Raw genomic sequence first — 71,195 nt, 5'->3', positions numbered from 1 at the left:
AATTGCAATTAGATGTTGAAATCCTAACAAGTGGGGGGTGGGTGAGGGGGGGAGGTTCCTTCATTGACGTACTCCTTTTTCTTTCTAAATGGAAATAGAAATGCATTTATTTCCAAATGCTATATTTCTTTATGCTGAAGGTGATGATCTAAATCGTCAAAAAGATGGAAACGATAAAATGTTTGCATTTTCAGACAAGAATTGATCACTCTTACAAGAAGCAATGGGCGGTTTCATGTGTCAGAGTGCTGCTGTACAGGCTGCTTTACTTTAATTAGAATAAAAATTTAAAAAAAAAAAAAAACAAATAGATTGTGTATTTTTTTTATTGCTAATAATCACTTTTATATTGACTCCAGTCATAGAGGTTATCATCGCCTGCATCAGACTTGGCAGGACTATGAACTTCACCCAAATCTGCTTCCTGATCTTCAACAACTACTTCCCCATCCTGCTCAGGTTTTGCCACTTCCTCCTGTGCACATATCAGGTTAGAAAGAGGCATCATGACTGCATGAAATAGTTAAAGAAAAAAAAAACTTCATTTTACCAAAAAACCCTTTAACCATAATCCTAACTAGCTTAGTCAAAAACTATAAGATGCCTCATAAACATGGTCATTTCATGCTTAGTGGGGCTTGAGACCAGGTTCCATATTATCTTTTAGCAGAAGAGAAAAAAAAAACACCAAAAAGCTTACCTTCGCTTGAGTAGTCAATTCCACTATCTCCTCCTCCTCCTCCTTGCCTGTCCTTCCAACCACGTCATCTACATAAGCATCTTCCGCCTGAGAAGCTTGTTGCAACCGCTCAATCACCAACTGGAAATGGGAATGATCTAAAACAGAAAAGTATATATTAGGCAAGTTTTCGGCATTCCTACTCATGAAGATTACCTTGATAAAGACTCCAATAGAAACCATAAAATATATCTTGTTGAGTTTGGTACCAAAATGGTTAAGCTTAGTTTCCCAATGCTTATATATGAGACTACATGAATTAATACAATCTAAATCATGCTGAGACTACTAAAATTAAAATTATCATGGTACAATTGAGAGATAAAGAAACAGAAGAGAGATTAAAAAGAAAGATAAAGGACATCACCTTTAGCACGACTGGTTAGGGCTTCAGAAAGCCGTAATGGATATTGACGCTCTTCCTTCTTAAATTTCAACTTGACTTGATGACGAGTTCGACCAGGAAAAAGTTGTTGTATCATAGCAAAATCTGTCCCGAACTGCCGAACAGCCTATATCACATATTAAAACAGAGAATAGTTTAATTTTTATGTAAACAGCAACCGATGGACTGGACCTTGCCACTTTTGTCTGGAGAAAAAGAACAAAAAATAGAGCAATTAAATTCTTTATTCCAATTTAAAAAATGACAGTGGATGATAAAGGACAAATCAGTAACCAACTCTAGGGAGTTAATGCTGTCTCATCCCTTTCCCTCTCTTGCACTATCTCAAATTTTAAGTTTTTCAGCCTACACTTTTTTTTTTTTTTTTGGTAACAAATGCTTCATTATCAACATGAATCTTGCCAGGGAAGTTGTTTACATTGCAGTACATGCACCCCATTCTTAGTGCATCTAATTAGCATATAAATGATTGAAAATTGCCACATGAAAGGTTCATAAAGACAGATCAAGGGAAGCAAAAACCATCTTATTTGGTAAGACCCACTTCAAAAAAGGAATAAAAGAAAAGAAGATGCACTTAAATCACAACATCACGAACTGCTTTATATGGTTTCATGGAAATCACTTGACACACTGCAAAACCCTTCCAGAGTACTGCAACTTTGGGGCTGGTTTTAAAGTTCAACTAATGGTAAACTCAACTATAGATTTAGGCCTGGTTTGGTAGATATATTATATAATCATTACAACTTTCCCAAACTCCCACACAAAATATAATAAAAAAAATCAAAATTTTCAAGTCCTAAAACAAAAATAATAAAATTATATTCTAACAATATTTTATTTAATTTTCAAAGTCCAAGGTTCAACATCTCATGGGTGCAAACAATCCTTTGGGGCTACACCCCCTGGTGAAAAGCCAGCGATTTAACTAGTTTTTTGAAAGAAAACTTTCGAGGGTACGGAGCACAAGACTGGGATTTACTGTACAGGAGTGGGTCCGAAGGGCTTTGCGTTGGAGAGATTCCCCAACATAAAAATAAAAATAAAAGAGAGAGAGAGAGAGAGAGAGAGAGAGAGAGAGAGATCTAGAAGAGATTTAGGGGAGATTTGGATAGTGAGTTGAGATGAGATGAGATTAAAGTTGAAAGTTAAATAAAATATTATTAGAATATTATTTTTTAATATTATTTTTGTTTTACGATTTGAAAAAATTGAATTGTTTATTGTATTTTGTTCGGAGTTGGGAGTTTAAGAAAGTTGTAATGATTTAATAAGACTTAGATGAGATGAGTTGACATGCTCTCTCAATCCAAACGACCCCTTAATATATGACTAAACAATAATTGTTCAAGGTAGTGGCAACAGTTCAGTGAACACCAACGGGCATTCGCACACTAATGGGGGGTGATCTCCCTCCTCCTGCGCAGGATACAGATTACGACAAATATACAGAAAAATAAATAAATAAATAAAAATTATGAAGTCCTCAGAAACCTTAGACTACCAGTACCATAGAGGCATAAACGAAAATCCTGCATGGTGTTCATTAATTACCCCAAAACTGTTATCTCCCAACAGACCCACATAATTCACTGTAAATTAAAGATAACCACTGAGCAGATCTCCAACCTAACTAATCCTATAACATTTGCCATCTGTCATGTCCAATATACCTTCATCTTCCTCTATTTGGATTATAATCGCACACCACATATGTTCCAAAATTTCACTAAAAAGATAACAACTTGGCCAATTTATTTTGGATCTACTTGTTGCACCTAACAAACAAAATATAAGCCATATCGGATGGTGCTGTATGTGCAGAAATGGAGGGGGGGGACCACCTACTACTTCACTGTGAGGTTGCTAGTACCATGTGGTACGATTTCTTTGACAAGAGTCAATTTAGCATCAGTTACGCCTCGACAGGTAGAAGATCTCCTTGCTACCTGGAGAGGATTAAGGGGCAACACCCAAGTGCAGCTGTGTGCAAGCTGATCCCCATTTGTCTACCATGGTGTATCTGGAGGGAGAGGAATGATAAAAACTTCAAAGATCACGAGCGGCACTAGATGAACTTAAAACTTTCTTGCACAAAACTTAGGCCTCATTTGGTTACGCAGTTCAGATGAGATGTTTTGTTAAAATTTGAATAAAATATTGTTAGAATATAATTTTTATTTTGAGATTTGAAAAAGTTGAATTGTTTATTATATTTTGTATGAGAGTTTGGGAAAGTTGTAATGATGAAATGAGATGGTTTTGCGTATCCAAACCGGGCCTTAGTTCCTCGGGCGATATCCATAAATTTCAACAGACCAAGTCTATGTGATTTCCTTGAATTAAACAAACTTCAGTTTTGGCAGTTTCATAAGCTGAAACAGACTATTTATTTGCTTTCACAGTGATTGTAAGACTAAAACTTGGTCATCTTTCTGATCATATCCTTTAGATGGTTTACTAATGGAAAGAAGAAATAAACGAGACGTTTTTTTTCTGGCAAGTGAAAACAAGAAATGAATAAGATGGTACAGCTGTACCTCATAGAACAGTTCTGTGTCTTGTTTTGACCATCTTGTACTGGGAGTTTTGTCCATGAAAGACTGGTAATTAATGAAAGGGTTAGTTGGAACCTCATAACTTGGTTGATCATCATCAGAACCTCTGCCTTGTTCTGAAACAAAAGCAGCCTCTCTATTGTAAGATGATTCCTCAGGGAAGGAATTGTAAGACCTGCACAGAAAATAATTGTAACACCAAAAAAAAAAAAATCATTGGATCACATTTTTTATGAAAAGGAATCCTGGAGAGCATGCAAACACATGTCCTTTACCCAGTTAAACACCAGACCTGTGTAATGTGTCCCCCCATCACAGGGATCAGGTAAATCATAGACTTTTTAACCAATGGGACATAGCCCCTAGAAATTGTTTGAACCCAAGGTTCCAAACCTTGGACCTAGAGGGAGCATACCGCCAAGACCAAGGCTCTTACCACTTGAGCCAACCACTAGGGGGCTAATCATTGGATTACATATGACTCCAGGTATAATAAAACCAAATTACTAACCAACAACATTTGCTTAGATTACGGGCTATTCGAAATTCCGCATTTCATCAAATAATACCACAATTTTCAGGCCAAACAACATGTTCCATAAAGTCACATGGCAACATTAGAAACTGGCCTAGCCCCAAGGGGCCCACCCTAACACTCCTAAAATGCAAATTTACATAAAATCAAGAAACATTATCTGATAATTGCAGTCTTGTAAGAACCTAAACTAAAAAGAAAAAGAATATACATAAGATAAACCCTTATTTAGAGGAGCAACATAATCCAACAGACATGCAAAGACTACATAGAAAAAAAGAAAGAAATAACTCAAATTTTCTTGAGTTGCCTATGAATGCAGACGTTATGCTACTTGATACAGAAAACAAATAGCAATTCTACAGGTCTAGCCACATATAGGTCATGTTTAAAAGGGTACCTTAAATTGGTCAAGGGTGTTTTTGACGTTTCTGCCTCTTTGCTCTGCATGAGTGGACAAGTTGTAGATGACCAAAGCAAATTAGCAAAGTTGAATTGAGCAAAGACACAGTAATTATAGCAAGGTAGCGCTACAACTAAAAAACAAGAGACTAGTATTTCTACTAAAATAACATCATCACAAGAACAAGAACAAGAATTAGAGTGCAGAATATGTACCGCTAGTCGCTCCTTGTACTCAGCAAGCAAAATGAGATCCTTGATAGGCAACCTTTGAGGGTCAATTTCATCCTCTGGTGTTTCAAGTAAAACCTTATCCACTACAAAAGAGAAAGTAATCCAACAATTCTGTTAATACAGCCTACTTTACCATGCAAATATGTATACTGAAAGTGTTTTATCTTGCAATCTTAGAGATCTGGGATTTGATTTACCACATCTCCTGTTTCGACGAGTTGAATGAGAAAATTTTTTGGGAGGTTCTTTGGTCAACTGGTCCGCAGCTTCATTGGCCCTCTTGCGCTTTTGTACGGGTTTACCATTTTCAACCCCAGATTTCTTTGACTTTCTTGGAGCCCTTTTCTTCTGGGACATACTTTCCACTCTAAATTCATCATCACTTTCCACTCTATATTCATCGTCATCATCACCATCCTCAACTTCGCCTATATTAGAATCAGTGGGAGGCTCACTAGAGAAGCCCCCATTTTCATTAGCCTCACCATCTGGCTCATCGATAAGTTGAAAAGATACTTTTTTCCTTAGCTTTCTCAACGATTTGCCATCATTGTTTAGATTTCTCAACGATTTGTCATCATTGTTCTCTTCATCAGCTGTAGCAGATCTTTTGCATTTTTGAAGAAGATCCGATGATGTAGAAGCTTCTCCTCTTCTACAGTTAGAATCCTAGGGCAGAAACATGACAAGACTGTTTTGAGATATTTGAGCAAATAAGTTGGTTATCTATCAAACGCCAATACCATAGCAAACTGCCATAATTGAATTACCAGTTCCGTTAGAATTTCAGGAACATCCTCTGAATGCAGAATATCCCTCGGAACAGGGCAATCGGAGTAAGAAGTTTTGGAAAGATTTATTGAATCTTCGTTCATTGAAATTTCAGAGGTTGGGTCCAATGTAATAAAATCATCAAACCTCATTGAGTTATCTTGTAAATCGTCAGCCGGGAAGGCAGGAACTGAGTCCACATTCGCGTATCCGGTGTCAGAAGGAACCAACTCAGGAGCTTGTGAATGCATAACAGACTCAACTTCTGGGTGAGAGATGTCAGTACTAGGTTTCTCCTTTCTTGTTTTCATCTTGGGCTTGGGTCGAAACTTGCCAGTATGCAGTCCTAAAATATGAAGGAGAAAATAAACAACTATAAATGCAACATAAAGCAAGAACAAATAAAGCATGCAGCTGATTCTAAACATACCAAATGGAATATTGGCCTGAGACATAAAATCTAGATCTTCCATGCCAGAAAAGGCCCCAGCTTCCTGAAACTAATCACAAATCTATCCGATTTAGCAAAAGAAAAAAACAGAGTACTTCTTTAAAAGTTAAAAATCTTCACCTCTGTTTCCGACCTTCCATTATTAATCTGAATATCTACACCATTGTTAGAAACACAAGCTTCCCTACAAGTAACTGTATCTCGGTTTATATGAGCATCAGGACAAGTTTGAGGCTCTGCAGCATCACATGCCTCAAGTGCTGAAGAGTCAACAGAATTACAAGCCCGAATACCAAAATGCTCCACTGAATCCTTATTGTTGAAATCAAGAAAAGTAGGCATTTTTGAATGAGAAAGGGAACCTTCCCGATCATCATTACCATTTGTTGCGCAGCCTCAGAAAGAATACCTCCAAAGGGCTCCAATTCAAATTCCATGGAGTCTATCTAAAGCCAAAGGAGTTCCCAATCAGCAAACAAATACAAATATAAAAAAATATATTTGGAATATCCAAATATCTACCTCTGCTGACAAGATTCCCATGCAGGAATGCCAACCAATGTGGCTCTCGGATGTTGCAACCTCTGGATGCAGAGCATCTTTAGAGCCAATATCCTCTCCCATCACATGTTGGGATGAGGTCTTGACTGATTCCAAGTTTTTGTTGTCAGAAAAAGAGCTTTCATTGTCTTTTGATTTCTGGTTAATGCAAACAATCTCTGAGGTGGCTGCAGAAATTCCATCCGCAGTTGTCAATTTATTTTCTGCGACAACGGGCCGAGCATATTGTTTAGTCTCTAAGCCTGAGGGGGTTAGTCTAACAGACTTTTCATCATTAGAACCTGAAGGAGCTGATGGGACTGATGGGACTGATGTAGAAGTCCCATCTTTTGCACTGGATTTAGCCTTTGGTTGAAACTTGCCACCAACCTTGGCTGGAAAAAAAAAAAATTGACAAACCTTTAAACTGCTTAAAGAGGAAAATAGTTTTAAAGATAACAAGCTAAGAGGGGTGTGTCAGAATAACCTACGTTTACTTTTAACTGTCTCCAGAATATCATCACAAAATGGGTCGTCCAAATCCATTCCCAAATAATTGCACTAAAACCAACAGAATTTTTGTTTATGAGCTGTTTAGATACCATATACCAATACCAAAAAGACTAGTATAAATTCTTACCTCTAAGGCTAGCTTCTCACCGGAAATGACGTGATGTGCTCCAAGCGACAGTCAAGTGCGACTGTAAGTGCGGTGCGTCAGCCTCTACTGGTCACGTTGGCTGGCACGGAGCAAAGAGAGTGGGAATAAACAGTGAGATATATACATATATATATATAGAGAGAGAGAGAGAGAGAGAGAGAGAGAATGAGAGACCAAGAGAGGAAAAATAGGCTAACCGTCATGGTGGGGTGAGACAGGGCTTGTGGCGGCGCTTCAAACAGAGGTGCTGCGCGATGCGGCAGCGTGAAGCCGCTGAGCTGGATGCCGAGAGATGCAAAGGATGAGAGGCTGATCGGGAATTAGGGTTGAGCACTGACCAAGTCGGAGTCGGTATGCTCATCCTCTGATTCTGATTCCGACTCCGAAATGTTCATCCTCTCCTCCGACTCCGAATCCGACTTGTCGGAGCGGAGTCGGATTTGGGCTTCTTTTTTTTTTTTTTACTGTTTTCAACTTCATATTTGGCACACTTTTTAAAAAAGGATTTTTGTGTGAGCTTGTAAATTTAATTTTTTTCAAAAATCACAATCTAAAGTAAATAATTTACTTTTTACTAAAAACATAACAAAAAATAAAACTAAATGAAAACAAGTAACATACTAAGTTACTAACATGCTTCAAAAAATTAAAAAAAAAATTAAAAATGACTAATCACTACAATAAACATTCACTCCCATCAATGCATCATCCATCATCCACATCCAACTAATCACTTCAAGTCTACAATTAACATCCACACCCATCATCCATCAACCACATCCAAAATCGTCCACACCCATAAACCACATCAATCATAATAATATGTTCTTACAACGATTACAACAAACATTTTTTAAGTTCTAATTTAGAAAAAGAAAAGAGAAACCCAACATTTTCTAGGTCCCAACCAAATTAAATGTTACAAGTGCCACATTGTCATTCCACCTTCTAAGTTGTGCTTAAAAATAAAATGAAAAAATTTTGCTATGCCAACCAGAAAATGATAATGACAACAGAGCTAACTATGAATTTTGCTATGAAGTAAATATCCATTATCCTCCATTAATTTCACAGAGAATAACATTAATACCATGAAATTTACGAGTTCCCGAACTCCAAGAACTATATAACAGTTCAAAGAGACTAATAAACTCCAACCACTAACAGTTCAATGATCTTACAGACTCCAAAAATCCAATGCAAGCATTGTTGATGGTCCTCTCAATTCAACCAAGGAACGTGATATAAGTTATCCAATCTTTCTTTTCATGATTTTCAAGATTGTCAGCCACAAAACAGACATCAGCAGGACTTTCAGGGAATAACATGACAACTTATGTCGGATATGCACTAAATTAGTTTATCAAAAAGACGTGATTTCGTCAGGTCTGAATTCCTAAAGGTGATAAAACCTCAACTATGTACTTGTAAAAATGTTCAACTTTGTGGTACACAGATTAACTGCCCAACCACACCATCAATTACAGAAAGAAAATATAAAACAGCCCACGTGTTCACTAAAACAGTCCCAACTTTAGCATCATATTAATATATAAACAGCCCCAAACCACAACACACAAACAAAAACAGCTCCAAAAACAAGTATAATTGCAGTTTATTCATTCAAAACATCCCAACAAAAACAGCCCCAATATTAACTCAGATTAAAACAGCCCAAGCACAATCACAGTATTATCCAATCATTCCTTGCAACAACAAAAAAAGAGCCCCAAACTCATTCAATTTTAGTTACACAGATTTTACACAAACTCATCAACTGCAACATCCATCCAAACAAGTATAATCACAGTTTATTCCTTCCAAACATCCCAACAAAAACAGCCCCAATATTAACTCAAACTCATCAACTGCAAGTCTGCAACATCCATCCTATTTTAGTTACACATATTTTATACAAACTCATCATCACAAAATTACACAGATTTTACACAACCATATAATCACAAAATTACACAGATTTTAAACAACATATCATCGCAAAATTACACAGATTCACATCTTACACAGAGAGAGAGAAGACGAAGGGAGAATAGAGAGAGAGACTTACCGTATCGACCGCGGCCTGCGGGGGTGGTTACTGGGTAAGGGTGAGGTCGCGCGGCGACTCGGCGAGAGAGAGACAAGGGTCGCGCGTCGACACGGCACCTCTCTCTCTTACGATGTATTGGGTGTCAATGTCGACGCTTCTGCGGCCGAGATCAAGAAGGCTTACTACCTGAAGTTTATGTAGTTTCCAATTTTGGACTCGTAAGGTATGTTTCGATGTAGTTTCCGATTTTTGGACTCGTACCGGTACGTTTGGATGTTAAGGCAGGCAGGTTTGGATTGGGCTGATTTATTTCATCTCATCTTATTTCTAAACATAATTTAAATATAAAATTTTTAAATTCATCATTTCAACTTTTTCAATTTTTTAAATAAAAATAATATTATAAAACTATATTATTACAATATTTTAATTTTATAATATTTTTTATTCAAATTTTTTTCTCTCATTTTTCAAAATTTAAAAAATACTCAACTCAAACTATCTCACTACTATTCATAAATTATCTTATTATTATTAATCTTTTCTCAGTCCCCAAACAAGACTTAAGAGTATCAGATCATATGTTAATAGAATAATAGTGAATAGTTTGTGAGTAGTAGAATTAGTCTGAGATGGTCTCAGCAGCCAAACAGTAGTTAGGCTAATAATTTAATTCCAGTTTCATCCAGTACTCCCAGTGTATTAATGCCTGATGGTTTTGTTAGGGGAATATTACACTTCATTAGCTCGTGATTTGAGGTGAGTTTGAGTTGATAACCTGTGCTTTAAAAAGTCATAGTCTGCTTGACACCTAATTTTACTTTTTTTTTTTTTTACTTGCTTTTAGACCATCAGTTTAATATGTCGGATTAGAACCAGTTTGCTATTGTTTGTGTGTGTGTCTGTTTGAGCTACTATTGCAATATTTCAGCTTTCTTTTCAAGGCATTTGGTTTATTTTGGGTTGAAAAATTATTAACAAATATGACAATAGAAGGGTAAAGGGCAAGTGTTAGACCACAGATTGAGAATCAAATTTGGCTTCATGGCGAACCAGATATACCACTCCCAACTGCCATTTTTCGAGTCATAGTGAATACAACATTTCAACCTGCTAATACAGCAAGTAAATCTTTTTAATTTATTTTTTGTATAGATACTTTAGAACCGTCATATCTTGAATCTAGAAGAAAAATAATACTAGTAAAATGTTTCGCTTAGAAAATATCTTATATGTTCTTTCCAGGCAAGGTCAGTTCACCCAGACAAAAATCCTGGAGACCCTAAAGCTGCTGAAAATTTCCAGGTATAGTTCTTAATATTCTATACAAAGTATCTTATTTTGAGTTTTGTGCCGTTCTACTTGTTCAATTTGTTATCATGTAATTCCTTAAGCTATATATGAAGGTTTTTGTGAAAACAAATACTTCTTCTATCATTTAATTACTGTGAATTCCCAAGTCTGCATTACCAAATAGGAAAAATCAAAGTTTTTTCCAGGTCTATATTGAGCCTTTTGATTAGGTAAATTATGTTTTATTGACATTCAAACAACTTTTTTTGTGTCCTTTCCCCTGCTCCTTATCTTCCTCTCAGAAGGTGGTCTATTTTTTTAGAGTGGTCGTATGAACGAATTAGCTCACATTTAGCAATAATCCTTTATCCTTGAGCAAACCTCAGGGTCTCTATAATTTTTCTAGATGCCCTAGGCATGTTAAGTCAAAGTCTAACACTACTGAACCAAAAGATGTTTTGGTTCCATTCTAGATTTCAATTACATAAAGGCTCAATCTAGTTTAGTTAGGTCAATGCTTGGCTAATAAGGTTTTTTCTTTTGGCTAATAAGGCAATTGATGGGCACAAAATACAAATAACTATTACTGTAGGGTTTGAGAAGCAGCTACTTTACTTTCAGAGGCATTTATTGTTATTGTAATTTGAGAGAGCCTCATTAACATAATAAATCTGATAAAAGTAGAACACTTCATTTGGTGAAAATTCATATAAAATCTTTTAGTGTTATCTATCTCCCCCCTCTTCACCAAGAACAAAATCTTCACCAAGTACAAGTCCACACTGTCACCAGGCCGCCTGGTTGACTATGTTGACAGTTTGCATTACCCATCTGGTGGAAGGTTTATGCTGGTACCAAGCCCAACAACTGGTTTTTAAACCATTCATTTCACACTTCTTAGTCACTTTCCGTGAGTAGCAGTGAATGGAGGTGGTATTACGTTGGTATTTCATAAGTGCATGCAATGCTTAATACATACATGCCTGCTTGTATAGCTGCTCTGGCCTCATTTGGTCTTCCATTGCCTTAAAGGCAAAAATTTGCATCATATCTGCATACCGAAGCGAAGGTACTCATTAGATACAAAGAAATAGTAGCGCTCTTTTCCCTGTCACCAAGTGCAATTTGCTTGCTCATTTTTGTTACTGATATCAGCTTTTGGTGAGGCTATGCTACATACCATTGGCTATATTTACTCGAGGAAAGCTGCGAAGGAACTTGGAAAAGACATACGATTCATGAAGGTACCATTTTTAGCAGAATGGGTACGGGATAAAGGACATCTGATAAAATCGCAAGTGATGGCAGCTTCAGGTACTGTGTATCTGCTATCAAGCTTTTTCTTTTTTTAACAATAGAATCTAGGTGGTTCTGTCAATGTTGAGTTTTGCTTATGAATGCGAATAGCTCATGCTTCTCTGAATGTGTAGGTGCCGTGTCTTTAATTCAGATACAGGATGAGTTGATGAAGCTAAACCAAGGAGAAAACAAAGAAGAGAACTTGCTGAAAGCCATTGAAGATAAGAAGGAAGCCATGGTTAATTCCCTTTGGCAGATTAACGTTGTCGATATCGAGACAATCCTGTCGCACGTCTGCCAAGCAGTGAGTTTTAATATTTGCTCTGTAGTATTTTGGCTTGATGCTAGATGATTTTAGCTGTCCGTTGCTCATAAAGAACTTTCAAGACTGACTATATACCAGTAAATCGACAGATTATAATAATCTAGAATTTTGGGTGCTTAAAGAATTAAAGGTTATAGAGATTTTGAGGAAAAGAAACTCTAGGTTCATTTTTAACTTTCTAAGAAATTAACATCTCAGAAATTTAAGAAATGATTACCTTGACTCCATTACTTAGCGAAAAATAAAATAAAAAATAAAAAATCTAGACTCTTCTCTGTGTCTCAGGTTCTCAAAGACCCTGGTGTTTCCAAGGATGTTCTGAGGCTGCGGGCGGGGTAAAGCATTGAAAAAGTTAGGAACAATCTTTCAAGTAAGTGGTTGTTTTGCAAATATTATGGTAGCTTGAGTCAAATGTTTGATCCCTCTGTGTTTATATTTCCTAATGGATCAATTCTCGTTGTTCTCAGGGAGCCAAGGTTCCTTACAGTAGAGAAAACAGCCTGCGACATGAAAGTGACAAACCGATTGATGCTTCGTTTGTTTTCGGAGATGAGATAAAATGAAATAAAATTAAAATTAAAAAATAAAATAAAATATTATTAGAGTATATTTTTAATATTATTTTTATTTTGAGATTTGAAAAAGTTGAATTGTTTATTTTATTTTATATTAAAAGTTAAAAAAATTATAATAATTAGATAAAATGAGATGAAATGAGATGAAATATTTTTTCAAAACAAACGAGAGTAATGTCGAGCAATGTTTGCATTGTTTTCTGTTTCTCGATTGGCATGCTTTTGTTGTTTATATTTATTATAATAAGCATTCTGTACCTCAATAGATTCAACGCTTATCCATGGATTCTGTCTCAGTCTGTAAAATAGGAAGGGATATTTATTATTTAAAAAATAATATTTTATTTAATTTATATCTCATCTCATATCTTCTTAATAATACGTACTTATGAAGCGTCAAGTCAATGTAGTCAACGGTAGTTGCCATAACTTTCTTGGGGCCCACAATCAATAAAGAAAGAAGAAGAAAGCCCATTGTGTTTACACACTGTCTTGCATTTAGTCGTATAAGCCATAAAGTCGATACGTCTTAACTCTGGGTGTTATTTTCCAAAAAATCATTGAAAATTAGAAATTTGATTGTTCCGACTCACAGATTAGACAGATTAGTAAGGTGTGACATGTAAAGACTCGTTGTTTGTTTTGTTTTTTTCTTCTGTAAGATTTATCTGAATTGAGTGACCGTCCACGTCTCATCTCATCATTATAATTTTTTTAAATTTTAATATAAAATATAATAAAAAATTTAACTTTTTTAAATTTTAAAATAATAATAATATTAAAAAATAATATTATAACAATATTTTATCATCTCAACTCAATTCAATATCCAAACACATCCTTAAAGAGAGATCGAGTTTTATAATAAAGAAATTTAAAATGGTTTATAGGACGATTTATTTGATAAAATAATATAAAAACTGAAATTATGCTTTTGGGTTGTGACTTGAATCAATTTATATTTTTACATGTAATAAAAGAAATAAAAATTAAAAGTTACAACAGTTCATATTAAAACGTTATTTTTAAAAGAATTATCGCTCTATAAACATAACACTTCAAGTTTAATGGGTAGAATGCTTATTTTTACGAGTATAATGTCACATTGAAGTCATATGACTCTACTTAAAATACAAAATAATATAAATGTTGAATTAATGCTTTTGGATAGAGTTTTGAATCGGTTTATATCTTTATATGTAAAAAAAGAAAAGAAACTTAAAAGTTATAATAATTCATAATAAAACATTACTTTTAAAAGATTTACCGTTTCATAAACATAACACTTCAAATTTAATAGAAAATTTAACATGTAAAGAGGGAGGCAAACTAGATAGCACATCAACATTTTTTTATTTCTCATAAATACATTTAAACTCGTCGTAACATTTAAACATATTTATATTCCTTTTAAATAGATCTCATAAAACTCACTCTATCATCTTAACTCATTATTATTTATAAAAAATTCAACTCAATTCAGCTTAATATTCAAACGCAACCTTAATATACTTATCGATGATACCAATTTATCAAAATTAGGGACAATCTTCAAGTTAAAGTAGTTCACGTTGAAATTTCCAGGAAAATGTAGCGGAAAACGCGCTTTTTATGCATGGACTGATGGAAGGGAAGACCTGGCTTCAAGATTTTACCCAAAACATATCCTCTAGCGTGGATGGAGACATTATAAAAGGCATCAACGAGACGATGACAAATATGCAAAACCATTGATCTCTGCTGTTGCATCAACAAGACAAGAATAGCCATTATTATTTGCTTGAAAAAATATTCTTCACACTCTACTTTGTGAAGAAGCCCAAGCAAACCTAACGTGCTGGGGTGAAAAAAAAAAAAAAAAATTATGTGAGGTGTGTGGAGAATGTAATGTACAGTAGAGTGTGATATAGCATTCCTCAATTTGTTTTACGCATTTCGATAAATCCCTGGTTCGAAAAAATGGAGACTTGTTTTGGTAAAAGAGTCATGTTGCTTTGGTTTATGGCTCTCGCTTCTTTCTGCCCATCCGCTTGGGGTGAAGTATGTAACAAATAACAGAAGAGAGCTCTTTTGGAGATAAAAAACTCCACCGATGGTCTAGCCTTCAAGGATTTTGACGGTGGGGATTGTTGTGAGGCAAGTGATAATATCTGGTGCGAGGGGTTACTTACCAGTATCGATTTACGCGGTATTGATACACCATCAAGGACATGGATCCCAAATGTAACTTTGTTCACCTTATTTGGTGAATTGGAAGAGCTTTATCTTAGCGGCATCAACATTGGAGGAGAGCTTCAACGTGAGAACCCTAACCTCATTTATCTATCCACCATTTCTTTCATCATCATTATAATCTCTCTCTCTCTCTCTCTCTCTCTCTCTATATATATATATATATATATATATATATATACACGCACACAATTTTCTAATTTTGACCCTGTTCTTTTCTAATTTTCCGAATGGGACTTTTTTTTTTTTTTTTCACCGAATGATTAAAAAAATATTTTTAAATGATGTAGTGAATTTTTTATTTTTTTTTAAATATTTATGATGATTAAAAAAATACATAAAAAAATTAAAAAAAAAAGAAGAAAAAAATTAACTTTTTTCGAGACAATTTTTGGGTCCCAAATTCGGGACCCGTACCATCACTCTTTTAGTTGTTTGTCATAGCTTAGCTTGTGCTCTCAAATCCAAATAACTTCATTTTGACTGATTAATGAAGTTCAAAACGATACGTTATTGTAAGATGATTCAGGGATGTCTGAAAAGTTTTTTTTTTCACTTCACTTCACATCTCATATTATTTTTTTTATAAATATCATTCAAATACAAACACTTTAAAATTAATTATTACAACTTTTTAAAACTAATTATTACAATTTTCTCAAATTTTTAAATAAAAACAATTCAATTTTTTCAAATCATAAAATAAAAATTATATTTTAACAATATTTTAATTTTATAATTTTTTTATTTAACTTTTTTTCTTTTATCTCTCAAAATTCAATAAATAATTAATTCAAACTATCTCGTTACTATTCACAAATTATTTTACTATAACTTATAAAATTATCATTTCATCTCATCCCTCAGATTTACTATGAACGACACGAGCTTCTGTGACTCTGTCGGCATGTTTTTGGCCTTAAAACCCATGGATCTTGACCACCAATTATTTTAAAATTAATTAAATTGGTACATGTGATTTGTTTTAAAATTAATTTATTCTATGTATTTTCAAATTGAACTTTTGATTTCTCTGATCAAATTAAGTTTTTCGTTGATATTTTGTAACTAAATCATTAGCCATGTGACCAGAGACAAATCTAAGGTATAACACGGTTAACACCTAGGATGAGATAAAGCGAGGTTATTTTTTTAAAATAAAAATAAATCAAATTATATTCTGGGTAATTTCAATTTTATAAAACTACCATTCATTAATAATTAATATAGAGTTATAAATTAATAATTTTTCGTATAAAAATATCAAAAATTCAAACCATAATTTGAAAAACTGACGATTCTAGCTGGTTTGAAAAACTGAGGGTGGTTCTTGACGGCCACCACCCGGGGCAGCCAAGTTCAGTCCTTTCATCTATACGTCTTCTTCATTTAAATTGCTTGCTAGAAATATTACCCGCTATTTATCATAGACCAATCATATAACGATTAACGCACATTTCTCAAACTTACTTGGTTGCAGCATTTTGTGAGTTGGAGAGGCTCAAATCTCTAAGGATCTTGGATCGCTTGGGACTAATTTATTGGAAGGCAATATTCCCACTTGTCTTGGGACGATTGAAAACCTTGAAAAACTTGATCTGTCGAGAAACCGCCTTCATGGCAATCTACCTTCCTCAATATTCTCAAATCATAGCACGATTGTGGTGTTCAATGTTTCGGATAATCAATTAGACGGCAATATTCCCTCTTATCCAGGGATAATTCAACAGTTTAATCTTTCAAATAATCGCCTTCAGGGTAATGTGCCTTCATCAATATTCTCTAATCAAAGCCAGATTTCCTTGTTCGATGTTTCTGGTAATCAATTAGAAGGGCTGGTGTCATTTTCCATGTTTGCCAATTCTTCAAGTCTCGATTACCTTGATCTTTCAAGCAATCATGAGTTGGAAGTTGAAACTGAGTCTCCCTCGTGGATCCCTACCTTTCAGCTAACCACACTGAACTTGGCGAACTGCAACCTCAACAAGAAGAATGGTCATGTTGTCCCGAGCTTCATCTCCACCCAGATTAACTTGCAGTACCTGGACTTGTCGTACAACTCCTTAGAAGGAGGCATACCATGTCAACTGTTCTTTAACACCAACACCACAGAGTTATACTTGAGAAGCAACAAAATTGAAGGTTCTTTTCTTGATTGCTTCATTAATGGAACTTCAAGCCTTCGATCATTTGACATATCTGATAATCACGTTAAAGGTCCCCTTCCTGAAAATTTTGGAAGTCTTTTTTCATCCTTATATCATGTTGACATGTCCTCAAATGAACTAGAAGGCAAAATTCCTTCATCCTTTGGTAGTATGTCTCTCGAAATATTAGACCTTTCTAACAACATGCTCTCGGGAACAATACCACCAAGTTTGACTGGAAATGACACCCCACTGGTATATTTAAATTTGTCAAACAACACCCTGCAAGGAGAAATGCTCCCAAGGGACTCCAACATGACAAAGCTTGAGTGCTTATATCTTAGCGGCAATCACTTTGAAGGAATAATCTCGCCCGCGATATCGAACAGTCCCAGCTTGGTAATCCTAGATGTTCGTGACAATTACTTGTCTGGTAAAATTCCTAAGTGGTTGTATGATCATCGTCACTTGGTAGCCGTTCTTTTAAGTGGAAATCACCTTGAAGGTCACCTAACACAAAGATTGTATCGAATGCAAAGACTGCAAGTTTTTGATGTCTCTCGTAATCGTCTTTAAGGAGGCATTCCCTCCTGCCTTGATAACGTTACATTCTGGAAGAAGAGTTCTCCAAGCTCTACTAACTCCAACTATTTCACGCAAAAGGGTCGACTGTATTACCTATTAACTCGGAGTAATAGTTTAGACTATGGGTTGAGCTTTGTATCATTGTTTCGGATAAAAGATAAGGTATATACTTTCAAAGGTGTCCCCCTCTTGTTGATGACTGGAATTGACTTGTCATCAAACCAATTGACAGGTGGCATTCCCATTGAAATTGGAGAATTGTCACAGCTTCTGTCCTTAAACTTGTCGCATAGCTCTCTAACAGGTTCCATTCCAATATCTTTCCAAAACTTGACAAGGGTGGAGAATTTGGATCTTTCTCACAACATGTTGAGGGGTAAAATTCCTTCTGAATTGGTTGCTCTCACTTATCTATCTGCATTCAGCGTTGCCTACAACAATCTTTCAGGACGAATCCCATTTGAGCGGCAATTTTCAACTTTCGAAATGCGATGCTATGACGGTAATCCAGAACTCTGTGGAGACCCCCTGCCAAGAAAATGCTCACGCACAAACCAACCGAAAGAGGAAAAAGACGAAAAAGAAAGCAACAGGATAATTGATCACCCTTTATTCTTCTACGCATTTGTAACAGTATCCTATGCATTCGGGTTTTGGGCTTTCTTTGGGATCCTTATCATTAAAAAGAACTGGAGGTAGAAGTATTTTAGAGCTGTGGATAGATATATTGAGTCGTTTTTGGAATATCTTTCCAAGTATCGATGATCCAGGGTCAGCTTTGCAGTGGAAGCAATTACTTAATGAAAGATTTGTATCTCAAAGTAATGCTTATCTTCAATAAAGAAGCCGCAGGTAATGGTTTTAATTTATGAGTTTGGGCTTTTTATGTTATTGAGTTTTGTTTTATTCATATGCATGTAACGGTTTCCACTGGGCAGAAAAAGGTGTTTTATAAGAACTTTTGGCAGCAATATATATTTAGACAGCAATTGTCTGATACAACCTGCCATGGTTTTTTTTTTTTTTTATCAAACAGCCTCCATGGTTTGTGTGACACCAAAGAAACCTAGATTTGATACTCTGGAAAACCAGGCGGAATTCCTAAACTTATATTTATACTTAATGAGTAATTATTTTCAACTTGAATCATAAGAAACGACTTCACGAACGGGAAAAAGGCAGGACGACAGTTATAAGATGGCATCGTTCCGAGGCCAAGCAAAGGCGATGGCGTTGAAGGCGTCGTTTGGCGAGGCGGAACTCCGGTGAAGTCTTCGACTAGCTGGGGTTCCTAGCCTCCCCGAGTCAGCGTGCCACCAAAGATCTACACGTCTTCACCAAGCGTCGCTGATTCAATATTTTTAACGACAGATAGATATCAGCTTGTCAACGATAGAGGAAAAGGTCTGGGTACAACATAATGGACCATTTCAAGACTATCACAATCCCATTGTCATTAGAACACATTGGCAATGTTGATTGTATCTTCTTTAAACTTTCTTGATAAGAACTCAGCTTTAAACCCATTTAGGTCACCTCTTATGGACATTTATTGGCCAAGATAATGGGCTACAAGAAACTCATTATTTTAAGTAGGCAGATGAACCTTTTTCTATTATGTTTATAAAATCAATATGATATGAATTAGGAATATCATATTCTTTGCAATTTCTATCCATACCTCTCATTCTTCCTTCACTTGTTTAAAATCATATATCATTGCTATCATTTTCAATTAAAAATACTACGAAAAAAAATGAAACTAATCAAAATGAAGATCTTAAGAATCTCAGGTACTGTTGTTGTAGCACGTAATGCAAAACATCCGATGACAAACACACTGGCAGACGTGTGGTGTCTGCTATGGCTTTGTTTATTGTGGACAGTACTTCTATGAGAAGATATAATATGACCGACAGCTTGAGATTGTTTCAAATCAAAAATAAAAAACCAAAAGTCCAATAATATAAACATTCAAGGCAATGAATAGATGACTCCTAAAAGGGCCATTGGGTGTGCCGGGGAATGGCATCTAAAGTATAATGTCCTAGGCGCCCAGTACGATATAGATCCAGTAACTTGGCTGCAACTTTGTTTTGAGCTTCTTCACCAACTTCCGTGGGAATTCGAAAAGCTTCAAGCAATGAAGTGAACTGGGTCTCAATAAGCCTTGAAAGATTCTTTTCATCTTCCATATTACCATGGAAAGATGAAATTGACTCAAAGAGAGTTCGACGAACATCATGCACGATGAAATCCTGCATCAACAATCATGAATGTTATTTTCAAGTAACGAAAAGAAGCAAAGGAGCCATAAACCTGTAATCCAAGACTGTGAATGGGAAGGTCAGAGTGAATGGGAAGGTCAGAATTTGTTTGGAGGGGAGGGAGAATCAGGGGTTAGAGAGCCATTCCCGTTAACTTGCTTGTTTCCTAATGAGTTTGAAATCTCGGAATGGGTATTCAAAATGGTCAAGGATATTCAACATGTGGTGGGAATGGAGAGCGTGGGGTATGAAGAACAGTTTATGGCCCTTCTCACTGCCATTGAGGTAGGCCATTCTCATTCCAAGAAATCGGGTTCCAAGAAGCAGAGGGAACTTAACAGACTAAAATGGTCATTGAATGAGGGGAGCTCAAGTCACGATAGGAGCAAAGGGAAGGGTACACATGTTTCCTTATGAAGCCAAAAATTGTGTCTTGGAATGTACGCGGGTTGAACGAGATTAATAAACATCTTATAAAGAATTTGCTTAGGGATTGGAAAGCGGATATCGTGTGCCTACAAGAAACCAAGCTGAAATTGGTGTCTAGGAAAATAGTGAGAAGTTTGTGGTGCTGTCCATATGCGGATTGGGTCTATTTGGCTTCGAATGGGGCATCGGGTGAGATACTAGTGATGTGGGATAAAAGGGTGGTGGAAAAAATGAAGGAGTTTGTCGGGGAATACACAGTGGCGTGTTCTTTTAAAATGGTGGAAGATAATTTTTTATGGGCGTTTGCAGGTATATATGGACCAAATGATGACACTATCAGACAATGTTTATGGGAAGAACTTGCAGGAGTGTACAGTTGGTGGAACCTCCCCTGGTGCATAGGTGGTGATTTTAATGTGGTAAGATTTCCTAGTGAGAGGTCTGGTAATAGTCGGATTTGTCCTGCCATGACAGAATTTTCAGAGTGCATCTTTGATTTGAATCTTGTGGATCTCCCACTGATAGGTGGGCCTTTTACCTGGTCGAATAGTCAGACGTGGTCTCGTCTAGATAGATTCTTATTATCGCCGAATTGAGAAATTCATTATCCGGAGGTATGTCAGAAGAGATTACCGCGACTATTTTCGGATCATTTCCCCATTTTATTGGATAGAGGTGGTATCCAAGGAGGCCGTAGATATTTCAAGTTTGAAAACATGTGGCTCAATAGTGAAGGTTTTGTGGAAAGGGTTAGGCAGTGGTGGTCTTCATATCAGTTTTTTGGTACCCCCTCTCATATACTTGCAGGCAAACTAAAAGCTCTAAAGAATGATTTAAAGCTTTGGAACCTTCAATCTTTTGGAGATATAAGGGTACAAAAGAGAGCCAAGATGGAGGAATTACAGAACATTGAGAAGATCACTGAAGTTAGAACGCTCACAGTAGAGGAAGTCTCACGTAAGGCAGAACTTGTCTCAGAGTTGGAAAGAGTATTATCCTTGGAGGAAATCTCATGGCGTCAGAAGTCTAGGGCACTTTGATTGAAAGAAGGGGACCGAAGTACAAAATTTTTCCATAGAGTGGCTAACTCTCATAGGAGAAATAATACCATTGAAATGCTTAAAATCAATGGTAGTGAAAGCACGGAGGCTTCAGAGATCCGGGAACATGTGGTGACTTTTTATGAAACTTTATTTAGAGAATGTGAGGGGTGGAGGCCAAAATTAGATGGACTTGGTTTTGATTCAATTGAGTCACAGACATCGTCATGGTTGGAAAGACCTTTTGAGGAAGAGGAGGTGTATGAAGTGGTCAGAGGATTGGCGAAGGATAAAGCACCATGACCAGACGGTTTCTCACTCGGTTTCTACCAAACCTGTTGGGAGGTTGTGAAAGATGACATTATGAATGTATTCCAGGAATTCTTTATGGCGGGGAAATTCAAGAAAAGCTTGAATGCTACATTTCTTGTTTTGATTCCAAAGAAGACTGGAGCATCGGAAGTGAAGGACTTTAGGCCAATTAGCCTTATTAATGGGGTATACAAAATAATCTCCAAGGTGCTTGCAAACAGGCTAGGGATGGCCATTGGTAAGATAATCTCAAAGCCACAGAACGCTTTTGTAAGGGGTCGCCAAATTTTAGATTCTGTCTTAATTGCCAATGAATGTCTGGATAGTAGGTTAAAGTCTGGTGTTGCAGGGATTATCTGTAAACTAGATATGGAGAAGGCATATGATTATGTGAACTGGGACTTCCTCTTGTATTTATTGAAGAGATGTGGCTTTGGGGAGAAATGGTGTAGGTGGATCAGATGGTGTATTTCAACGGCAAGATTTTCAGTTTTAATCAATGGCAACCCAGAGGGCTTTTTCAACAGCTCACGAGGTTTAAGACAGGGAGATCCCTTATCCCCTCTATTATTTGTTATCATCATGGAGGCTCTAAGTAGGATGTTATCTGCAGTAGTCAGCCATGGGTTTTTGTCAGGATTTCTAGTGGGTGATTCGAATAGGGGCTTGATCTCGATATCTCATCTATTATTTGCAGATGACACACTAATCTTTTGTGAAGCAGAGCAAGACCAACTTCGGGCTTTGAAGGCGCTTCTTTTTTGTTTTGAAGCAGCGTCAGGGCTGAGAGTAAATTTTGATAAGTCAGAATTAGTGGCTGTTGGGAATGTCAGTAATTCTCGGCATCTGGCTAACATTCTAGGGTGCAAGGTCGCTTCTTTACCTATGACATATTTGGGGTTACCGTTGGGGGCTGTATCACGGGCATTAGGTATATGGGATACCGTGATTGAGAAAATAGAACGAAGATTAGCAGGGTGGAAGAGATTGTATCTATCGAAAGGAGGCCGGGTGACCCTTATCAAGAGCACTCTTTCTAACTTACTAACATATTTTCTATCTTTATTTCCAATTCCAGCTTGTGTGGCGGCAAGAATTGAAAAACTATATCGTGACTTTCTATGGAGTGGACTGGGAGAGGAATTCAAGCTCCACCTGGGCAGTTGGGATAAGGTGTGCAAACCAATTTCCTCAGGTGGGTTGGGGATAAAGAATTTGCGAACATTTAACAGGGCACTTTTTGGGAAATGGCTTTGGAGGTACACTATGGAACCAGAAGCTCTCTGGAAAATTATGGTGGATTGCAAATATGGCAGGGTATGGGGGGGCTGGTGCTCTAGTGAAGGGAATGGATCTCATGGTGTGGGGATATGAAAACACATAAGATGAGGGTGGGGGGTGTTTTCTCGATATACTAAATTTAGGGTGGGAGAAGGTACTCGTATAAAATTTTGGAGGGATATTTGGTGTGGGGAAGAGGCACTCATGGACTCGTTCCCTATGGTTTTCCGAGTGGCAAGTGACCAAGAAGCTTCGGTGGCGAACCTCATGGTTAGTACAGGGGATCAAATTCATTTGAATATACTCTTTAATAGAGCAGCTCAAGACTGGGAAATAGACAATTTTGAGGCTTTTTTCAGATTAGTGTATAATATGAAGCCGAATGGAAGATGTGGTGATAAACTGTGGTGGACACCAGCAGGTAAGGGTATCTTCTCGGTGCGTTCCTTCTATAAATCCCTTACAGTACTTCCGAACACCCATTTCCCTTGGAAAAAATTGTGGAGGAATAAGGCACCCCCTAAGGCACTTTTCTTCACTTGGACAGCGGCTCTAGGTAAGATTTTGACTACTGACAATTTAAGAAAGCGTAGGGTCATTATTCAGGATTGGTGTTGTATGTGCAAGAAAGCGGGGGAGACAGTGAATCATCTTTTGTTACATTGTGAGACAGCTAGTGCCGTGTGGAGCGAAGTGTTCAGTCGCATAGGTTTAAACTGGGTGATGCCGACTACTGTGGTGGAATTATTGGCTAGTTGGGTAATACCAAATGGACCTCCACAAATCAAAGCGGTATGGAACATGGTTGCTAGCTGCATAATGTGGTGTATATGGCGAGAGCGTAATGAATGGACATTCGAAGATAAGGAGCGGACCTTAGAGGAGCTTCGAGTTTTATTTTTTCGTACTTTACTGCTTTGGGCTATAGCTGTAGATTTTAATGGCCTAAATGTACATGATTTTCTTGTTTCTTTTACAGCAACTTAGATAGGCCTTAATTCTAGTATAACTCCTTGTGTACTTGGGATATGCCTATTCTTATTTATACTATCGTTTACCTATCAAAAAAAAAATAATCCAAGACATTCATGCTGAATCACTTTCATATCTACCCTTAACGAGAGAATCAAATTTTACTTCAAATAGTGCCAGACAAATGGGGTAGAAAGGTCTCCCACAAGTAACAAATCAAAGTGCTCCTCCCACTCATTGCGAGGCCATCAAATTTGCTTTGTGGAGGGATCTAACATTTTTTTTTATTACTATCGAACATTACTAATAAAAAGAAGAAAAAACACAATTAAAGAATCCAAAACAAGGATAATTTACAAAGATAATATTTTGAGATATGCGATAAATGAATTGCTGATACCTGTGTGTGATCTGTGGGGTACTGCCTTTTCTGTTTCTTACCCAACTGAGGGCTGCTTAAACACTCTGCTTTGGGGTCTAAGAATGTTCTGTCATCTTTATTCACAGTCAACTTTTCCCATTTCTTGTATTCATCACTTAAGTTGAGAATAGCCAGAAAATATTGAGCAATTTCCCTTTCTCCCACTAAGCAATCTCTGATTGATCCTACATTTGGTAATAAGCAAATCTAAGCTAAGACTGCTGGAAGCTTTTGGAACTTTCAATAACCATTCCATGCATCCAACAAGTTGCAATGCAGTGCATGTGATAATTACTCAGGTTTCAGACCAGAGTAACTGACCGAGTTAGACTAGCTCCAGGACTCATCCAAATCCGTGGAAGAGAAAAACATAGCAGGTATAGTTATACCTGTTAAAGCTAACTTGGAGCAAACCTCATCGTCCAGAATTTCAGGAGGCAAAACACTTGGGGTGTCCAACACATAAACATTGGGATGGCTACCAATCTGAAAACAATAGCAACAAAAAAAGGAAATAAATGATTAGAGAATGATAATAATTAAAAATGAGTATTCAGAAACCCAGTAGCTACTTGATTCTATTATGCCTTTTCATTGTAGAGAAGCTAAGAAATACTCAAAACCAAGTAGCTAATAATCTTTTCTCTCTTGGTTTCCAATTGCAGTATCAAAGGGAGTGACGACAAGGGATACTTTTTTTCCTTTTTATGTATCTATAAGGTCAATAATAGGATTTAAACCCATGGCATCCTTATGGTTGCAGATATAACCAGAACCAGTGGCTACAGATTATGGTCATCCAAGCAGGGATTCCACTGAAAAGTTCAACCAAATGGTGAATTAACTGTTCAAATTAATGATAACCAAGTACACTAAAAAAATAACAATAACCAACTATACAACTGATACCACATTCTAAGGTATTAACAGATGCCAGAAAATTTCCAATGGGAAGTGAGGACCTGCTACAGTCATCCCTTGTATGCCTCTACTAATATGTACATGGCTCCAACATAACTTCCAGAAATACAATGTTTTATGAAATGAATGAAACAGACCTTCAAGCTGCTGATATCTTTCGTCTCGCCTGGATGTGGACTCACTATCGCATGCTTCAACTTTCCTTTCTCTAATGTCCAAAGATGAATATTTATGAATATAATAGACATTTAAAATTAAAAGAATAGAAGAGACACAACAATTAGAACATATTGATGGCAATTCCTGCAAAACAAAAATAATCTTGAGCCAAACAGTTTATAAGATGGTTGAAGTACCTGCGGCACTAATCCTCCCAATTTGATGTAAAGCGTTGGCAAGGGCCGACTTACCAACATTTGGAATCCCAACAAGCATTATTGTCGTGGTATAACTATAAGGATTTGTTTTCTTTAATTCTCTGACCCGGGCTTGTAAAAAATTTAAGAACTGTAAGAAGTGAAAATCCTTGATTGCTACTTAAACTGACAAAAAAAAAAAAAAACAGATCAAAAGAATTACAACGTGGTAAATAAATCATATTTACCTCCTTTATATTCTGTTTATTATGTGAATTGACTGCATAAGAAATGCAGTTTTGTTGCCCGAAGTACCCCATCCACTCCTATAAACATGAAGAATAATACAATATTATTGAAAGAGATAAAACTGACAGGTACCATGTCTGAGACAAGTTCATATTTTCATTGTGCTCGGAGTATATATAATTAATGGAGGTTAGTAAGTTTCATAAAACTTTTTGTTTCGTCAAAAGGACAATAAAGTTCAGATATTCTATATTTAATTTGTGATTTAACCGGCCAATTACTTCAAGCTTGGTGATTATTCTCCCAGAAAAACATGAGCAAAAAACAGAGAAGTGAAGCAGAATATCCACCTTAATTTGAGACCGATTTGCAAGGTCCATCTTGTTCATCACTACGATCCTCCTTGATGAAGATGTGTAGTCTCTCAATTGCTCATATTCTGATGATAATGGAATCTAGAGGCAACAACAGCAAACATCAAAATAATGTTAAACCTATTGATTGTTCCAGATCATCCAGTGCCCAACAAACTGGAGAAATGAAAATAAATTGTTTCAGTTCTATCCGCATCTTGATGACTCTGACTAATTTGTAATTTAAATAGAAACATCATGCAATACAATATTCTATAGCGTCAACCAAGCCACTTCGATTTCAAGGTAACAAGAGTACTCTCCAAACCAATTAAAAAACTTGCTTTTGAATAAGCCAAGCCAAGCAAACAATTTTCACTTTAAAGCATGCAAGTTACTTGATCTACTAGTGAAAACAAATAAAAATTTACTATAACGAAAAAAAAAAAACAGAAGATTACTACACCATGAACATAGAGATGAAATGAAAATTCTCAATAATGAAACAAAACCGAAGCCAGCCCGAATCCAGATTTGAAGCCTCGTCCACTACTCATTGGAACATTCATCCGAAACTCAAACACATATATGAATAACAACAAAAAAATATCCTCACAAAGAAAAAGGAAACATGCATGGAACGCCAGACATTTCATCGAACAGTTAGGGTACTAAATCAAAGGGGACTTTTATACACAGAGAAGGAGAAGTTGACGGAAACGGGGCGTACCCTGGCATCTCTGACTTCAAGAACAAGATCAACAAGTGGAATCCGTTCAGCGATAGCACGAGAGGCCGCGGCCATGTGAGGGTCGTACCATCCTCCACCACTTGGCCCTTTCTTGGCTGCTTGCTTTACGGCTGTGCCCATTCGCCTTACCAGAGTAGCCGTTGCCATTTTAGCCGGCAAATTTTTTTTAAAAAGGTGGTAGGCTTTATATTTGTCTAAATTATCCTGCCCTATTTAATATTCTATCTTTCTCTGTAGAGATCTCCCGCCACTTTTTTTTTTTTGTTTGAGGGGAAGAAAATCTTTCATTGATAAAAAAGTAAAAAACTGTATAAAAGAGATTGAATACAAAATGGAACTTCTTCCTCTATGTCAATGATGACATCGGAGATAGATGATGCATGAGCAACAACATTTGCTTCTCTCCTTTACATGTTTAACAGGCTAGGCTAACAGCCCAGCTATCATAATGAGAAAGCATTTTTTTAACATCACAAATGAGCTTGCCTTTACCGTCCAAACTTGTTTCTGTGCTTTCAATAGCCTCGACAACAAGAAGAACACTCCCTTGCATGAATCCCCAGAATACTTGCATGAAGATAAATACTAAAAAATATTATATATCCTCTCGCTTTCTTATATAAAATAGGCTAATAGCTTTCGTTCAACCATTTCGCATGATAATCTGTTTCTTCTCATTTTACTGCAACCTTTCTCTGTTTTATCTCATTACTCGATCTTGTTTATGGGATCAAAATATGTCATAATGAGTTGCATCAAATGTCACATAAGATGGAGATGTGTAAAATAAAGGACCTATATTTTTTGAAATTTTTTTAACTAATCATCTTTATCCGACATACTTGCGCTAATGAAAAAAAGTTAAAAAATAAATTTATTTATTTATTTATTTATTATTATTGTTATTATTATTATTATTTTTCTATCAGTCTGTTTTTCAATCATAAAATCACGATATTCATTCGCTATGCGTGAGAGCTTTTATAAAAGAGTCTTCTACACTATAATGGATAGAAATTTTATAATATTATTAAAAAGTACTTCTTTAATAATTAAATAAAAAAAATATAAAATGGATGACGATCCTTGGTGGCTTCAGCATTATTATTTAAGAAATGATATTTACAATCGTAAATATATAAATACCGTGTAGTCACTTTAAAAAAAATGAATAAATATAAAACTTACATGAAAAGAAATTAATTTTTTAATAATGGGCCTTACTCTTTTTCAAAATAATTGCACGACATTTACACATTTCACGACTGTATATAAAATTACTCTTCTTATTTATAAAATTGACACACCAACGCCGATGCGGCGTAATAACACCTATTATTGAAAATTACATACAGCTGTAAAGACCTATAATTAGAAAAGCTTATGAATGAAAAGTGCATCTTAATCCGCAGCATCAATTACAAAGTGCAGTTCGTTTGGACACATACTTAGTAGATTCATCTCTGGCCAAAAATAGAAGAGGGGGGGAAAAGAAGCAGTGCTTCATCATTTAGTTGATCAAAAAAATGGGAGTGATCTATGTCTGAATTATAAATCTCACATTGTAAGGTTTAAGGTTTTTTCTTGTTCCTGTGTTCAAGGGAGCTAGATTTTTTTAGACATGATTTCAGATTCACCGGTTTCCCAGTCAGCTCAGGTGGGGAAACCGGAACTTTGGTTCCTCTTTTCCTGTGCCCCATTGCATCAACCCAAAACCGGACATTCGCCTCACTAGATAAAACCCTCTTTTTCTTAGCATATTGGTAAGCAGCTACCGCATCTGTTGGGTTTAGGAAAACTACCTGGGCAGCACCCGTGCAAGAATAGACTTTGGTCTTCGTGGAGTCTATTGTCCCAAATGGACTAAATTTCTTTATCAGCTCCTGCTTCGATGGCGGCTTGGAATTCTTGGAAAACTTCATATGCAAAGCTGTGGAAGCAGTACCAGGGGCAAGTTCTTCCAATTGCTCACCCCCTTGAGACTTGAATGAGGAAGTAGAACTAACAGGTGGACATGACTTCGGATTCACTGGTTCCCCTGTCATCGATGGAGAGGGAGCTGAAAACATGGTCCCTCTTCTCCTTTGTTCCAGCGAGTCAAGCCAAAACCGGATATTTGTATCACCAAATAAAACCTTTTTCTTGGCACATTGGTAAGCAGCTACTGCATCAGTTGGGTCTGAGAAAACCACCTGGGCAGCACCTGTATAAAAAAAGACTTTTGTCCTCTGGGAGTCAACTGCGTGAAATGGACTAAATTTCTTTAACAGCTCCTCCTTTGATGGGAGCTTGAAGTCTGTGGGAAACTTCATATGCAATGTGGAAGCAGTAGCGGAGGTAGGTGCTTCCAATTTCTCACCTCTTTGAGACTTGATTGAGGACGTAGAACTAACAGGTGGACATGACTTCTGATTCACCGGTTTCCCTGTCATCGACGGAGAAGGAACTGAAAACTTGGTTCCTCTTCTTCTGTGTTCCAGTGGGTCAAGCCATAACCGGATATTTGCCTTACCAAATAACGTTATTTTTTCCTTGGCATATTGGTAAGCAGCCACTGCGTCAGTTGGGTGTGAGAAAACGACCTGGGCAGCACCTGTCCAAGAAGAGATTCTTGTCTTCAGGGTATCTACAGGGCCAAATGGACTAAATACTTTTACCAACTCCTCCTTTGACGGCAGCTTAAAAAGCCTAGGAAACTTCATATGCAAAGATGTAGAAGCGGCAAGTGCTTCCAACTGCCGACCCCTTTGTGATCCGAATGATGAAATAGAAATAACAGGTCGATAGAGCTCCTTGAAGCTGTCACCAAGAGACAAATTAATGCTGGAACATTCATTCGATCTATTGGATATGGCACCATCACCGGGCAATTTTTTAATTATATCAACGATAAGACCAGATTGCAATGGGCATTTTTTGGCTGCTAATCCAGAATCAACCTCAGTAGAATTAGCATGAGTACCAATCACATGTTTAGACAATGATTGAGTTGCAAGCGGTTGAAGTGATCTCAAATTGCTATCCACTCCGACATCCTCATAATGAACCCGGTTATATTCCCAATTACATAAACATTTCCCAAGTTCCTGTCTTTCAACACAAGATATGCAGGGTTTAGTATCGATTTCAACATTATCATCATGATGAGATGCTTGTTCTGAAAGGGAGATGCTGAACATGTCCAGAACCAACTCCACAAAGCTACTATTGCATAAATAGGTAAAGCTCTGAGGACTGGAGGCAGAGTGGTGTTTGATTTTTACCTTTATTGGAGGAACTGGAAAGGGAGCATTAAACCGATCTATGTCAAAATCATTATGCTTTCTTTTCAAATAAGCACCACTGCCATTTAATTGGAATGCAGACATAGCCATCTGCAACTTGAAAGAAGGACCAGATAAGGGAGCTGAAATGGAAGCATCAAGTGAGTTTGCCTTACCGCCAGTTTTATTTATATGCAGAGAAGCACTAGTCCCAGTGCCTGAAAAAAAAGGCTTAGTTTTGTGTACTTTAAAAGAACGAAGAGAAGCAGATGGCTGCTGAAGCTTCCTCTTTATCCCCAGAAAGTTAACAGAAGTGTCTGTGCAAGATACAGAAGAGGAAAAATTTTCTACACAACTTTGTTTTCTATCAACTTTCACACTCATCTCAGGATTGGTAGACCCAGGATGAGAAAACTGGGCTTCAATGCCTTTAGGTTGCGAGCATTTTGCAAGAGTGTTCTGGAATGATAAACTTCTGAACTTCAAAACATTCTGCTCCAACGTTTTCAGGAATTTCCCAGCTAGACAGCATGGATCTAGAGCAAGACTGCACAAGTTTATCAGCATCTCATCAACTGATTGTGCCTTCAGCTGCTTGATTCGAGTAGGTGAATTAATGTCAAGTCGATGAGAAGATTGGGCTTCAATGCTTTTAGGTTGCAAGAATTTTCTCAAACAGAAGTCAGGGGTGTTCTGGAATGACAAGCTTCTGGACCTCAAAACATTCTGCTCCAGCGTTTTCAAGTGCTTCCCTACGAGATAACATGGATCTACGGCAAGACAATGCAAGTTTACCAGCATCTCATTAGCTGCATGTGCCTTCCATTGCTTGATTCGAGCCTGTGACATACTGTCATGATGGCGCTCATTAAAAGATTCTTTCACAACCGGAAGTCCTGAGTTTGGTGTCTTTGCCACACCAGCTGCCAGAATCTTTTCCACTTCCACAAAGAAAAGCTGAGATTCACCTTGCACTTCTAAATTATCTGTTTCAACTGAATTCTCGTCCTCACTACCTAGAAATATATCAAACAGAAGGGAATTACAAACTACAAAATCTAACATCTGATGAGTAGAACACAAGCATCCCAGCAAGATGGCCGGTAGCAATAAATTGTTAACCCTTAAAAATGTCCAACAAACGGGACAAAACGCCAAGAACATTTGGCAAAGATATTGATCTTAAAACTTATAGTAGCCACTAGCATCAGATTACTTAAAACACACTAGTAGGACTCTTTGCTCTCTTCTCTTGACGACCACTGTTGTTGACCCCATCTGGCCTGTGATTGTGATGGAGTACACTTGTGTCTCCTTCGCGCACGGAACATCAACAATCACTCGAATACTCGCCAGGTGTTTTAACTTCCCAAACTCAAATTCTAGATTTAGCAATAACGAAATATTGAAAACAAAAAGCACGTTTCATATCCAATAATTCCAGCATATATTGAAATCATCATTCATTACCTCTTTGGCAGTTTCGCTTGTACCTTAATCTCTGATTGCCTGAACTATACCCACGAAAGGCCTGAATTTGGGCGAGCACTCTAACTGCATCAACAAAGTCTGCCTCCTCAATCCAGGGTGAAACAGCCCTACTCCGAACAAATCCCAACACCCCAACCGCCTGAAACGACGTCGCCGCTGCTGCAGCCGCCTGAAAACAATCCCTCGAGTTTTTTTTTCTCCTCCAGCAAGGACATGTAAGGCTCCAAAGAGTCCTCCGACCGAACAACCTCAAGGCCCGATCGAGCAGAGCATCGGACGTGCTGCAACTCAGCGACCGGAAGTTGTCCTCGAAGGGACGGACCTCGGGTTTGAAGAAGTAGCGAGGGGGTTGAAGGTCGAAGAAGGAGACGAGAACGCCAAGAGCGTCGGCTCGCAGAACTAGGCCGGGCCACCATTTTTGAGGAAACAAAACTCTTGTCCACACAATCTCTCCGGCCTGCATTCTCGTCCTAGTTAACCCATTGTCCCATCTCTCACAAAACCCTTCAGATTTTAGAACCCAATGAAAGTTGAAATGGCGGGAATCCGAACATTTCACGTCTCGTCGTCGTCGATGTCGTAATAATTGTACTTTTATTATCATTATAAAAGTTCTCAAATGTTTTTCTTGTGTAAAATGTTATTCTGTCACTTTGATCGCATATATATTTATTTTTAAATTTTTTTATTTAATAATTAAGAAAATAATTTTTAATGTATTAATATATTTTTTTATTTTTAAAAAATATTTAAATATATTAAAAAAATATAACAAAAAATAAAAATTTACATTTGACGATAAGATTGAGTAGGCTACTCTACCACTCGAAGTAGCCCAACTCTTTTCTATACATATAGAAAATGCTAATTTGTATTCTCACTTTACCCCTCATTTTGACTACTTGTGTATTTAATTTTTATTTTTTATTTAATGATTAAGAAAATAATTTTTAATATATTGATGTATTTTTTAATTTTTTAAAAATATTTAAATATGTTAAAAAACATGAAAAAAAAAAATGAGAAAAAAATATAAACACACATTTGACTTAATAGTCAGATTGAGCAGGCTAATCTAAACGGCAAAATAGCCACTCTTTTCTTATTTGTTAATGTTCTACTCTTCATAACCAAAATTTGAAAATCCCTAGCTAAAAATGAGCATTGGCAATGGCCTAGCTATTGCCAAGTCTAAAGTTTGGCTAAAATCTCAACTTTTGACTATAACCTTAACTTTTGATTAGGTGAATCCACATTGGACTAGCCATCTTAAAATCAAAATAATAATATAATAATATATATTTTAATAATATTTGGCAACTTTTTTTTTTTTTGCAAATACACTTCATATATAATTATTTAACAAATACACTTCAAAATCACATATATCATCTGGTTTACAGCTAATCTAACTTGCAAGAAGCTAGAAAAAAAAAATCACCAAAATCACATATATCATCTGGTTTACAGCCAATATATCATCTGATTTACAACCAATCTGTAATAGGAGCATGTGATGCTTCGAGATATTAATGGCTATTCTTTTATCAGCTTCTTTTTTTATCAGTCTGAACTCCACTTTCAACTCCACCATTTTCAGAAACCATTTCACTCAGATTTGCATGCAAAAAGCAAAAATATGATCAAAAGGTCAACAGAATTCACTCTAACCATTTTCAGCCATCTCTTTAGCCTCGGCTAAGTACTGGTAGAAACGATAAAGTTATAATGGAAAGTATGAAAAGACAAAAATTCAGTGACGATCCAAGAGACCAAGTTTTGGTGATTAGAATGCGCATTAATTCTTAACATTACATGGAATTTTAAAGCACATTCGAATGCATCATTGGTCCTTAATCCACATTAACATACCAGCTCCAATTGGCTTGCAATACAATACTCAAACTCTTCCACAACTTTACTTAGCACAGATTCCACCAACTGTTCCACACAGAGGAGGAATACAATTCACAAATAATTAGTATAGCAGGATAAGTAGCAATTATAGCACTCCCAAAGTTATGATGGTAGCAGTTGTAATGGTATTTGTATTCATTCCTCTCACAGGTTGAAAAGGGCAGTTGGCTTGATTAAGTTTAGTCCATTCATGAAGCTATCCATTTTTCATGATAGTGGAATCGAATGGAATAAGCATGATGGGCGAAAATCGCCTAAAATCTATCCATGCTAGGCTTCTAATATCGCATACTTGCACACTGGTATAGATACAGATCCTACTAGCCCAGCTTGATCAGCAAACTTTTCTTAGCTAATTTCAACAAGTTTTAACAGCAGTGAGTACATTAATCCTCACCATCGGAACTTCTTCAAGCTTTTTATCTAGCAGAATTGCACGAACAAGCATACTCAATGAACAATTAGTAGGCTGCAAGAAAGAACATGAATAAATTAGTAACAAAATTATGCCTTTTTGGATTAATTATAGAAATCAAATAATAAATAAAAAGAAGAGTTGAGCTTACCAACCATTTTATTAGACTCAATGTCGAAGGACAACGCATTCAAAGATTTCTCACCCATTGAGAAGTTCCTTGACAAGGAATTTGTGAAAGGCTCTGAATTTTTACTAACAAAAGATTTGGCTGACACGGTGGGTTTCACACTTCCACCACATTTCCATACTCCATTTCCCCGGTCCGTTTCCATTCGCTGTGTGATTTAAGCGCCAGAACACAATTCACTACTTTTGCAGATTTTCCTCCCTGAAATTTAACAAATTTATTTAAAAACTTCATCAAGATACTCTCTTCTACAAAGTTCTACTCTAGCACCATAGTCATTCAATCCTAAGCATCTGGTGCATTTGAAAACTAGATTGAAAGTAACATAATTTCCAAATTCATGAAAAACAATGGTACTTATAAATTTCTTAAATACATCTTATGTTACCGAATTGTAGAATTAAATAGGAAAATCTAATCGGTTAAGTTAAAACAATAGAAAACATTTTAAAAATTCTACGTTGAATATCCTAGGAAATCAAGATGATCCTAATTCCTGAATACATACTTGTTCCAGATCAGATGCCTCGAAAGTAGGAATTCCCATTTCCTGCACAGCCACGAGGAAAATTTTCACATTCTCAAAGTACTGAAAAGCCGACAATGTCGCTCCATCAAGAACTCGAGCAGAATCACATGGACCCTCCACCACCTGAAACCAATTACATCCATAAGTTTTCCATATTCAGAAGGAAAAAAAAAAACACGAAATTGAGATGAGTATGAGGTTGAAGTTGACACCTTGGGTACAGCTCCAGGGTGAACCTTATTGAGAGCATTGCACAGAATAATCCGACTTCTCAATCCAAGCCTGAACTCTTCCTCCGAAGGCTCTGCTGGCAAATCCTTCGCCGCGACTACTCCTACCATCTTTCTCAGCCACCCCGCCACTTCTTTTCTTCTCGACGTTGCCAATTCCCAAACAAAACAACTAAACAATCTCACTGAAATCATCTTATAGAACACTGTATTGAAAGCCCTGGGTAACGGTAACAGCAAGAGAACTAGAAAAAAAAATGGAGAAAATGGAGAGAAGGGGAGAGAGGGAGTGTCGGGCCAAAGAGACAACCGATGAGAAAGAGATGGGAAGAGAGAAACAGGGAGAAAAAAAATGAAGGGGGTGTTCGGCGAGGGAGAAAGGGAGAGAAAGTGAAGGGTTTTTGGGAGAACAGATTCACGAGGGAAATAGAATGTTTCAGTTGAGAATATGTGATTTTAGAATAAAATAACGATTTGGCGATGAATAGGACCTCGCTATATTTGGAGAAAAGGATGGACTTACTGTAGATGAAAGCTTGAACTTTTCTATTTTACCGAGTCCAATGCAGCGGGTTTAAAGACGACAAAGTCCATAATTTAGCTTTTTTAGAGTTTTAGCGAGGCTGATGCTAATGCTCTAAAAATGAGTCATAACTGCATGCCTCGCTATCTTTATAAAAACAAAAATTTAACATCATACTTACTATTATTTATTTTTAAAAATTTACACTCTAAAATTACAAATATCACATTTAAATGACAATGTGGTTGAGCAATACCAATTTTATGAAAAAGTATAATATGGAACTAACATGTAATGGAAAAAAAATTCAATATATGGATACATTTCACAGACTTTAAGATAATTTTTTTAAGAACAATTCTCCTCATCTTCCTTATATCACATACTACACATAATTTTTTATCTTTTTTTTTTTTTTTTCCTCAGTAAATATGTGGGGCAGAGTTGATGAGTAGAAAAACTCAATTAATTTAGTTGGAATAAAACCAAAAAAAAAATTAAAAACGTGTGGCGAAGGATGATGTTTATTAAAACCCTTTTTTAAATCAACTCCATCCTGTGCACTTGATCCCTGTGGTTCAGATCACAGCCTTCCACTCCACTGCACATAAAAATAATTCACTCCCAGACTTCTGTCAAATGCTGTTATGACCGTATCATGGGCAAGCATTGGTAATACAGCTAAAATGGCATATTTCTAACCAAAATGATCGACCAACAACTGATAGACCAACTATTTCTAAATTCTTAGTCACGAGTCCCAAAACATGATTACAAAAGCAAATACTACTGCTGCAGCTGCTGCAAAAGTTTTCAGGATGACAACCATGACCATTCTACTACAAGAACCAAATAACTTTACTATCCAGTCATACACATTTGGAAACCAAAGCACCACTACTCCTAGAGAAGGGGCAAGGTAAAATCTTTACAGCAAAATATCTAACAAGCTAGGCTGCCGATGGTGGAAAATGTATGGCCACTGAATATTAACTTTGACCAGAACTGGCTTCCAAAAGGCCTGGTGTTTATCCTGTTACACAGTAAAAGGTGGAAGCATTCAGCATGTATTAGAAAAGAAGAAAAAGATTAACAATATACAGAAAAGACAAACGATGTACAGCACTATAATATGCTTGACATAAAGTTACAAAACAACATGCAATGGCCTTAATTGATAGATAAGAAACAGCCACCGATAACCGCTTATTTCCAATCCACAATCAACATAGAAACAGGGTAAAAATTGAGTGTCTCAAATAAACAGGGGCATCTTAAAACATGGAGATGCAGATTATGCAATCAAAGTTCTACCCGATCAAATAATTAAACATTTGCGGAACGGAACCCGACAAGTGATACTTCAGCTTGGAAATTAAGCTGTAAGTTCCACAACCATATAACCATTTCTTCTTTTTTCTATGCACAAACCATTGAACACTTGGGACGAGGACTCAAGCCTACAGAGAGCAAGTACAAGATAGTTCATGCTACTAGACCTGCAGTCCTAGAGCATTAACTTTTAGCTTGTGTAAACTAGTATCAGATTAAAGTTTAAACCTTGAACCTCATCTGATAATATAGAGTTACTAGAATTCTATCATACTTAAGAAGCATCCAAGTGAGAAGAGGCTTCTGCCATTCCAGACAACATCAATCTGTCAGTTTCTCTTGTAGCATCAATATCATATGCACAATCATAGAATTTAACCTCCAGAACCTCAACCCCTCGAGATTTTAGCAAGAAAATGAACCGATAGAACCCAACTCATGCCAGACCATCCAAAACAGTGAAACAAGTAAAAATTGGCACGTCCATAATATCTAGGGATAGAGAGACTTCATTCCAGCCCTGCCTGGAAAGGGGGAAGAGGGTCTGCGGAAGGGTAGTTACATATTTCCCATAGCATATTAACTGCCTTAATTTACACACTGGCTGTGTACAAGATGGTTGTGTCTCTAACCATGAAACCCAACCTACGAAGAAACTAAAGCGTTCCAATCCTAAATATAACATTAAAGAGCTCCTGGCACATACACATAGTCAAACAGGATAAGGGGTAACTTCTTGGCACGGTCCAATTATGGACCTGCCACTGCTACTAAGACAAAGCTGTCAAAGGATTATTTCCAAGAAATATTAGAAGGAGACAAAATGATGGTAGAATCCTTGTCAAAACCCCTAGGGGTTGGCTCAAGTGGTAAAGGCCGGCTTGGGTGTATGCTTCCCCTAGGCTTAAGGTTTAAATCCCCTTGGGTGCAAACAATCTCTAAGGGCTATCGGATTGGGGGATTTTCCCCTTGAATTACCCAAGATGCATTTGCGAGAAACTCCTTGTCGAGGGCCCGTGCACCCCCGGGATTAGTTGGGACGCTGTTTTGGACACCCGCTGCCAATAAAAAAAAAAAAAAAAAATCAATTTGAATATGCATGATGCTCCAGATTTTTAGACCAATATGCAACAAACCATGGAACTAGTACCCCAAAAAAAAAAAAAAAAAAAATCTTTGTTCTCCTTAATAAACTGAAGTAGACTGATGGGCATTTTGAACAAGATGCATGGGAAAAGGATGCTTGATGAGGCTTGTCCTGTCACTAAGATGACACAACGGAACATCTAATATGAGAGTAAGCTTGATCGCTTGACTGAATTATTAAGAGAGCCCTCAGAAGACAATTGCTAAACACGTCTGCTTTGCTGTATTGATTCTTTATATGAAGAACTGCCACCAGCCATCCTAACTGCATTCATGGATTAATACATCCAAGCCTCAAATGCATGAACTTTTTTACACTCATGAGTGTACTATTCTATGTGATCCTTGCACAATTTACCCACCTCGACCTTTTTTTTATACATAGATATCAATATCAACCACTCACATCTAGATGCACATACATGGCTAGCACTGTTACATAATAAAATTACTCGACATCATTTGACCAACATTGAGGAGAAATTTGCAACTGCAGAATGGAACTGTTTTATTTTACGATCACCTCGAGCATATACACATATATTCTAAGATCACCTCGAGTATATACACTTATATAGCACTATTCCTGTGTACTTGGCTTTGCCTTGCTACTTGTCTCAATAAAATTTCTTATTCATAAGAAAAACCTTGTATAACACTATTATAAGTGTATAACCCAAGCAATTAAGAAGAAAATCAAGCAAACTACCCATTCTAAAATCCTTCAAATTGAGGTTCAGAAATTGTTAAATGCCTTCTTACCTAGAGTTCCCAATACTTCAAAATTAATGAACAAATACAAGCTGCATAAAAACATCATCGAAGACTCGTAAGATATAAAAACATGTCATCTACCAAAATGAAAAGATGATCAGCTTAAATTTATAAGCTTGCTAGCAGTCTTGATAACAGGTACACATGAGGGAGATCTCAAACCTTTTAGCCAGGGTAGTGTTTGCCAGCACCATGCACTTCTGCTGGTATGCAAAACTTAGAACATTAACCAAAATAACCACGGCAGCTTGATGATCCACATAAGCATTTCTTTTTCCCAGTGAGTTCGTTGTTTCCCTCAACCTCATCAGAGCGGGCAATCCCATAATCATAAGTCAACTCTGTCATAGGCGGGATATGTTTGATTGCAAAAAAGGCAATATGAAGAAAGGATTGATTATTGTGTTCATATAAAACTGGTTGCCAGAAAACATTTGGTGAGCAACTATGATTCATAAATCGAGCTACATTTCCCATATTCTTGGCACTTATGATTAGGGGAGATGGAATTTTGTAAACCTCATTAGAGTCATTAGAACATTCCTCCTCCAATAAGCCAGGTTCATAATTCCACTTGAATGGATTATAAAAACGAGTTGTATCAAAAACATACTCATCATTTTCACCTTCCTCCCCACCCTGCTTTCCCTTAACTTTGTCAATAACTTCACCTGCATACTCACATATAAAAGTACCTGCACGAATAGGGTCCCATGACCGCAGACCCCAGCCCCTATCCGTTGTTTTGAATACTTCCAAGTGAACTTTCAAACCATTCTGGGATACTCGGTTTTTGCAGTTAGGAAGGCAAGGACATGTGGGACCACATTCATGTATCAAAGGCTTTCGGCCCACAAGAACCCCATTGTTAGTATAAGGAAAATCGCCTTCATTTTTCCGAATGCAAGAGCAGTTGGGATCGCCTGGTTGGCAAGCGTTCTGGCAGTTGCAGCCAAAAGAAGGCTGTGTTAAATTGAATGATTTTGAATACTTGACAGTGGGAAAATAAGTGAAATGAGCAGGGCCCTTTTCTTCATCAACATCGTTTACAAGTGAAACAGGTATACTTTCAGCCCCTGAGGTGAGGTCTGGAAGGATAAGTCCAACCCTTGGAGACAAGCCTTCCTTCCACTTCTGAATTGATTTCCAAATAGCAAAAGCATCAGGCTGCCCTGGCATTCTCACAAATTTGTACTTGAATATATTGCAACCAGTTTTATTCTCAGTCCAGGACTCTTGAATTTTATAAAGCCCATCATAGACATAAATCTTTGATGTTGGATTAAAAGCATCTTTGATACCCCGGACGACTCTGATGTCATTGCCCCGCTGAAAGCTTCTCTCCAAAGCAAGATTTCCCCTCTGAAGCTTCTGATCAGTTGCCTGTTTGTCCCTCTTACCAAAATTGCCACCCTGACCACTATAAATCAGAACATCCGTATCCTCCACATCATCATCATATCCTGCAGACGAAACAATGCACACAACCACTGGATCTTGGTCCAATGTGTCCTTGAAAATAAGATAGTCAATGCCACCCATAGACTGAGAATGTAATCCCACCACACACATTTCCATACGGAAAAAGAAGATATCCCCAATTTCAACCCCAGGCGGAGCTCCAATCCTCCTCCTCATGTTCGTCCGGATCCCCTTGCTCATCAAGAGATTTGCAGCTTTTAAATCCGCACGTCTGATAACCCCATTGCCCAGTTCCTTGGCATCTTCAAGTTGGCTGAGCCTTCTCCGAAGTGCATCAAATCTCATAAGCACCAGATTAACCACTTCCCTGTTACCATCATCCCTTTCTGCTTGATTAATATCTACAACAAAACCTGGACCAGACCCTTTTCTGGCAGCAAAGGAAAAGGAAGGTTTAGCGTCCTGATTTTTCCTTGTCTTCTTTTGCATGCGAGAAGCTGCTCGTTTTTTACCAACAAAATAACCATCTTCATTCCCATCCACTTCCCTAAATGTCCCCATTGATGAATCAGCATCTCCATTAAATGCTCTCGAATATTCTTGTGATTGCGGACTTCGAAACGCACGAAGGGGAGCCGGTACAGGACCCATTGGCATCTGCATTGATTGTGGGTTATGGTGGTTAAGATCGGGTGAGGCTTGAGATCCTTGTGGCACACTGAAGGGGTAAAACGGCATAAATCCATGAGGGAAAGGGCCATTCGGTGGGGCGCACACGAATGGGGGAGCTTCAGATCCACTTGGGAAAACTGGTTTTAAACTACGCAGAGGCTTCACATCCAAAACTCTGGACTTATCAAAAGAGGCTGAAGGAGGAACATAGTTGAAACCTGACCCAGATTCCATTACAACAGGTCCTCTGAACTGAAAGAACGAAAATTTCAAAGTCTCGCGACCTTAACCTCCAAACCTAGAAGTACCCACTTCTCCAAAACCTAAAAATAGACCCATTTCAATCTCATCTAAGTATAGAGATTTGGACCTGGAATTTGTAAATTCTGTGCCAAGAGAGTACCAAGAGGGTTACACATTGTTGAAAAAGAATCGCACTTTGAGCATCAATTAAGCAAAAAAAAAGACTCAAAAAAGGGAATTTTTCAAGTAGATGAAGCATGATTTTGGAGGGGAAATGAAACAAAGAGATACATATGCAAGGGTTATTGGGTAATAAATCAAACATGATTAGTGAATCGGAAGCTTATTAAGCAAAACTGTTTCAAAAGACCAGACAAAGTCGAGAGTAGCAGATCGTTACCTGATGGAAATCTGGCACTGACTGGGTTTTGTCGATATAAAAGAGAGAGACAAAGGATGAAAGTTCTACAGAGAAAAAAGGCTGCTTTGTGTGTGAAGTAGCTCTATGCTTTGCCTACCCGTCCCGTACGGGAATTTTCTGTCTGGAATTTTCTTCCCGTGCTCCGGCCCTTCAGAGTTCAGACTCTCCCTCTTTCTCTATCTGGGGTTTTTTTTTTTTAATGTTATTTATATTTTGCCTTTCGGTTTCCTGGAAGGACACGTTGAGAACTTTTATTACTTTCCTTGTACAGGTGTCACCTCGAAACACCTCGGATAAAATTCATGCTGTCGCACGAAAGAAAAACGTTTGTTACAAGTGTCTGGTATAAACTATAAACGGTGTGAAAACGTGACTGAGGAAGAGATATTTAATGAGAGAGATGTGAAAAGAGCCGAGGAGAGAGAAAGATCGAACTGATGGAGTTGATAAGAGAGATTGAACTGACGAGAGAAAGAAGAATTTATTTTAAATCCAATGTGACATAAACGGCTGCACCCCAATTATATCTACCGACTGTATAGAACTGAACACGAAATTTGCAAACGTTACGCTTCTTTAAATTGGTACTGCTACTGTTTTTTAATTTGCTTCGTGTGATATCTCGATAATATATTGAAAGCATTGAATATTTACATTTTCAAAACACTTAATAATTATTAAACATACTTCTTTAGATTTTACAAATATAAATTCTTCCATATAACTATTAAAAATTCATTAAAAAAAAATTGGTTAAATTAAATAATTATGCACTTGCACTTAAATTGGAGTTATGATAAAATGAAATGAAAATCATGCCGATGATCGGATGAGAAAACACTTTAAATTTATAAAAGAGAAATATTTTTAACAAAAAATAAATCGTATAAAAATAAAATAATAAACTGACGTGATTTGATATAATACGACTTTTATTATAAAAAGAAATCTAACGTATCACTGTAAAATTATATCTAACTTATAAATTTTCTTTTGTAGAATCTGTCTACCGCTATATAACACTATCTTTATAAAATATTAAAATCACCAACTTTTTCACCTCCTAGACTAATTACTAGTATTTTGCAAATTAGTCATGAACATTCACAGTAAACACGGTGCGGACAGAATGTCGACCGTCAAACCATGTAAGAGACCCAAAATTGTAGCCACTAGGAGCCGTCTTGCCAAAGAATGAGACATTGTAGGACAACTTTGTCACACCCTTGAGAAAAACAAGCTTCTGAGGGAACACATCGACCACTAACCCCACCGGAGCATGAACCTTAGCAATGTAAGTGGCATTTGAGAGTCCCACGTTGGTCACTGTTCTTTGGATTGTTTTAGCTGCAGTTTGATTCCGACTGAGGTTAGCAATGGAGATGGATGGATAGTTGATATCTGAGATGAGTTCCTTAATGGAGTTACTTGGGCAGCTGAAGTTGGTGTTCGATATCGATCTTATATCTTTCTCTGAATAGCCATAATAACAGAGGAATCTGAGATAGTCAGTTGTCGTGGTTTCAAAGACCAGTCCTGGATGGAGAGCTTTGAGTGGGCTTATTTCTCCAGCCCCCATCTCATGTGGATTTGCAGACTTGCCCGAACCCTTTGTCAAAGGTTTCCCCACGTTGTCGCGAACGGTTGCTGCAAAATAAAGAAAGAGAACAAACTAATTATGCTACCAAATTTTTTTTTTATCTGTTTATCTTAAATCAAACTGATCATGAGCGTCATCTCATAATCATGTTATAAATTAAAGAACATTATATGCATGTTGTTGACTTTTGTTTGTTATTCTCTTGAATCAATAAGTAATTATAATATATACCCGCAATATTCATGAGGTACGTCAACATGCAATGGCAGAGGCAGACCTGGGGCGGCGGATGTATCTTGGTAAATTTCCAACCTTAAAAACGTACGTACGTACCTGTTGTCATCAGTGCTGATTTGATCATGGAAGGAGTCCACCCAGGGTGCACTGACTTGATCAATGAAGCTGCGCCTGTTACATGGGGGCAAGACATTGACGTTCCAGATCTTATGGCAAATTGGGCTGGCTTCTTACCAACTGGAACGCTGCCAGGCTCATCAGTACGTGGAATCGTGCCAGCTAAAATAGCCACTCCCGGGGCCATTATATCAGGCTGCGCATGCAGTGCATAACTAATTAATGTCAAACTAGGGTTTTAATCTCATCAAACTACGTATGCCTTGCACCTCATATTGAAGTAATGGCCGTTGGACGCAACCACAAATTAAATACGTTGGCTAGAATGAGATCACTCAGCAGAAAGAAAGAAAATAACCTTAAGAATGTTTTCTGCTTGCTGAGCGGGACCTCTGGATGAGAAGTACGCCACAACTGGTGCAGGTTTATACCTTGGAATTTCAACTGTCGGAAGAATTGTTGCTCTTGGGTCCCTGTCGTAAAAGAACAGGAAAAATGAGCGTGCCTAGCTAGCTAACTTGATTATAAAGAGCTTAAAAAGACAATCACACTGCTTCAGATATTTGAAGAAAAGAAAGGAACGACATGGAAACTTTACAAAAAAGTACTCACTTGGTGGAATTGATGTAGTTAAGAATCTGCAACCCTTCAACACTGCCAACTTGTACGAATGGGAAAGTGCCCGAATCATATGGCACATCTTTCTCAGCCTCACTTATGAAAATAATCCCTATGGCTTCCATATCTTCTACGACTAGTTTCTTGATGTTCCTTGATATAGATGGGTCGTTATCAACACAAACAACTATCTTGCCTGCAGCTTTCTCTGGATCTAATGATCCCGGACGGCAATTTCTGCAGTTTAATGTGGAAATTAGGACTTGTTCTTAACAAGAAACGAGAAAAAAGGGAACAATTAATATATTTGGAGGGAAACTTAGTGCGAAGATATCGATTAGTACTAGCTGGTGGCGCTGGCTTTTAGTTATTTGATTGAACGTATGCACTTAGAAAGTATATACAATGATAGATATTCAAAGAATAATGATCCACAAGTACCTTGCTTCATATGTGGGGGTAAAGTTAGAAGCAATATCCTTTCCGAAAACAAGAGGATAGGTCCTCTTCTTGGTCAGGTTAGACAAGTTAATGGCAGATCCCTGGGAAAACATGATAGTACTTGGAGGGATAAGTTTAGATATTGGACAGCTAGCAATAAATGACCCGCCACGAACAAAAAAAAAAAAAAAAAGAGCGAGAGAGAGAAAGAAAGAAACGTGATAAGCAAAAATAAAATAAAATGAAAAAGCCTTCTTGGCACCAAACTGCACACCCAACCTGATATGTTAGGTATTTATTTAGTGAAATAGAGCGAGATGGAAATAATTTTTGCCAGACAAGAAAATCTTCTTCTTCTCTTAAAATTTTTTTTTTAATTTTTTTTAATAAAAAAAACATATCAGTATCAATACACAGTTTAGAACGTCAAACTGATTATAACTAGCAATTGCTATACTAAAAAAAAATACCATACTCTGAAAGTTTTCCCGTTTCCAAGCTGTATGGTGGAGCGGAAGTCCCTATCAATACTAGAAGCCGCAACAGTAAAGATCCATGGAGCCGTATTTTTAATGGTGTGAGAAAAAGGACCATCGTTGCCTCCAGAGCAAGCAACCATGACCCCCATATTCTCTGCATGAAATGCTCCAATGGCAATGGGGTCATTTTTGTAATCTGACAGAAAGAAGTTGTCCGCTCCAATGGAAACTGATATTATGTCTACACCATCTTTAAGTGCATCGTCAAAAGCCTTCAATAAGGAGGAACTAGAGCATCCTACTTTTGAGCATGCCTTGTAGCTCGCAATCCTTGCTGATGGGAAGCCACCCCTTGCTGTCCCTCCTGCTAAGCCATAATAACTAGCATTGACGACTGGGAAACCACCTGCTGTAGATGCTGTGTGAGTGCCATGATCTACATAATCCCTAGGCGATCCAGAAGAAGTTTTGCCTGCTGCTGGACTCATCTTGCTACCATTAATGGAGTTCATCTCTGGGGTGGGGTAGTATCTTGCTCCTATCAACTTCCTACATTAATGTACATTAATTTTTGCTAATAAATTACCAATTCTAATTAAATACTGCTTATTCTAAAAGCTTGAACCGATCGACCAAAAAATAATGCATTTTTGCTCCTGACCTTTGCTACATTTCTTTTTCTTTGTTCTTTTTGGGATGTTATCTCTGAATTAATATTGTTTTGGGAAGGTATTTGAAGTGTATTTGGATAATTACCTGTTACAATTGGATAGTTTGAAGTCATGTCCCTCTATGCAAACTCCTTTCCATCTTGAAGGAATTTCCCCAATTCCCTTGTCATTGAAACTTGGACACTCGGGCCATATACCTTGAAAAAAAATCAAATAAAAATAGATTAATATTCTCAGTTGATTAGTTATGATTGGTCAAGTGGTTAAGTACCTACACAGACCATGGCACTCACACAGCATCTGGCCAGAAAATTAATGTGAATCGTTGGATATATATATATATAATCATATCATAGCTTTTTAAATAATATATATATATATATACCTGTGTCTATCATCCCAATTATGACATCACTTGATACATGCTTATTATATGTTGCGCTCGCCCTCAATATCCCTGTTTCTGTTTCCAAGAAATCCCAAGAACGTGTGGTGTGTAGTTGAAGGACAGAATCGGGGAAGACGGACACAATATCAGGATGGCCTGCAGCTTTCACAATTTGATCACTTGTTTGGTATTCAGCTCAGCTTAAAAATTAACAAAATAATAAATAAAATTATGCTCAAATAAGTAAAGTGATAAACAAATTAATAAATAAAAGTTTTTTTTCAAGTACATGCATGCACGTGTCTTTCACATGCAAACAGTGCTAATTTTGGTCTGATTATATATTCTTTATCATTAATTAAATAGAAGTAGTCATTTCCGTGTTTTGATCATAATTATTAGCTACACGTTATTTTATTTCACATTATTCATGTTTTGTCATGTCATCATTTTAGAAAGAAAAATGTTATTCTTTATTCTAGATTTGATCATCTTTAATTATATTTCTTAATAAGGAACATATATTAATTAGTGGTTAACATAAAAACTAGTAGTACTTAAAGTATACTATATCATGATCAGTATCATGCGGTGTGACTAGAGATTTAAATAATCAAGATAGCATTGCTCTATTAGAAATACGAAGGCGGATCTGATCTGTTCATGATATAATAAGCATGTTGATCACATCTTACCCATTGACGTATTACGATTATCTTCTTCTACTGTATATATAGAATAAGATACCTTGATTAGAAATTACCACCATAATTATTATTTTTTCAAATTATCCAACAATAGTAAGAAGCGGGAAAAGTACTATTTAAAAGAGAGAGAGAAAAAAAATATTTACCAGATAAGATAGAAGCTTCATTCTCAGTAAGCATGGCAGAGAACCCTTTAAAAGCATAATTATAATGGTGGATTAAAGATCTTCTCTCATTCTGATCTTCACTGTCAAAAAAGGGAAGGAAAAAACGAAAGAAAAAAGCCAGCTTATGATCAGTAGAATATATTGCAAGAAATGATCACGACCACAAAATAATGAAAAAAAAAAAACAACAACATTATTGATGATGATAATGACAACCTCGGAATAATGGAGGACAATAATTGCATGTAAGCTGATTCTGCAACTTGATCTGATCCCAGCTCATTATTTGATGATGAAGTACTTCCCATGTAAACAACATAAGGCTGCCAAGAAAAACAAAAATTTATAGGTAGAGATCATCCACATGCAAGTTGGGATAACTCTATCTTTCTGCTTTAGCATGCAGGCTTAATCAAATATTATGATTCATGGAGTACTTGAGGTGCGAGACAATAAGATGATATATATATATATATATATATATATATATATATATATATATATAATACTCCTTTTCTTGGCCAACAAAATGGAACATAATAAATTATCACTACCATATATTTTGGAAAAGCTTCATGCAATCCGAAAATGGTGATCACTGATCTGATATAAACACACAAATCAGAATTATTTACCTTGGGAGTTTGATAATTAGATGTAGCGATGCCACAGACAAGCAGAAAAGATATGGAGAAGATCAAATGGAGGAGTTGCAGAAGGGAAGCCATGGAAGATAGGATAAGAGTACTGCTTCTAGGAGAGAGAGAGAGAGAGAGAGAGAGAGAGAGAGAGAGGACTTTCGATCTCATGCAACCACCGATATGTAAATATAGATTTGAATGCCTTTTATTTTCGTTCTGGCCCTACATCTCAGATCAATGAAAAAGACAATTCATAGACTTGAAATGCAAGTAAACGAGTTTCTCTTTTGCAAAAGAGTACGCGAAGAAGCCTAACATGATATGCATGTTTCATTCACTCTTGACCTTCACGTACAAGATTTCTTCTTTATTTCCACCACCTTTATTCTCTCTCTCACTCTCCTTTCTATTAATTACGTGTTTTTTTGTTTAATCTTTATAATTCTCGTGAATTTAATGTATTTTTGGGTAATTCTCTTACGAATACATTGGGTAATTCTCTGACAAACGAATACATGATTAATTGTATCATTAAACGAATACAGCTAGCTCTCTCAGAACCTCTATATATCTTAATCTATGTATCATTACAAAAAAAATAGATTTTTATAATTATTTAATTACGACGAAAAAATTATTTATAATTAAAATAAATTTATTTTAATTATAAATAATTATTTTATTAAAATTAAATAACCACAAATAAATAATTTTCTTATAATGCATATAGCGCATGCAATTAATTTTTAAGTGTCGACAGCTTCTTCGCTAGCTATGAGTTGTACTTGGTGTTGACGTTATGAATGACCCTGAATTTCTTGATTAATCAACATTTTGCTCGATATTATAACCACTTCTTTCGGCTAAAGTTAACAGATCATGCCCCCAGAGAATTAGCAGTGACTTGATCTTCAAAGCATCTATTGTAGCCTCAAAGAATGACCTTATGATTTTGTTCCATGTTCCAAAAATATAATTCTTACAGCTAATATCATAACAATTAATGACCCAGCTTGACCCTGATTTCCGGCATTATTATATATATATATATATATATATGCATACTATTTGTACCGAAATGATTATAATTGGAACCCTTCATCACTTCACTTCCTCTTGGCTGTATATTAATACAATCTTATCTTGCTAAAAATTAAACATTATATTTGATATTTGTTAAGAAAAAATATAAATGATTAAATATAACTCTTTTCACCGGTTTAAATTTAAATTTAAACTTATGTGACAATTAATTTTACATAATAAAGCGAATTCCTGAGTTTGAATCCATAATTTACACTCATAAGTTGGGCTTTCCGTATTATGCTACAAGTCACAAATCTCGTCGAAAGTTTCGAGTTTTATTGGAAAAAGATATATACCGTAGCTAAACTAGCTAGCACACTCTAATTACTACACGTAGGAAAGAAGTAAAGTGAGGTATAATTCTTAAATAGATAAATTTTGTATAAATTTTAATTTATAAAAAAATAATAATAATTCTTTTATACTTTTTAAAGATAAGATCCATTTTTTTCAAAAGTTTTAATAAATTTATCTATTTAAAATTTATATAAATCATATAGAAGATCCCGAAACACCAAATCAAAGAAAAGACACGTTGTTTGTCTGGTCATCAAAGATAATTCGGACAAGAGGGAGCTAATTATATATAACACGAGCAGGAAACACTTCAGAGGAAATAACGAGAGGATCGATACAGTCACAAACTACTATATATACTCTGCGCAAGATCGAGGCAACAGAACCGTCCACTTTTGCACTCTTATCCACTTCGCACTCTAGGAATCTGCCGGAGATCTTTCCGGGGATGCTTTCACTAAACGCGTACACTGAAATGCAAAGCAGTCTAGAAGTACGTACTTAATGTTTGATGAGATGCATTAAAGAATTCTTCCAAGGATCTAGTGTTTTGTTTTCGTTAAATGATGTTGTCCATCGTAGCAGATTTTCATTTCTTGATTTATCAGAATTGCATTATCCACCTGAATACTATTCAGTGGAGCAAAATAAACAACTCTCTTAGCTTAAGAAGGAAAAAAAAAGAAAAACACACACACACAACTCTCTTAAACTACCGCATAATTTGCAATCACTCTCCCAAACTATAAAAAAAGGACAATTGTGGAGGGATAAAATGTTAAGCCTAAGATTGGCCCAGCTACAAGGCCAGACAAGAGTGGGGTACAAGGAGGGACTTGGAGCAGATAGGTGGCAGGAGGTTTCAGAGTAGGTCAGAGGGAAAGTGGGAAGATAAGGGAAGCTAACACACATAAAGAGATCTGATCTCATTACTGCAGACTGACACATGCAACAAGAAGCTATATAAAAAGCCTTCAACTAGATGACCAGCGAGGTCTCCCGACTTCTTCTTCAACCTCGAGCGAGCTCCAGGGAGAGCTTATTTAGCTAGCAGACCACTAGCTATTCTTGTACAGTAAAATATGAGAAATTATGAGAGATTGTAAACAAATATATTATAGTAGAAATTCCTCTCCCCAAACCCCTATGGACGTAAGCCTAGTGTCAAACTACACAAATATTTGTGTCCATTTCTCTTACTTTCTCTGCACTTGTTTTCTGTTTACCGCCATGGACGTACGCAACGCCACCGTACAACCACATCGGAACACTGTCGGAGGCACCGAACAACACCGATCAAGACCCAGTCAACTCAGTGGGCCGGGAATGACTATTTCTCTCTCTCTGGCATGTTGAGTGATTTTTCTCGCATCAACAGTGGTGCCATCTATGGGATATGATTTCCTTTCTTCGTCGAAAGTGGGAGAATGACTATTTTCCAGCATTCTAAATAATTACCCAACGAGTAGATGACATCCTCCTCAAATATGTATTTTTAGCTTTTTAAATTTTTACATTTACAAAAAATATTGCTGTAGAAAATCTTTTCTCACCCAGGCGAGGAACCGAGCTCCTCACCACTGCATTCAATTAATTCTAATGAACTATGCGAAAAGTAAGCACACGATAAGGACCGATCGCGTAAAATTCACACTGCCTAGACACTAGCGGGCGAACACTGTGCACTTAAGTACACAGTAACACACAAGCACTACACCCCACGTGCACAGTACTTGGACAGGTATTGTGCACTTAAGTGCACAGTGCCATGCACGTTCACCATACGTGCATGCATAAACGACCAATGTGCACTCACAGTGCACGGGGCACGACGAGGTGCACCCAGAGCTAGCGGCGCCATGCCTCGAGCCCAGTTGACCCACTTGCAGTTTCCAGCTCCACAACCACGACCCCTATCATGGGGGTCATGAATAGTACACACCACGTTGTGCGCATGAACACCATGGCATGACCCAAACGTGACGTGGCAGGAGAGGGCGCTGGCGCCAACACGTACCATGTGGTTCGTCGGTATCATTTGTCTTCGCTGGTGCGTCGCGGCCAACCCCGCCCCCCCTACCGAGGGAGGCAGCTCTGACGAAAGGACCACAAAATCGTGGTCTTGCAAGGGATGAAGGCCTCATAGCCCAAAACCGCCATGGTACGAAAGGAACTACGACAGCAACCATATGGTCTACTGATCACCTATGTTTTCACCTGAGTGGCCACCTTCAATGGTGGTTGCGTGCAAGCATCCCTACAGGTGCACAATCCTATGCACCCGAGATGGTCTCGGACCCACTGCCAAAGGACGACCACACGGTGGACAATCGACAGCCACTAGGGCCACCGACATTATTAGCCACGGCCATGGTGGTCACCTCCTCGACAATTGCTCACTAGCGCGAGACCCATATGTCTAGAAGCCATGCACCAGTTCGAGAACCACTTGCTCGGGAAGCGTCAGCTTGGCAACCCAACAGCTAGGACTAGGCCCCCACCGCTCAGCACCTCCTTGCTACCACCTAGCAAGAGAACTGAACCATTGAGCCCCTCTCCACAGAGTGGTCCCGCTTGGCATCTCCTTGGTACCACCCTACTCGAGAACTGAACCACTGAGTCCCTCTCCACAGAGTGATGCTGCTCGGCACCTCCTTGATACCACCGAGCTTTGAAACTCAACCACCGAGCCCCTCCCCACAGAGTAGTGACGCTCGGCATCTCCTTGGTGCCACATGCATGGAGCTCGAACCAGCTTGATGGCTTCCCCACGTGTACTGGACTCAGTACCTCCTCTATGTGTTGTGCACCACTCAGTCACAGGACTTGGCACCACCCGGGCTCTCCCAACAGACTCCCACGGGCTCTCCCAGCGTGCCCAACCGAGCTCTTCTAGCAAGTTCACCTGGACTCTTCCAATGGGCTCACCCAGGCACTCCCAACAAACTCCACCAACAGGCACTCCTAGCGGACTCTACCGAGCTCTCTCTTTCGGGCACCCCCAATGGGTTCATCTAGATTACTTTAGTCGAGCCTTAACAGTGGCGCATTTCCAGCCTTTGTTGCACTTCGGCAAAATAATTCATCACTGATAAGCATCTCACGCTACAAGCCTAGTCCCTCGGCTAGCCACAATACATTGGCTAAGAGCCAGGGCCTCTCGAGCTCTGCCCCTTCACAGCCAGTGGGACCTAAGTTTTTTGACTCACCGACATTCGTGCAATACATGATCACGATGCATTGGCTAAGGACCAAAGTCTCTTAAGCTTTCCCTTTTATAGCCAATCGGACAGAAGTCCCTTAACCTGCAGACCTTCTTGCACCACAAACCCAATCCCTCGACTAGCCATGATGAATTAACTAAGGGTCAAGGCCTCCCGAGTTCTGCCCCTTCATATCTAGTTTGACACGAGTCCCTTGACTCGTCGACTTTCGTGCAATGCATGGTCGCGATGCATTGGCTAAGGGCCAAAGCCTCTCGAGCTATCCCCTTCACAGCCAGTCGGACATAAGTCCTTTGACTTGCCAACCTTCGTGCACCACAAGCCCAATCCCTTGGCTGGCCATGATGCATTAGCTAAGAGTTAATGCCTCCCAAACTCTGCCCCTTCATAGCTAGTCGGGCACAAATTCTTGGATTTGCCGACCTTCGTGCTACAAGCTGAGTCTCTAGACTCACCATGATGCATAACCACTACTAGCGGGTTACCTCTTGGAATGAGCTTTCGGAGTTAACAAGCCTCTGAGCTCCACAACTGCTTAGCACGGGTTACCTTCAGAAACAAGCCGACAGGCTCGGCAACCGCCTAAAGTGGACCCAGGCTCGGCCCTCTAACTGCTTTGCATGAATTACTTCACATAAATTCCAACACTAACGACAAAATGAAAATAGAGGCATCAAACGAATATACACTTTACAAATAACAACAATCATCCGAGCTCCACGCTCGCACCTTAAGCGATCGAGCCAGCCTCCCACCACATCAGAGCTCTGCGCTCGCACCATATGCGGTCGAGCTGATCTCCCACCACATTCGAGCTCCGAGCTCGCATCATACACAGTCGAATACACCCCCAGCCTGAATTTTCCCTTGGAGGCCTTTATTACTTAACACAAGCGGATTATTTTGTTTTCTTATTGATGACTCTATGCTGCATATTTTATTCTAAGATTCTCAAGGACTTTTGTTAAAACAAGTTACTCTTAAGAATCGCGGGCTTCGGTGGAGGGATAAAATGTTAAGCAGAAGATTAGGACCAACCACTAGGCCACATTAGAGGACAAGACAAAGGGATAGGAGTGGGGACAAGGATGGACATGGAGCAGGCAACATGGGGGCTTTAGAGTAGGTCAGAGGGAAAGTAGAAAGAGAATGGAAGCTGACACACGCAAATGGGTCTGGTCCCATCACTGCAGACTGGCACACGCAACAAGGAGCTATATAAAGAGCCTTCAGCCAGATGACCAGCGGGGTCTCTCGACTTCTTCTTCAACCTCGAGCGAGCTCCAGGGAGAGCTTATTTAGCCAGCAAACCATTAGCTATTCTTGTACAATGAGATATGAGAGACCACGAAAGATTGTAAACAAATATATTATAGTGGAAATTCCTCTCCCCAAACCCCTATGGATGTAGACCTAGTGTTGAATCACGTAAATCTTTATGTCCATTTTCTCTTACTTTCTCGACACTTGTTTTCCGTTTACTGCCATGGACATACGCAATGCCACCGTACAACCACACCAGAACACTGTTGGAGGCACCGAACAACACCGATCATGACCGAGTCAACTCAATGGGCCGAAAATGACTTTTTCTCTCCCTCTAGCTTATTGAGCGATATTTCTTGCATCAACAGCAATGTGTGCCATTTTCCCTTTAAAAATGTCTAAATCAACCCTAAAAATTTTCAAACGGCAATATAACCCAATTAAATTCAAGAAAAAGAAAGATCAATTGCAGTTGCCCATAGAAGTATTGGTGTTCATATTTTTTCGCTTCTTTTTTACTAGTTTTTTTTTAATTGTACTACGGATCAGCCATTGTTCACAGCTAATCCATAGCACACGTTACGTGTCTACTCTTTCTTTTCTTTTCTTTTTTTCCTTTTTTTTTGTGCAAAATGCACCAGACCTTCTACCCCTCTCTCTCTCTCATCAGATCTCTCTCCCTTGCGCTCTCTCTCTCATCTCGGCTCTCTCTCTCTCTCTCATCTCGACTCTCTCTCTCATCGTCTCTCTCTCTCTCTCCTCAATTATCTCTCTCATCAAATCTATCTCTCATCCATAATCGTATTTCTCTCTCCTCGGCTATCTCTCTCTCATCACCCATTAGTTTTCTCTCGGATCCTTCTTACTCTCAACTCACTCAATGAAACGATGCGTTTGCTGCCCCACGTCAGGTGTGCGCCGGATGTAGCGAAACAGTGGCTACTCCCAAAAATATATATATTTTTTAACTTGTAAATTTGTAAAGGGTAATTGTATCAACTTTAGTAGTTTTGAGGTGATTGCAAAAGTGATAGTTTCGGAGGATGATTGCAAATTGTGTGGTAGTTTGAGGACATTACGTGTATCTTTCCCTGTTCTGCTTCGTAACTCGTAAACCTCAAATGTAAGTGGTATCTCCTTTTTAAGATCAGTACTAAAAATTCATAAGAAAAAAAAAATAATAATTGTAGTTAAGAAAAAATATTAAAAAAAATGTTTAATTCTTCGTGTATTCGTGTATTGATATATTGAAAATTATAAAATTTTAAATTTTAAAAATTTAAATTAAAAAAAAACTGATAAGTGAGTTTTAAAAGTAAAATTATAATTACATATAACACATGAAAAAAAACTAAGCAAAATCAATTTGTTTGACAAGATAATAATTAAAGAACGGAAATGCGAACTAAGATTCAAACTCTTTTTCTATTTGTGAGTAGATGCTCCTCTTGTTCCGTCAAATAGTCATTTACATATATATATATATATATATATAAGTAAACTAGAAAGAAATGATCAAATCAAAATTCACCATGCCTTATGTATAATCTTGATCAGAAATTTCTAAGCTACATGCCCAATTGTGTGGAGAGATTATTGAAAATCTCACCCGAGTCCAAAACATCTCACAATCATCGTTCTCAAACACTTTCCAAGCTGAAGCCAGACAAGTAGTTAAGTGCTGGGAAATGGCCACTCCAATTCGCTATGCAAATGCGTATAAATTAAAAGAACATGGGTAAAACTAAAAGTAGAAGATGGAGAACAAGTACAAACCAGCAGTCACCAAGCATACCCAAAGGGTCAAAACCGATCGATGCGTTGCCCATTCTTTCCGTTCCCGGATAACATCCACACATAGACTGCATTCTGGGCCCCAAATGCCTACAATGGGCTTGTTTTGGCACTTACTATATTCTGGGCTCGAAATGTTGGCACTTTCTACATTCTACAGCCAACCCTAGATCAGTCGTCTCGATTTGGCACTTTCTACATTCTGAGCTCGAAATGCATACATGAATGGAAAGTCATCAGCCAACTGCATGCGGAACAGAAGATCAAACGTAAGGAAGGCAAAACAAGCAACAGAACATAGCCAAACCGAAGAAAAATGTTGGCAGGCTCCAGTAAATTAGGAGCAACTCCTCCCCCAAGACTATCTTAATCATGAAAAACATAACTTCCATACTCACACCTGACTGACATGCATTCAGCGTCAAAATCTCTTATTAATGGAGGGCACCCCCATTCACTCCAAATACCCTTGACTTGGACGAGGTGATCTTGGATTATTTAAAACAATAAAAGAAAAAATCCATGTATACTCCAATTTAAAGCAACTGCTTATACCTCTTGATGAATGCATAATTAAAGCTTCACCAAGTAATGAATACCGTAAAACAATATTGTTTGCATTTTGAGATGAAAGAACTTATAATTCCTTTCTGTATGAATAACAAATATTTCAATAAAAATACCTCTAGTAGTCATTACTATTATTGACGATAGAACTATTCTCGCCTCAAATTACCCATCCGCGTAGAAAAGAAAGAGAAACTTAGAAACTAGACCAAAGAAAAACATTCTTACCCTCGTGGACCACGCCCTGAGGATTTGAATCAGCTTCTATCTTCTCAATATCAGCTCCACACAGTGGACAGTCCTTAAAGCGTGATATACACGCTCTGATTTCAGTAAAGATTTTAAAAACTCATGAGATCGGGACGAGAAAAAAAAAATAGAATTTTGACACAAGGATCCATCAGGGGAAAGAAATGTAAAACAGGAACTTTAGCTTATTGCGATATACAAGGAAACAAAGCAGCTGGCACTTGCTGCTTTAAAAAACAAGTGCATGCTTGGAAAATTAAACAGCGAGGGGGCCTAGCTAGCTTAAATGTTTGGAAATCATATTAAAAGGGGCACTTCTAAGAAGCATTACTAGTACTGGCAAGGCGGCCGGCATACTTACTTCTTTAGTTCCAGTACTGTTTTTTAATTTTTACTCCAAGACGCCACCAGCTCAAGTTCTCTCATTTTTCCTTTCTGGGTTTTGGCTTGGACAGACCATCCTCTAGCCTTCTCCATCATGGTACCACTTCCTTCCCTTTTTCTTTATTTTTATTACAAGGAATGGAATCAATTACTTGTTGAATGTGAATGAGTATTAAAGGAGGTGTAGTAAGTATGTATTGCACATTGGGGACAGACTGTGTTTAGTTTTATGGCTTATGGATTGATGTTTTATGAGATAATAAAGCATACTAGCTAGCTATGATAATAATAATAATAATAATAATGAAGCATACTAGCTAGTTGGACAGATTATCTCTTGTTTGGAAACTATTTCCATGTAATGTATATATGTGATGTTTAATGATTAAAGTTAGTTTGAAGTTAATAAGTTATGTTTATTCAATGGAAGGTCTTGAATGAAATAGGTTTTATTATTTTATAGGGTCTCTAATTTTGTGGATTTTTTTTTTTAATTTTGTGAAATATCTTTTCCGAATAGTAAAATTCGGCAGAAATATTTCTTTTCGCATATTAAACTTATTTCTGGTGATCATATATCGTTGGAAATACTTTTTAGCCACAAATAGTTTTCCTAGCGATTTAAGTAGGCTATTGGAACATATCTCTTTATTAGAGGCAATTTATTAACTTTTTGCAACGATAATAATTCGCCACAAAAATATTTTCTGGCGATTAAATAGACAACCCAAATGGGTATTTGCAGCGTTTTATTTAGAATTTACGATGAAAAAAAGCCAAAAAAATAACCTTTTAGCAGTGATTTTTTACTTAATTTTGTTGGGGTAAATCAGAAGTAGAGGGATAATACCGGCGAACATACATCAATTTATAAATCACTGAAAAAATTCAATGGCAGTGATTTATAAGACTTTTCCCAACGAAAATAATCACTAAGAAAAGTCACTTTCCTTGTAGTGAAATCAAAAGTAAGGAAGGCAAAACAAGCAACAGAACATAGCCAAACCGAAGAAAAATGTTACTTGGACGATCGAATGTTACTCACACCTGACTGACATGCATTAAAACAATAAAAGAAAAATCCATGTATAGTACTTCAATTTAAAGCAACTGCTTATACCTGATCTGGATGAATGCATAATTAAAGCCACACCAAGTAATGAATAGTACCGTAAAACAATATATATTGTTTGCATTTTGAGATGAAATAATTCCTTTCCGTATGAATAACAAATATTTCAATAAAAATATTCACTAGTAATCATTACTATTTATTGACTCAAATTACCCATCCACGTAGAAATGAAAGAGAAACTTAGAAAGTAGATCAAAGAAAAACATGCTAATTACCCTCATGGCATGTTGCACCAAGAAATTAAACACCTAGCTAGCTCTCTCCAAAGAGACATCCATATATATATGACTGGTGTTTTCTCACCTACTACATCCATAGCAGGAGACCTTTCGATTATAGGATGACCTTCAATGAAGCGATCAACCATGCCCTGAGGATTTGAATCAGCTTCTATCTTCTCAATATCAGCTCCACACGGTACTGGACGATCCTTAAAGCGCGATATACACGCTCTGATTTCAGTAAAGATTTTAAAAATTGGAATGAGGAAAACAAATTAGAATTTTGACATGAAGAATATATTGAAGATCCATCAGGGGAAAGAAATGTGAAACGGGAACTTCCATAGACAGCTTACTTGCAATATACAAGAAAACAAGACAGACATTTGCTACTTTCAAAAAGAAGTGTTTTGAAACCTAAACAGCGAGGGGGCCTAGCTAGCTTAAATGTTTGGAAATCATATTAAAAGGGGCATAACTTCGGAGATGCATCCGCAAGGCGGCATCCTTCTTTGTCTTGCTCGCCGACTGTAAATCATACCCAAAGGGACACTTTGTAGAAGCAGTACTGGTTGAGCAACCAGAATCTTGCTTCGTCTTGCTTTTTACACTTGGTGTTGTCGGGACGAACAGCTTTGACAAAAGGGCCGGGCAACTTGTCCGAAAGTTGAAAAATAAGGGCAGCTTTGGCCTATTTTTCTTAAATTTTTAAATAAAATATAATAAATATATTTTTTTAATTTGAAAATTAAATTAAATTTTAAAAACAATATTTTTATTCAACTTTAATTTTTTTTTTTCAAAATTTTTTACATTTGAATTCAGTCTCTCACGCTGACTTTATTTTATTCACGGCCATACGGCCATGAGTACTTGAAGCGTAACATAAATAAAAACAGAAAAGCAAAGTGATAACTTTTTTTATTCTATAAATAATCATTATAGCTATATACAGTAATTAATAATACAAATGTTAATAACAGATACAAAAGGAAGGACGAGGACCCAATACATAAGCCAAAGATTCTGACAGCCTATATAACTTACTGATCTCATGCAATTCTTACGTGTAACAAAGTAGGTCTTGGCCACAAAACGACAACCCGGAATTATAACAACAAAAGAGCTGCAAATAATATTCAAATTAAGATGTAGCGCAAGTCTTTCTGGAATTATTAGCTAGGTATAACATCTCTGTCGCGGCTCCCCGCCTGCGTGCCCATGCATCCGCATGAAGAATATGGAAATTTGACGCACTACCCAGCAAGCTGCCTGGGTAATCAAAGAGAGGCCTGCAACTATAGTAAGCAGAAAAGCCGAGATGGGAAGAAATATCCATGACGGTAAGGGTGGCAGAAAGACCATCACCAGTGAGATAGATGCTAGTGCTCCCCAGAAGACAATGAAACGGTCAAACAGTAATTGTGAGTATCTTGATCCCCGATTAGTCCTCAGAATCTTCTCCTTGGCTGCAAACGACAAGTAATAGATGATCATGGCAGTCAAGGATACCCACAAGTTCTTAGGATGAGCGGCAAATACAGCCTTTACTTGGAGAAAGCCAATCGTTGTTGACATCAAATATGCAAAAAGGAAATGCCCCATTTTGGAAAAGTTAATGCTCCCACCTTGCTCACTGCAGCCACAATCACCAAAAACATAATTATGATACTGTTGACCTGAATATATACCTTGATGCCATGTATGATTTTAATTCTTAATCGATCGCTCCTTGGCCATCGTGACAAAAGAACAAGACAAACTAAACGTTTCATTTTCACGTTGTCATGAAACTAGCTAGCTAGAATACTATCAATCACAATCATGTCAAGAAAACAAAAAGCAAAGAAATCCGACTTCGATTATTGTTTCATATATATATATATTGGTTTTCCATTAAAATCTCAAAAGAGTGCAAGGCTAGCTAATTGCATGAGGATAGATAAGAAAAGCAATTAAGAAGAAAGAAGAATGAGTGCAGATCGTTAAGTTACGAAGACATGGTTTCATATGCATGGTACTTAAACAATGATGAAAGGACCAAAGACCCAAAAAAATGTGAAAAAGATCATAGGTTTCAGAGATAGAGAGAGAGAGTTAAGAATCGATGATGAGATCGACAACCTCTGACGAGGGCGACGAAGCCAGCATAGGCGGACGTGATGCTCACTTTTCTTTCCCTTCACCATTGCTGCGGCTACTCTAAGTGTGAATTTGCCCATGGAACCTGCTACCTGATCTGAAGCTTTCCAAGCTGATTTCTCGCCTCAATTTTCTTTCTCTAGCAGTTTGTTTAGAATCTCTTTAATCATATATGATCAAAATGAAAAGAAGAAAGATAGATTGATAGAGTTGGGTGCAGTCTTGAAACTTTGGAGCTTAATTTATAAGGTTGGAAAGGTGTTTGGCAATTAATACCGGCTACTCTAAGTAGACGGATGACTGGAATACCAATTCCGAATATCAATTCTTTGCCAAAATTGGTGCACTAGACGGATGACGTGGAATACCAATTCCGAATATCAATTCCTGTATGTTTGAGAGCATCATGTAAAAAGATGACGTCGGATACCAATTCCTATACGTATATAGCATCTTCGTTCTAGTGGTACCCATCTCTAAAATTTAACCAATATTACACTTTTTTATATTTATATATTCTATTTAAATTTAATTTCTATGTTAAATTATTCATTCACTTTTTCTATATAATAATAAAATATTATTAATTTAATAATTTTTTTATTTAATTTATTTTTATCACATTTTATAACTCTACCAATTAAATATTAATAATAATTATATTCTAATTAAATTAATATTAAAAAAATCATATTTTCAAAAATTTTTTAACGCTAATAACAAAAAATATTTTATTAAACTCATCTAAATTTTTATCTAAATTTTTTAATTACAAACAAAATAGTATTTTTACTTAGAATGAGAAATTCATATTTTAATATTTGTTTTGATTGAGAAATTAATATTTTAATATTTAGTGAATTAATTGTAATTCTCCATCTTTAACCAACCACTGTAGTAAAAGTCTAAATTATTTTAAATTTGTTCAATTTAATGTGAGATTTTTTTACATCAAATATATAAATTTTAGCCAATCTTTTCATTTGGCCAAGTCAATGAGGATACTAAGACACAACCGAATGGAAAATGAGGAAAAGGAAAGAAAATGGCAAAACTTGACGGGTTTGGATTTAAAACTTTTCAACTCAACTCCACTTAATTCATGATCTCATCTCATCTCATTTTTATAATTTTTATATAAAATATAATAAATAATTTAATTTTTTTAGATCTTAAAATAATAATAATATTAAAAAATAATATTATAATAATTTTTTATTCTATTGTTAACAAATTATCTTTAACTCTTCTTAATTTATATCTGAATCAAACCACCCATTATAATTCTCGGTTTGACTATAATTCATCGGACGTTACCGCAGGGGACTGAGATACGGTGCAGGATAAAAAGTTAAGGGGCGGGATAAAAGTTTACTACTTTACTAAAACTTTACGAGTCACGACTCACGACTCACGACATTTCTTGGAAGCTACGTAGGGGACGACAGCCACGGCAGTGGCGGACCTACATAATCTTGTGGTCCAAAACTTCGTAAAAATTCCAGGAAAATGTTATACTTCAGTCGCTTTCCATTTTCATTTTGACTGTATAAGATACGTACGGTATATTTATTATTGTTAAATGATAAAAAATTATTTAATAAAAATATCTAACAATGATAAATATACTACATCTTATATCGTAAGATCAAAATATAATGTATAGAATTTTTCAAATTAAAAATATCTCCCATATTTTATTGATAATTTTAAAGAAAATGACCTCTAAAAGATTTATAATTTTCGAATGCTATCCAAGATTTTTTATAATTTCTTTATATTATTTCTATATTTTTTTAAGGATGTGGTCTCACTAAAATTAAATTATAGAAAAAATAATAAACTTATTAATATGGATTCCAAAATTTTTGTTATACAATATTAAAATTTTAAATATAAATGTCAAAATAAAAATATAAAAAAATAATTAAAGATTTTATTTATATGAAAAATATTTGGAAGGAATGTTATTCTTAAGACTTTGTTAGCAAGAAAAAAATTATTTAAAATCTCAATTATAACATTATATATTTAATATAACACAAAATTATCTAAACTTGCGTGAAATTTGATAAATCAACTAGAATAAACTAGCTCAAAGTCCTTATATTTTAAGTTTCTCATTTCTTTAACGGTCTCTAGTTTTTTCATTCAATTGTTGTGTTGGTTTTGTTTTGGATTAAATCTATCATGCTATCTTTGGTGGGGACGTGCATGCATGCACTTTTCATTTTATTTTATTTTACTTGATAGTTAAGGAAGGAAATTTAGTAAATTTGTGATTTTTTAAAAAAAAACACACATTATAAAATATTTAAATATATGTGGAAAAAAAAAAGAAAAAAGAAGAAGCTGTGTGATCTGTCGGAACCATCGGTTCAGCAGCACCATCCTTTTTTAAGTATAAATAGTTACGGTGCAACCTCTTTCGTTGCTCTGCTACGAGTCAATTAATTCAGCCTCTTGCTAGATCAAATTTTGATTTATCAGAATTGCATTATCCACCTGAATATTATTTAATGGAATAAAATAGAAAGAATTTAATTATAAGTGATTATGGATATTAATACGTATATTTATTTAATATGATTAATTAAAAAATAAATTTTATTAAAAATAATATTAATTTAAAATTAAAATATAAAAATAATAATATTAATATGTAGATTAATATACAATCTTACTTTGTAACAAAACTCGACAAAATAAGCACAACTCTCTTAAGTTGTGTTTGGATATTGAAGTGAGTTGAGTTAAATTGAGTTGAGATGATTAAATATTATTAAAATATTATTTTTTAATATTATTATTATTTTAAAATTTAAAAAGATTGAATTATTTATTATAATTTATATTAAAATTTAAAAAAATTATAATGATAAATTGAGATTAATTAAGATTAATTTAAGATCCCCTTTTTTTTTGCTTGTGAGCATAGGCCAGATAATGTAGTAATGATTTCTTTTTGGGGGTGGAAGTGGGGCCGGTTACTTCGGCTTTTAATGCAGGCTGCAGCTATCAATGGCCCCACTTCCGGTCTCTTCGTTAACATAAAAGAAGAGACCGGTCTCTCCATGGAACCACTACCATTAGTCTCATTCAAACGGAAGTTTCAGCAAAATTTGATGATTCGGGGTTAAGATGTCGGCATTAGAGTATTGACAATAAATTAGTTATTGTTAAGTCTAAAATTTGATTAAAATATTAATTTTTAACTATAATATCAATTTTTGATTAGGTGAGTTCATATTAGACTAGTTATTATAAAGTTAAAATAATAATATAATATTTTTTATTTTTTATTTTTTGTAAATATAATTTATATATTTTTTAGATCTTCATATTTTGTAAAAATGATGTGTCTACTCTATTAATAAGTAGAAATAATGTGTATGCCATGCATGTTTTACCATTCAAAGAGAGAGAGAAGTGATGAAATAATTAAATATTACTTTCCATTGTGAATAGTAGCTAGCCATATTTAGAGAAGACTTAAGATTTACTATTCATCAAGTCTTAAATTTTAGACCATTGGCTAATTCAATGTAGAGGTTTTTTCTCACATCTAGCTAAAGTTTAGACTTACATTGACATTTAGCTAGTCCATTGCCAATGCTCTAATTCGTAGCTTAAGTTTTGAGCTATAGTTTTTTTATTTTTATCTTTATATTTAAAGATATACTATTTATTCTCTATTTTTATTATTTTATTATAAAATATATTTTTTATATTTCTTATAATTGGTACAATGTAATTCTTTTATTTATTTTTAGTATATTTTTTATTAATACTAATGCAGGGTGGGTGTTAATGCATTTTCTAGACTTAACAATATAAATGACTCTCTGATTAGTATCAATAATTTAAATATCAAATTAAATTATTAATATATATAATTAGTATAATTACAAAATATGAAAAAAAAATTAAAAAAATTATTATTAAAATAATAATATTATATTATTCTTTTAATGAATCCAATAGCTAATCTAATATAGAATTATAAATAAGAAAGTTTTAGATTTAAAGAAAATATATATTTTTTATCAAATAACTATGATGAAATCAACGACAATCCTCACTTGGGTGCTTTGTTTCTTGGCCATTGTCCTATTCTAGCTTTTCTAATAGCTGGGTTGCTTGGCCGCTTGAAATAATACATGCAGTCTTGACGTGGTTAGGCCTGTGTACGAACCAAGAGGATTTTTCATTCCAAAAATCAGTGGATAAAGATTATTGATTTGGGTAAATAAATTAGATTTATAATCTTTTTCAATTTATTGGTGTTGGAGACAGCAGTGAGAGGAATACCAACCCAAAGAAAAAAAAAAATAAACGAATACGATTAGGACCTGATCAGGCGAGCGATGAAACCCAAGATTATTGGGTGGGGAAAACATTATCATGCATGGTCTAGTACTTTCGCGTGATGTTTCAAAGCCAATGGAATATATCATACAAGGGAAGTACTGGGCGGTCTACATTTTGATTGAAGTAAGTTTGGATAGAAGAAAGTTTGATTTGTAATATAGTTGGATGGGAAATATAGAAATTTGATTTGTAATTAAGATATTTATATTGAATTTTAGATGAGTTTATAAATTAGTCGTTTGTAGCTATTAATTAGTATTAACTGACTATTGAAAATATAATTTTTTTAATCAATAATTTAATTAGAATATAATTACTAATTAACATATATTCAAATAGAATAGTAAAATATGATAAAAATAAGTTAATTAAAAAATACATATTAAATTAATATTATTATATAAATAATAAATAGATAATCCAATGTGAGCATTAGACGTGAATGAAATAGGTAAAAACAAATTCGTATTAGCTAAAACTTGCTATGGCTATTCCTTTATGTCCACTTCCCTATTTTCCTCTGGTACTCTTCTCAGCCATTTTTATCCTTATTCCCTCTCTCTTTCTCCTCTCTTATGAGTTCTTTTTGTTGGGCTGGGCTTACAAAATAACCTGGATTGTTTATATTTTATCCATATTTGACAAATAATAGTTAAAGAACGGAAAATGCGAAGTTAGATTCAAACTCTTTTTCTATTTGTGAGTAGATGCTTCTGATCAGCTTGTTCCATCGTATACGACATTTACGTATAAAAGAAAAAGTAAAATAGAAAGAAATTAAATCAAAATTCACCATGCCTTGTGTATAATCTTGATCGGTTTCTAAGCTACATGCCCAATTGTGAGGAGAGAATAATGAAAATCTCACCCGGCCGAGTCCAAAACATCTCACAATCATCGTTCTCAAACACTTTCCAAGCTGAAGCCAGACAAGTTAAGTGCTAGGCGGAAAAAGCCACTTCAATTCGCTATGCAAATGCATATAAATTAAAAGAAAATAGGTAAAACTAAATGGAGAAGATGGAGAACAAGTACTACAAACCAGGAGTCACCAAGCATACCCAAAACCGCTCCGATCGAGCTGCGAACACAGCTCAGATGCGCTGCCCATTCTTTCTAACCATTCTCGGATAACATCCACACATAGAATGCATTATGGGCTCCAATTGCCTACAATGGGCTTGTTTTGGCACTTTCTATTTTCTGGGCTCGAAATGTTGGCATTTTCTACTTTCTGATTTGGCACTTTCTACAATCTACAGCCAAACCTAGAAGTCGTCTTGATTTTCTGAGCTTGAAATGCATACAATGGGAAGTCATCAGCCTACTGCAACAGAAGATCAAACGTAAGGAAGGCAAAACAAGCAACAGAACATAGCCAAACTGAAGAAAAATGTTGGCAGGCTTCAGCAAATTAGGAGCAACTCCACCCCCAAGAAAGGAAAAAAAAAGACTTATCTTAATCATGAAAACATTACTCCCATACAAACACCTGACTGACATGCATTCAGCGTCAAAATCTTATTAATGGAGGGCACCCCCATTCGCTCCAAATACCCATGACTTGGACGAGGTGATCTTGGATGATTTAAAACAATAAAAGAAAAATCCATGTATAGTACTTCAGTTTAAAGCAACTGCTTATACCTGATCTGGATGAATGCATAATTAAAGCCACACCAAGTAATGAATACCGTAAAACAATATTGTTTGCATTTTGAGATGAAAGAACTTATAATTCCTTTCTGTATGAATAACAAATATTTCAATAAAAATCTCTCTAGCTAGTATTCATTACTATTACTGACGCGGATAGAACTATTCTCGCCTCAAATTACCCATCCACGGAGAAAAGAAAGAGAAACTTAGAAACTGGATCAAAGAAAAACATGCTTACCCTCATGGCATGTTGCACCGAGAAAACACCTCTCTCCAAAGAGACATCTTCATATATGACTGGTGTTTTCTCACCTACTACTTTCTCTTTGCCTGTATTAGCTTGAGAACTTTCAATTATAGGCTAGGATGACCTTCAATGAGGCGATCAACCATGCTGAAGATTTGAATCAGCTTCTATCTTCTCAATATCAGCTCCACACAGTGGACAGTCCTTAATGCGTGATATACACGCTCTGATTTCATTAAAGATTTTAAAAATTGAGATCGGAGCGAGAAAAAAAAAATTAGAATTTTGACACAAGGATCCATTAGGGGAAAGAAATGTAAAACAGGAACTCACGCTCTGATTTCAGTAAAAATTTTAAAAATTGGAACGAGGAAAGATTAGAATTTTGACATGAAGATCCATCAGGGGAAATAAATGTGAAACGGGAACTTCCTGCATAGATAGCTTACTTGCAATATACAAGAAAACAAGACAGACATTTGCTACTTTCAAAAAGAAGTGTTTGGCAAACTAAACAGCGAGGGCGCGGGCGCGGGCGCGGGCGTAGCTCGCTTAAATGTTTGGAAATCATATTAAAAGGGGCATAAATTCGGAGAAGCATCCGCAAAGCGGCCCGCTGCATCCTTCTTTGTCTTGCTCGCCGATTGTAAATCATACCCAAAGGGACACTTTGTAGAAGCAAGATTCTGGTTACTCGACTAACCAGAATCTTGCTTCGCCTTGCTTTTTTCACGTGGTGTTGTTGGGACGAACAGCTTTGGCTATACTGAATTCATGACCACCCTAATTAATTTAAAACACCAACCAAGGACTTATACCATATACATATATTAAAATAATAATCAGTGACTTGGCAATTGGTAATTTGTCGCCCACCGCCCGACCGACTTTTGCAAGCCTGGCTATTGATGGTGGTTGGATTTGTGTAATTAATGGCGAACCGCGTCCTCGCTCCACCATTTTGCCATACCGGAGAAAATTGCGTTCTAAGGTCCCAACTAAAATCCATTTTCGAGAAATAATAATAATAACTCCAAGTGGCCATGCACATAATAAGAAAAATAAATATTTACGATGAAAACAAATTAATTTTGTAAGAATAGTTACTTTTATAAAAATTAATTAATCGTAAATAAATAATTTTTTTTGTAATCACGTAGATGCTTAAGCTAAAAGATTTCGATTTTTTGAACACTTTCTTTCTTCGTAGCTACTAGCTAGTAGTCGAGCTTCTAGAAGATCCGAAGCTGAGAAAACGAGAATTTTCTTTTCTTTGTCTTTTATATTTTTATAATTGATAGTATTAATAAAATTAACTTTCAGTATGTTTATTTTAATTTATGCTCCAAAAAACTTGGGTTTGAGTGATTTGTTATTAAATGTATATATATGATGAATTTGGATAAGAGGACGGGAATGTTTATGTTATTATGAACTATTTAATTGTCCCCTACCGACCTTAAGGAGTCGTTTGGATTCGAAGATGAGTTGAGATGGGTTGTGAATAGTAGTGAAATTGTTGAGATGAGTTGAGGTGAGATGCTTTTTGGATTGGAAGTGAGTTGAGATGGTTTTAACTTTTTGGAGATGAGATAGATGTGGGTCCCACAAATTATTGCATAGTATTTTTAATAAATTTGTTTTATTTATAAATATATTTATTCCTTAAGTAATAATAATTTATAAATTATCTACCCAATTTTTTTATTTTTTATAATATATTTTATAATAATATTTTCTGGATTATAATATTTTTTTTCTAACGGAATTTGTTTGTAAAATATTAAATATAAATTGATTACAAAAAATTGTTTTAAAAATAATTTTTAAATTGTTTCCAAAATCGTTAAATAATAATTTTGATTATTATATATAAAATAATTTTTTATTTTACACCCATGTGAAAGAGGGCTGGGCGAAGGCGTGGGTCTTCATTTGTATTCATTACACTAGTTGCATAGAAAAGTAAAAAGCAACATAAGCTATTTTGTCCTATATGAAAACAAATAAAAAGTTTGGAGAGAGTTTGCTGGGAAGAGTTGAAGTGATCTGAAGAATGTTAGATTAACACAACCACGGCGTCAAGTACTTGAAGCCTAACATAAATAAAACCAGAAAAGCAAAGTGAATTAATAATACAAACAACAACAGATACAAAAAGAAGAACGATGACCCAATACATACTCCAAAGATTCTGACAGCCTAATAAATTACTAGGAACCCCATGCAATCCGAGATTACGAACGTATAACAAAGTAGATCTTCGCCACAAAAAGAAAACCCGGAATTATAACAAGAAAAGTACTATAAATAATATTCATATTAAGATGTAGCGCAAGTCTTTCTGGAATTATTAGCTAGGCATAACATCTCTGCCGCCGCTCCCCACCTGCATGCTCATGTATCCACATGAACAATATGGAAACTTTACGCACTACCCAACAAGCTGCCTGGGTAATCAAAGAGAGGAGTGCAACTATAGTAAGAAGAAAAGCCGAGATGGGAAGAAATACCCACGACGGTAAGGGTGGCAGAAAGACCATCACCAGTGAGATAGATGCTAGTGCTCCCCAGAAGACAACGAAACGGTCAAACAGTAATTGGGAATATCTTGATCCCCGATCAATCCTAAGAATCTTCTTCTTGGCTGCAAACGACAAGTAGTAGAAGATCATGGCAACCAAAGATACCCACAAGTTCTTAGAATGAGCGGCAAATACAGCCTTTACTTGGAGAAAGCCAATCGTTGTTGATATCAAACATGCAAAAAGGAGATGTCCCGTTTCGAAAAAGTTAATGCTCCCACCTTGCTGATCACTGCCACAATCACCAAAAACATAATTATAATACTGTTGACCTAAATATATACCTTGATGTCATGTATGATTTTAATTCTTAATCGATCAGTCCTTGTCCATCGTGACAAAAGAACAAGACAAACTAAACGTTTCATTTTCACGTTGTCTTGAAACTAGCTAGCTAGAATACTATTAATCACAATCATATCATGAAAACAAAAAGAAAAGAAATCCGACTTCGATCATTGTTTCATATATTGATTTTCCATTAAACTCTCAAAAGAGTGCAAGGCTAGCTAATTGCATGAGGATAGATAGGAAAAGCAATTAAGGAGAAAGAACAATGAAGAAGAATGAGTGCAGATCGTTAAGTTACGAAGACATGGTTTCATATGCATGGTACTTAAGCAATGATGAAAGGACCAAAGACCCAAAAAAATGGTGAAAGAGATCCTAGGTTTTAGAGAGAGACACAGAGAGAGAGAGAGAGAGAGTTAAGAATCGATGATGAGATCGACAACCTCTGACAACGGCGAGGAAGCCAGCATTGGTGGACATGATACTCACTTTTCTTTCCCTTCGCCATTGCTGCGGCTACTCTAAGTCTGAATTTGCCCATGGAACCTACCTGATCTGAAGCTTTCCAAGCTAATCTCTCGCCTTAATTTCCCTTCTCCAGCAGTTTGTTTAGAATCCCTTTAATCATATATGACTTGCTTAATCAGAATGAAAGAAGAATGATAGAGTTGGGTTCTAGTCTTGAGCTTTATATAACTACAATCCAATAATTTCTTCCCTTAATATGAATGGTTATGATGATGTTATATAATATGGTGCAAAGTAATTGCTGTCAAATAGTAACTTTTTTCTTTACATGAATGGTTAAGATGATGCCAATCTGCTCTAAAACTGTATCCCAAGATTATTTCTTTTATATATATATTTATATATAATGGAAAAGTTTGAGTCGGACGGGTGACCACGCTAAAGCTAAAGATTGGAGAAGGATGGCGAGTGGCGACGCGCGTGACATTGAACCGGGTGCTGACAGGCCAATAAGAAACAACGTAAAGATGAGCCAGCAGGCCCCAAGCTTTTAAGCCGGGCTTGGTAACGCAAACCTATAACACACGTGGGGGGGCATCAATTTCCAAGCCCGGTTTACCAAGCAGGTTGGAGGAAAGGCCAATAAAGTTTGGAAAAGGATGGCGCATTGACGAGTGCTGACTGCTGAAAAGATAGTAAAAATTCAATTGTTCAAAACGCTTGACACTGAGAGCTTTGATGAATATTTTGCCTTTGGATAATATTAAATTGATGGTCGATATGTATTACTTAATACGCGGTTCAGAAATGAAATATTTTGTTAAAAATTTAACAGTTCAAAACGCTTGACACTGAGAGTTTTTGGTAATGGAGTCTTTCCTTCATTCTAAGCCGCTTTCAAAGCAGTAGGCAGTCTCTTCTTTCTTCTTATATGGTAGTCAATCTTTTTTAGAATGGTTGAATATATAAATGTGTAAAATGCCCACACATTCTAGACTTGTGTATTGACATATATATAATCTTTACAGAGTAAGAGATAGGAATAAACATCTAAGAAAATATACAATTGGAAAGGAAACTAAAGACTGAAATGGAAACTAATGTAAACTAACATAAATACAATTGAGGGAATACGGGAGGGAAAACAATTAAATGCTTGGCGTGAATATTCTCGTGATGCTTGGCGTGAATATGGGATGTTATCCCTATCATTCCCCCTCAAGTTCAAGTCGATATTGGACCGATGCAGAGCTTGTCACGATTGAGAATGAACTGTGGGCTGCACAGTGGCTTTGTGAAAACATCTGCTACTTGTTCTTTACCAGGAATATGGACAAGATGAATGAGACCGTTTGCTACCTTCTCTCGAACAAAATGTATGTCAATCTCAATATGCTTTGTTCTTTGATGAAAAACT

The 71,195-nt window shown here is 36.5% G+C and overlaps 6 protein-coding genes across 15 annotated transcripts in view; 1 reads left to right on the top strand and 5 right to left on the bottom strand.

The window, feature by feature from the left end:
* Positions 1 to 6,727, bottom strand: part of LOC118343779 (transcription factor TFIIIB component B''-like) — a 12,387-nt gene extending 5,660 nt beyond the window's left edge. Inside the window, exons 1-11 of one of the 6 annotated variants that reach the window (XM_035685033.1) lie at positions 6,622 to 6,727; positions 6,220 to 6,545; positions 6,079 to 6,148; positions 5,648 to 5,994; positions 5,075 to 5,546; positions 4,860 to 4,960; positions 4,642 to 4,685; positions 3,689 to 3,881; positions 1,107 to 1,251; positions 701 to 837; positions 164 to 475 (exon numbers count right to left, since the gene is read on the bottom strand). In XM_035685033.1, the coding sequence (XP_035540926.1) occupies positions 332 to 475; positions 701 to 837; positions 1,107 to 1,251; positions 3,689 to 3,881; positions 4,642 to 4,685; positions 4,860 to 4,960; positions 5,075 to 5,546; positions 5,648 to 5,994; positions 6,079 to 6,148; positions 6,220 to 6,441 (1,875 nt within the window). In that variant the 5' untranslated portion in view covers positions 6,442 to 6,545; positions 6,622 to 6,727 and the 3' untranslated portion in view covers positions 164 to 331. Of the gene's footprint in view, positions 1 to 163; positions 476 to 700; positions 838 to 1,106; positions 1,252 to 3,688; positions 3,882 to 4,641; positions 4,686 to 4,859; positions 4,961 to 5,074; positions 5,547 to 5,647; positions 5,995 to 6,078; positions 6,149 to 6,219; positions 6,546 to 6,621 lie in introns of those variants that run through there. The other 5 variants (XM_035685036.1, XM_035685034.1, XM_035685037.1 and 2 more) reach the window with 5 other exon arrangements.
* An 11,274-nt stretch (positions 6,728 to 18,001) lies between these two features.
* Positions 18,002 to 18,505, top strand: LOC118344508 (receptor like protein 21-like). The gene has a single exon (XM_035685343.1). The coding sequence runs from the start codon at positions 18,002 to 18,004 to the stop codon at positions 18,503 to 18,505; it is 504 nt and encodes a 167-aa protein (XP_035541236.1).
* A 1,073-nt stretch (positions 18,506 to 19,578) lies between these two features.
* LOC108980175 (DAR GTPase 2, mitochondrial) lies at positions 19,579 to 27,724 on the bottom strand. The gene is made up of 8 exons (XM_018951024.2): positions 27,138 to 27,724; positions 26,405 to 26,509; positions 26,054 to 26,131; positions 25,806 to 25,956; positions 25,587 to 25,657; positions 24,918 to 25,014; positions 24,508 to 24,713; positions 19,579 to 20,064 (listed from the first exon to the last, which is right to left on the bottom strand). Exons 1-8 carry the CDS (start codon positions 27,303 to 27,305, stop codon positions 19,804 to 19,806), a joined length of 1,137 nt encoding a protein of 378 aa, XP_018806569.1. The 5' UTR covers positions 27,306 to 27,724; the 3' UTR covers positions 19,579 to 19,803.
* A 750-nt stretch (positions 27,725 to 28,474) lies between these two features.
* On the bottom strand, positions 28,475 to 32,395 carry LOC108980177. 2 transcript variants are annotated; one of them, XM_018951029.2, is made up of 3 exons: positions 31,892 to 32,395; positions 30,422 to 31,437; positions 28,475 to 30,244 (listed from the first exon to the last, which is right to left on the bottom strand). In XM_018951029.2, the coding sequence occupies exons 1-3, from the start codon at positions 32,373 to 32,375 to the stop codon at positions 28,730 to 28,732; spliced, it is 3,015 nt and encodes a 1,004-aa protein (XP_018806574.1). In that variant the 5' UTR covers positions 32,376 to 32,395; the 3' UTR covers positions 28,475 to 28,729. The 2 variants fall into 2 exon arrangements, with proteins under 2 accessions (XP_018806574.1, XP_018806573.1); XM_018951028.2 differs by having other exon boundaries at positions 28,475 to 31,437.
* A 3,951-nt stretch (positions 32,396 to 36,346) lies between these two features.
* LOC108980180 (histone-lysine N-methyltransferase, H3 lysine-9 specific SUVH1-like) lies at positions 36,347 to 41,918 on the bottom strand. Of its 3 annotated transcripts, XR_001994343.2 has the most exons (4): positions 41,706 to 41,918; positions 39,131 to 41,448; positions 38,957 to 38,997; positions 36,347 to 36,749 (listed from the first exon to the last, which is right to left on the bottom strand). XR_001994343.2 is itself a non-coding variant. In XM_018951032.2 (2 exons), exon 2 carries the CDS (start codon positions 41,294 to 41,296, stop codon positions 39,194 to 39,196), a length of 2,103 nt encoding a protein of 700 aa, XP_018806577.1. In that variant the 5' UTR covers positions 41,297 to 41,448; positions 41,706 to 41,918; the 3' UTR covers positions 39,130 to 39,193. The 3 variants fall into 3 exon arrangements, 1 of the variants encoding a protein (XP_018806577.1); XR_001994342.2 differs by lacking the exon at positions 38,957 to 38,997; XM_018951032.2 differs by lacking the exons at positions 36,347 to 36,749; positions 38,957 to 38,997 and having other exon boundaries at positions 39,130 to 41,448.
* Positions 41,919 to 42,706: 788 nt separating this feature from the next.
* On the bottom strand, positions 42,707 to 47,928 carry LOC108980176 (CO(2)-response secreted protease-like). Of its 2 annotated transcripts, none has more exons than XM_035685066.1 (11): positions 47,787 to 47,928; positions 47,368 to 47,474; positions 47,131 to 47,231; positions 46,275 to 46,439; positions 45,975 to 46,086; positions 45,215 to 45,767; positions 44,740 to 44,840; positions 44,293 to 44,535; positions 44,039 to 44,153; positions 43,660 to 43,876; positions 42,707 to 43,373 (listed from the first exon to the last, which is right to left on the bottom strand). In XM_035685066.1, the coding sequence occupies exons 1-11, from the start codon at positions 47,877 to 47,879 to the stop codon at positions 42,817 to 42,819; spliced, it is 2,364 nt and encodes a 787-aa protein (XP_035540959.1). In that variant the 5' UTR covers positions 47,880 to 47,928; the 3' UTR covers positions 42,707 to 42,816. The 2 variants fall into 2 exon arrangements, with proteins under 2 accessions (XP_035540959.1, XP_035540960.1); XM_035685067.1 differs by having other exon boundaries at positions 46,275 to 46,433.
* Positions 47,929 to 71,195: the final 23,267 nt, after the last annotated feature.

Source organism: Juglans regia, chromosome 14, assembly GCF_001411555.2.
Source record: "Juglans regia cultivar Chandler chromosome 14, Walnut 2.0, whole genome shotgun sequence".
In the NCBI taxonomy this organism is placed as follows: Eukaryota; Viridiplantae; Streptophyta; class Magnoliopsida; order Fagales; family Juglandaceae; genus Juglans; species Juglans regia.
The sequence above is the reverse complement of the archived record's forward strand: the minus strand, read 5'-3'. Positions and strand labels throughout refer to the sequence as shown.

What these genes read in the sequence shown, in the direction of transcription:
- LOC118344508 (XM_035685343.1), top strand. Translation starts at nt 18,002, where the DNA reads ATGACTGGAATTGACTTGTCATCAAACCAATTGACAGGTGGCATTCCC.
- LOC108980176 (XM_035685066.1), bottom strand. Translation starts at nt 47,879, where the DNA reads ATGGCTTCCCTTCTGCAACTCCTCCATTTGATCTTCTCCATATCTTTT. An exon ending in TGAAGCTTCTATCTTATCTG is followed by an intron (nt 46,440 to 47,130) that starts GTAAATATTTTT and finishes AAATTGTGAAAG; the next exon opens with CTGCAGGCCATCCTGATATT. An exon ending in AATTGGGATGATAGACACAG is followed by an intron (nt 46,087 to 46,274) that starts GTATATATATAT and finishes TTTTTTTTCAAG; the next exon opens with GTATATGGCCCGAGTGTCCA.
- LOC108980177 (XM_018951028.2), bottom strand. Translation starts at nt 32,375, where the DNA reads ATGCAGGCCGGAGAGATTGTGTGGACAAGAGTTTTGTTTCCTCAAAAA. An exon ending in CAAGCGAAACTGCCAAAGAG is followed by an intron (nt 31,438 to 31,891) that starts GTAATGAATGAT and finishes ATATATTTCTAG; the next exon opens with GTAGTGAGGACGAGAATTCA.
- LOC108980175 (XM_018951024.2), bottom strand. Translation starts at nt 27,305, where the DNA reads ATGGCAACGGCTACTCTGGTAAGGCGAATGGGCACAGCCGTAAAGCAA. An exon ending in TTGAAGTCAGAGATGCCAGG is followed by an intron (nt 26,510 to 27,137) that starts GTACGCCCCGTT and finishes TGTTGCCTCTAG; the next exon opens with ATTCCATTATCATCAGAATA. An exon ending in AAGATATCAGCAGCTTGAAG is followed by an intron (nt 25,015 to 25,586) that starts GTCTGTTTCATT and finishes TATTGTTTTCAG; the next exon opens with ATTGGTAGCCATCCCAATGT.
- LOC108980180 (XM_018951032.2), bottom strand. Translation starts at nt 41,296, where the DNA reads ATGGAATCTGGGTCAGGTTTCAACTATGTTCCTCCTTCAGCCTCTTTT.